This window comes from Coregonus lavaretus (genome assembly GCF_964263955.1).
Source record: "Coregonus lavaretus genome assembly, contig: HAP1_SCAFFOLD_669, whole genome shotgun sequence".
NCBI lineage: Eukaryota > Metazoa > Chordata > Actinopteri > Salmoniformes > Salmonidae > Coregonus > Coregonus lavaretus.
In genome coordinates, this window is record NW_028165154.1 from 190,156 (window position 1) to 262,244 (window position 72,089).

A 72,089-nucleotide genomic window follows, 5' to 3' on the forward strand; every position below is an offset into this window, starting at 1 on the left:
CAATATAAAATGTGTTATATTCCCATTGTGTTTCACCTCCCATAGGTCTAGGCTACTCCGCCACATTAAACCCTGGGTTAACAGCATGTCATGTGATAATGGTATGGGGCATCATGTGTAGAGTATTTCTAGACACAGCTACCCACATTTCTAGAAGTTCAGCTGGCCTGGGTACAACACCCCGATTAGCTTAATATCTCCAATCACCATTTCAACACAATTAAACTGAGACAGGAGATTAGAAAACACAGACACCAAAGAAACAAACACACACAGTATTATTTGGCCACATGTCCTAGGCACTATAGTGTAGAATCCCATCTCTCCCAAAGCACAGGGATCGAACTAGCCCGAGGCTCATATAGAACCCAATTAAATATTTAAAGCTCTCTGCATTCCCCTGGTTCTCTCTGCATTCCCCTGGTTCTCTCTGCATTCCCCTGGTTCTCTCTGCATTCCCCTGGTTCTCTCTGCATTTCCCTGGTTCTCTCTGCATTCCCCTGGTTCTCTCTGCATTCCCCTGGTTCTCTCTGCATTCCCCTGGTTCTCTCTGCATTCCCCTGGTTCTCTGGGTTCTCTGATTCCCTCCACAGATTTGAGTCTTTCTGCAGGATGGCCTTCCTTCCTCAATTGGGATGCTGTCCAACTCACGCATCATCGGGCAGCCAGGTGCCTCCACAGCCCTCACGCTGTCAAGGAATGCTGCAAGCAGAATGACACATACAGTGTATTCGGAAAGTATTCAGACCTCTTGACTTCTTTCACATTTGTTATGTTACGGCCTTATTCTAAAATGGATTAAATAGTTTTTTCACACAATACCCCATAATGACAAAGCAAAAACAGGTTTTTAGGAAATGAATAAAATATAAACTGATATTACATTTACAGAACTATTCAGACCCTTTACTCAGTACTTTGTTGAAGCACCTTTGGCAGTGATTACAGCCTCAAGTCTTCTTGGGTATGACGCTACAAGCTTGACACACCTGTATTTGATGTTCGATCGGGTTCAAGTCCGGGCTCTGGCTGGGCCACTCAAGGACATTCAGAGACTTGTCCCGAAGCCACTCCTGCATTGTCTTGGCTGTGTGCTTAGGGTCGTTGTCCTGTTGGAAGGTGAACCTTCAACCCAGTCTGAGGTCCTGAGTGCTCTGGAGCAGGTTTTCATCAAGGATCTCTCTGTACATTGCTCCGTTCATCTTTCCCTCGATCCTGACTAGTCTCCCAGTCCCTGACGCTGAAAAACATCCCCACAGCATGATGCTGCCACCACCATGCTTCACCGTAGGGATGGTGCCAGGTTTCCTCCAGACGTGACGCTTGGCATTCAGGCCAAAGAGTTCAATCTTGGTTTCATCAGATCAGAGAATCTTGTTTCTCATGGTCTGAGAGTCTTTACGTGCCTTTTGGCTAACTCCCCTGGTTCTCCCATCTCCACAGAGGAACTCTGGAGCTCTGTCAGAGTGACCATCGGGTTCTTGGTCACCTCCCTGACCAAGGCCCTTCTCCCCCGATTGCTCAGTTTGGCCTGGTGGCCTGCTCTAGGAAGAGTCTAGGTGGTTCCAAACTTCTTCCATTTAAGAATGATGGAGGCCACTGTGTTCTTGGGGACCTTCAATGCTGCAGAAATGTTTTGGTACCCTTCCCCAGATCTGTGCCCCTACACAATCCTGTCTCGGAGCTCTACAAATAATTTCTTCGACCTCATGGCTTGGTTTCTGCTCTGACATGCACTGTCAACTGTGGCACCTTATATAGACAGGTGTGTGCTTTTCCAAATAATGTCCAATCAATTGAATTTACCACAGGTGGACTCCAATCAAGTTGCAGAAACATCTCAAGGATGATCAATGGGAAACAGGATGCACCTGAGCTCAATTTCGAGTCTCATTTCCTTATGTAAATTAGGTGTTTCTGTTTTTCATTTTTAATAAATTACCAAACATTTCTAAAAACCTGTTTTCGCTTTGACATTATAGGGTATTATTGTGTGTCAAGTGATGGGGAAAAAATGTATTCAATACATTTTAGAATAAGGCTGTAATGTAACAAAATGTAACAAAAAACTATCCTCAAGGCAGCTCAAAACATGAAAATATGGGCAAAGTTGTCCATGGGGGCGGAGCTGCAGACGAGGCAACATTAGCATAATCGGGTAGCAATAGCAGAGAAGAACAGGCTAAGCTAAGAGGTTTTACTCTGCCCAAAATCTGTCCACGAAAATAAGGTACTGCATCTCAGTGCTGTATCACAACCCGGCCGTGATCGGGAGTCCCATAGGGCAGCGTCGTCCGGGTTTGGCCGGGGTAGGCCGTCATTGTAAATAAGAATTTCTTCTTATCTGACTTGCCTAGTTAAATAAAAATGAGAGAGTGTCGAATTTGGTCAACAAAAAAATGTAATTGCTAATTTGCTACAGTACGTAGGGCTTATTTGATCTACTATAAGTATCGTAATGGATAGGTTGTTATGACATTTTTTGGGATGTAGCTCAGTTGGTAGATGGGGGGGTATGAGAATTAAAAAATATATATATAATAATGTATGCACTCACTAACTGTAAGTCGCTCTGGATAAGAGCGTCTGCTAAATGACAAAAATAAAAATAAAATAAAATGAATGCGCTGATATAAGTGGAAATCCTTGGCATTTTGGCAACTTTGAAAAAAACAGATGTAAAATGTAGTTTCATACTGGATATTCGGTTTTGTCTCATCAAAAGCTGATGAACCAAACATGACTATTTATATGGAATATTCTGAATCAGGTGATGATGGAGAACGAGCCACATCTTTTTTTGTTGTAGAAATGTTTTCAATGTTTTTCTTCGGATTTCAATCGTTCAATAGCTTTTAAACAAAGCGTGCCATGACAATGCAAATTACATTCTGAATCAGGGTTAGGATGGAGAACAATCCCACCTTTGGGGGGGGGGGGGGGGGGGGGGTGAATCAGGGTTAGGATGGAGGGGGGGGGGGGGGGGGGGTGAATCAGGGTTAGGATGGAGAACAATCCCACCTTTTGGGGGGGGGGGGGGGGGGGGTGAATCAGGGTTAGGATGGAGAACAATCCCACCTTTTGGGGGGGGGGGGGGGGGGGGGGTGAATCAGGGTTAGGATGGAGAACAATCCCACCTATTGGGGGGGGGGGGGGGGTGAATCAGGGTTAGGATGGAGAACAATCCCACCTTTTGGGGGGGGGGGGAATCAGGGTTAGGATGGAGAACAATCCCACCTTTTGGGGGGGGGTTAATCAGCGTTAGGATGGAGAACAATCCCACCTTTTGGGGGGGAGGGGGGGGGAAATAAAAAAAAAAGAGTAATAAACCAAAACATTTAATAACAGTAGACTGCAGTAGAGTTTTACACCATATAAAGAAAATAACTGCGCATAGCTCCATTAAAAGATCAAATCAACAATCTGAAAAGAAAAACATTATGAAAGAAAAGAAAAGAATAGCACCTTGAAAGGTACAATCAAAAATTGCATGAAATAAATCAAAATGTTTAGAAAAAAAGGTGTGCATTGTGTTCCATCCTCCCCATATTCAGAATCAGTCATTTTTATAGTAATTTTAATAGTCACTTTAATAGTCACCTTAATAGTCTTTTTAGTAATTAATTTGAATAGTCATTTTAAGAATAACTTTATCAGTCATTTTAGTAGTCATTTTAATAGTCATTTTTAATAGTCACTTTGTTTAAGCGCTTTGAAGATTGAAATCCATAATAAAAAAAAATATATATATGTTTTCTACAAAATAAAAGTGTGGATTGTTCTCCATCTTCCCATGATTCCGAATATATCATTTTCATAGTCATAGAAGGATTTGTTTAAGAGCTATTGAAGATTTGAAATCCAAAATCTTAATTTAAAACAAAAAACAATTCAACAATAAAAGTTGTGGATGGTTCTCCATCCTGCCCAGATTCAGAACATGACATGTTCATAGTCATGGATGGCATGCTTGGTGAAATAGCTGTTGAATACTCAACTAATTTTACCTCGCTGAAAAAATTTAAACGTATTCATATAGGAGTTGTGCCCAGTTGTTCACACGCGTTTCTGCTCTCTTATTGGCTAGAATGGTCCCATTTGATCCTCCTCCCGCCTGCCCTCTATCTTTGAGGTCATGTATTTCCATTGGTAGAGTGGTCACTCGACTATCTTGTCGATATAATAGATAATCTTTGGCCATGTCGCAAAGTGACAACGACTGTCGGAAATACTAAACGTTTGGTGTTGAAAAAGTCGGAACAGAATCTATTGTGGTAATGTTGGAGAGGAGTGAGCAATCTGTCTACACAGACGGGAGAATAGAATACTGTGCGTACGCGGACCAACACTCGGAAACCGGATAAATATGGATACTAATGCACATCACAGATATTATTACATTTTGTGAAAAAGGACCGCGGCGGCCAATCTGAAAGATCCGGTAGACGAAGAGTTAAGAGCCAAAATTCACAACTGTTTATTTCACTAGCTAGCAGGCTAGCTGGCTTGTTTCAATGCGAGTCTGGAATGGGAAGCTTGTGCGAGATTCACTCAGTAGCGATTTATATCGTGCACGGAATGAACATCTTCTTTCTACTGTTATCGCTGGTGATGCAAAGTAACTGATCTCCGCGGAGATAGTAGCTGCAACTTTAAAAGAAGAATGATACAGACAAACTGATCCACCGCTCAGAGTGAACAAGAAGTCGTACAGGTTTGTTTCGCAGTTTTTACAATCTTTTTAAAAACAATACCTTTCCAAATCAACAGCAGAGTAGACTTTAAAAAGTTTCCCAGTGACATTTGACAGTAGACTGTCTGTTGCGCGAACAATAACTTCCATAGTAAACGTTATTCAGTGTCCTTATCCAGAAGTTTAGTAACTAAATCATCCAAAGGTCTTCCAATAATTAGCCCAATTTGCTATTAGGGAAAACATAGTTATAACTTACTCAATTATCCTGTAGCCTAATGTAATATAGTAGTCAAAGACGTCTACTGTTGATACCGTGTCGTTGCAACTTCAACGTTAACGTTGTCTAATGGTGTCGGAATACACAGGTTTGGTTTGCTCCTGGCAGAACTGTCTGCTTGGCGAAGGAAATGTCTGTGCTTCCCTAAAGACCTCGGCTTGAACAATAAAAATAAATAAAAAAAGCGGCTATATTACTGTTAGTCCCTCTTGAGATACCGTAGCAACAACATAGCAGTATACACTAAATTAAAATAGTCGAAATTAATCTAAGATAAATCAAGAAATCTGTAATACATTTTTATCTGTAAGGTCTTAGCCGCACACTTTTACATGTAAGATGTTTGTTGCCGTATTTCTCAAGTGAAAAATGTGCAGGAGAACTAGTCATCTCTCATAACTAGTGCTAACCGCACACATTGCACGGTTCCTCTAGAGATAAATCAGATCAAGCCCAAAATGTGCAATGGAGTAGGGAGTTGTAACTAGTTTCCATTCTACGTAGTTTAGTGCAGGAAAAGTGGTAATTTGCCTAATTTATCATAACCATTACAGATAACAAATCCTAATTGCTAAATTGCCTCATATTCAGTCAATAAAATACAATTGACATTTAATTTATTGAAACCATAATATCAACTGGTTATATTAAATCCTGGAACACAAGTCATATCAACTGGTTATAGTGTATCCTGGAACACAAGTAATATCAACTGGTTATAGTATATAATGGAACACAAGTAATATCAACTGGTTATAGTATATCCTGGAACACAAGTCATATCAACTGGTTATAGTATATCCTGGAACACAAGTAATATCAACTGGTTATAGTATTTCCTGGAACACAAGTAATATCAACTGGTTATAGTATTTCCTGGAACACAAGTCATATCAACTGGTTATAGTGTATCCTGGAACACAAGTCATATCAACTGGTTATAGTATTTCCTGGAACACAAGTCATATCAACTGGTTATATTAAATCCTGGAACACAAGTCATATCAACTGGTTATAGTGTATCCTGGAACACAAGTAATATCAACTGGTTATAGTATATCCTGGAACACAAGTCATATCAACTGGTTATAGTATATCCTGGAACACAAGTAATATCAACTGGTTATAGTATTTCCTGGAACACAAGTAATATCAACTGGTTATAGTATTTCCTGGAACACAAGTCATATCAACTGGTTATAGTGTATCCTGGAACACAAGTCATATCAACTGGTTATAGTATTTCCTGGAACACAAGTCATATCAACTGGTTATATTAAATCCTGGAACACAAGTCATATCAACTGGTTATAGTGTATCCTGGAACACAAGTCATATCAACTGGTTATAGTATATAATGGAACACAAGTAATATCAACTGGTTATAGTATTTCCTGGAACACAAGTCATATCATCTGGTTATAGTATATAATGGAACACAAGTAATATCAACTGGTTATAGTATATCCTGGAACACAAGTAATATCAACTGGTTATAGTATTTCCTGGAACACAAGTAATATCAACTGGTTATAGTATTTCCTGGAACACAAGTAATATCAACTGGTTATAGTATATCCTGGAACACAAGTCATATCAACTGGTTATAGTATTTCCTGGAACACAAGTCATATCAACTGGTTATAGTATATAATGGAACACAAGTAATATCAACTGGTTATAGTATTTCCTGGAACACAAGTAATATCAACTGGTTATAGTATTTCCTGGAACACAAGTAATATCAACTGGTTATAGTATATCCTGGAACACAAGTCATATCAACAGGTTATATTATATAATGGAACAGAACGTTCATAAAGGCAGTAACCTCAGCAGTGACGCGCTTGCAGGTAGAAGCCTGTGGCTGTGCAACGGCATAGTCTTGTTTTGTTCATTTAGCAGACAAGACGCTTATTTCTCAAGCCCTTATTACAGTCAATACACCTATTTTATAGTAAAAACATGATGTAGTGTAACAGAATATAATATTTTTCCAAATGAAAAAAGTTGCCAGTGAGAATTGATGGATGTGTTGCATTTTTAGAACAGTTATTATCAGTGATAACTGTACTTAGTTTGGCACGTTGAAATACTTTTTTTTTTTTTTTTTTTTTCAGGGTTACAAACCAAAAATCTGTATTTCCGATATAGGCTTACAGACGTTAGATTTAGTTTATTCTTCCTGTTCTTTGGAGTTTTTCCAAACGGAATAAAAATTCTACATTGAACACTGCATGGGGATGAATTAAGGCCAAGACATCTGTTTAGTGAGTAGGCCTAGGCTTCATGATTCTGATAAATACGCTCTTTATCAAACTAATGTTTTTGCGTATTTTCAATGTGGACCCTGTCTATGTTTAGGGGGGTTATAACCTTGGCTAACCAGTTCTAAATGCCACTAGCAGTTTGAAAAGTAGCCTAAGCTGAAAATAGACTTGGTGCAGTCATTCCAAAACTGCAGCACGTTGTTGGACCGCGTATTTCCCTACATCAATCAACCAGTCCATTTTGAATTTGTGATAAAAAAAAAAAAACTGTCATTATTTGGCAAGGAATGTCACTTGTGTATCTCATCAGTTAGAGGCCCACTGTTTTTTAATAGCCATTTATTTCTGTAGGCCTAACGGGAGCTTGTGTGCAAACTCAGCACGGGTGTGTAGAGGTAGTGGTCGGAACGCAATTGAGTGAGACACTGAGGGGAAAGGGAATTTAGGAAAGAAGAACTGTGTGATGTTTGCCTTGGTTTCGTATTTGTTGTGCCCCGCGAATGCACATGTACAAATGGAACACTAGAGTCGAAGCAAATCAACGTCGTCAAGACATTTTTTGGAACAAACTACAAAGCACATTCCACCAAGTAGTTGTGCAGTATCTGACTCTTAAAAAAAAAAAAAAATGTATTTTGTATCTCTGGTTAAAGATGGAGTTTAGACACATACCCATCCCTACCTACTAGGAGTAGTACTGTTGACCAATCACCAACAAAAGGGGCGTAGACTTTGAATTTTTCTTGGCACAGACAGCCCGACAAAAAACAACTTCAGAACACCAAAATGAACAAAAACGTAGCAAAAAGGTTTTCAGAATACATGCCCAAACGGTTTCGACTGGGAAGCTTGCGACAGGCTCCCATTTGAAGAAACAGCGGCGCTTGTAAGGCAAGAAGGAACAGACAGCCTCACAAATTGGTTTAGAATTTTCTTGGCACAGTTTTCAGACGCTTAGAGCAACGTAACAGGATTCCACAGAGCCGACCTCGAATTTGATTGCAGATGAGCTTTGTATTAATCTCTTAAGTGTGTCTGTGTGTGTGTGTTTTCGTGCGTACATGTGGGCACCAATCAGACAGAAAATCTCACTTTGAAAATCAGACTGAAAATCTTGATCTGAAAAAATAACTGCAATTACCAATATCAACATAAGGGCATGTTTACCAATGATGATTTCTGTAATCACCTTCTAGATCAAATGAATAAGTAAGTGCAAACTTCTGTCTGATTTGGAAATAGGAAGGAAGAGGAACGTTGTTTGTTGTGCTTATTACATTCATCTGTATTGGGAGTATTTCATAATAAACCTTTAAAGATTTGTCTTAACAGCTCAGTGAATAGAGAACTAACTATAAATCTTCCATAACAGGGTAGGAAACTAAGAGAGAGCTTTTTGTGTTGCTGGTTTGACCGGCCAGTCAACTATAAAAGTACGCTGATGTTTTCAGCCAAGTCTGGTTCTGCCTGATTCATTCTGCTGTGTTCCTCGCACTCCCTCCCTCTCGCCCCGTCTCTCTCTCCCTCTCGCCCCGTCTCTCTCTCTCTCCCTCTCGCCCCGTCTCTCTCTCCCTCTCGCCCCGTCTCTCTCTCTCTCTCCCTCTCGTCCCGTCTCTCTCTCTCTCTCTCTCCCTCTCGCCCCGTCTCTCTCTCTCTCCTCTCGCCCCGTCTCTCTCTCTCTCCCTCTCGCCCCGTCTCTCTCTCTCTCCCTCTCGCCCCGTCTCTCTCTCTCTCCCTCTCGCCCCGTCTCTCTCTCTCTCCCTCTCGCCCCGTCTCTCTCTCTCTCCCTCTCGCCCCGTCTCTCTCTCTCTCCCTCTCGCCCCGTCTCTCTCTCTCTCCCTCTCGCCCCGTCTCTCTCTCTCTCCCTCTCGCCCCGTCTCTCTCTCTCTCCCTCTCGCCCCGTCTCTCTCTCTCTCTCTCTCTCGCCCCCGTCTCTCTCTCTCTCCCTCTCGCCCCGTCTCTCTCTCTCTCCCTCTCTCGCCCCGTCTCTCTCTCTCTCTCCCTCTCGCCCCGTCTCTCTCTCCTCTCCCTTCGCCCCGTCTCTCTCTCTCCCTCTCGCCCCGTCTCTCTCTCCCTCTCTCGCCCGTCTCTCTCCCTCTCGCCCCGTCTCTCTCTCCCTCTCGCCCCGTCTCTCTCTCCCTCTCGCCCCGTCTCTCTCTCCCTCTCGCCCCGTCTCTCTCTCCCTCTCGCCCCGTCTCTCTCTCCCTCTCGCCCCGTCTCTCTCTCTCTCCCTCTCGCCCCGTCTCTCTCTCTCCCTCTCGCCCTCTCCCTCTCTCTCCTCTCTCTCTCTCTCTCTCTCCCTCTCGCCCGTCTCTCTCTCCCTCTCGCCCTGTCTCTCTCTCTCTCTCTCTCTCTCTCTCTCTCTCTCTCTCCCTCTCGCCCCGTCTCTCTCTCTCTCCCTCTCGCCCCGTCTCTCTCTCTCTCCCTCTCGCCCCGTCTCTCTCTCTCTCCCTCTCGCCCCGTCTCTCTCTCTCTCCCTCTCGCCCCGTCTCTCTCTCTCTCCCTCTCGCCCCGTGTCTCTCTCTTCTCTCCCTCTCGCCCCGTGTCTCTCTCTCTCTCCCTCTCGCCCCGTCTCTCTCTCTCCCTCTCGCCCCGTCTCTCTCTCTCTCCCTCTCGCCCCGTCTCTCTCTCTCTCCCTCTCGCCCCGTCTCTCTCTCTCTCCCTCTCGCCCCGTCTCTCTCTCTCTCTCCCTCTCGCCCCGTCTCTCTCTCCCTCTCGCCCAGTCTCTCTCTCCCTCTCGCCCCGTCTCTCTCTCCCTCTCGCCCCGTCTCTCTCTCCCTCTCGCCCCGTCTCTCTCTCCCTCTCGCCCGTCTCTCTCTCCCTCTCGCCCCGTCTCTCTCTCCTCTCGCCCCGTCTCTCTCTCCCTCTCGCCCCGTCTCTCTCTCCCTCTCGCCCCGTCTCTCTCTCCCTCTCGCCCCGTCTCTCTCTCTCCCTCTCGCCCTCTCCCTCTCTCTCTCTCTCTCTCTCTCTCTCTCCCTCTCGCTCTCTCTCTCCCTCTCGCCCCGTCTCTCTCTCTCCCTCTCGCCCTGTCTCTCTCTCTCTCTCTCGCCCTGTCTCTCTCTCTCTCTCCCTCTCGCCCCGTCTCTCTCTCTCTCCCTCTCGCCCCGTCTCTCTCTCTCTCCCTCTCGCCCCGTCTCTCTCTCTCTCCCTCTCGCCCCCGTCTCTCTCTCCCTCTCGCCCCGTCTCTCTCTCTCTCGCCCCGTCTCTCTCTCTCGCCCCCCCCCTCTCTCTCTCGCCCCCTCTCTCTCTCGTCTCTCTCTCTCGCCCCCTCTCTCTCTCGTCTCTCTCTCGCCCCGTCTCTCTCTCTCTCTCTCTCCGTCTCTCTCTCGTCTCTCTCTCTCTCTCTCTCGCCCCGTCTCTCTCTCTCTCTCCTCGCCCCGTCTCTCTCTCTCTCTCTCGCCCCGTCTCTCTCTCTCTCTCTCTCGCCCCGTCTCTCTCTCTCTCTCTCTCGCCCGTCTCTCTCTCTCTCTCTCTCGCCCCGTCTCTCTCTCTCTCTCTCTCGCCCCGTCTCTCTCTCTCTCTCTCTCGCCCCGTCTCTCTCTCTCTCTCTCTCGCCCCGTCTCCCCCTCTCTCCTCTCTCTCGCCCCGTCTCTCTCTCTCTCTCGCCCCGTCTCTCTCTCTCTCGCCCCGTCTCTCTCTCTCTCGCCCCGTGTCTCTCTCTCTCTCTCGCCCCGTGTCTCTCTCTCTCTCTCGCCCCGTCTCTCTCTCTCTCTCTCTCGCCCCCTCTCTCTCTCCCCCTCTCTCTCTCACCCCGTCTCTCTCTCTCTCTCGTCTCTCTCTCTCTCTCGTCTCTCGCCCCGTCTCTCTCTCTCTCTCGCCCCGTCTCTCTCTCTCCGTCTCTCTCTCTCTCTCTCCGTCTCTCTCTCTCTCTCGCCCCGTCTCTCTCTCTCGCCCCGTGTCTCTCTCTCTCTCTCGCCCCGTGTCTCTCTCGCCCCGTCTCTCTCTCTCTCTCTCCCGTCTCTCTCTCGCCCCGTCTCTCTCTCTCTCGCCCCGTCTCTCTCTCTCTCTCGCCCCGTCTCTCTCTCTCTCTCGCCCCGTCTCTCTCTCTCTCTCGCCCCCTCTCTCTCTCTCTCGCCCCGTCTCTCTCTCTCTCGCCCCGTCTCTCTCTCTTTCTCTCGCCCCCTCTCTCTTTCTCTCGCCCCCTCTCTCTTTCTCTCGCCCTCTCTCTCTCTCTCGCCCCCTCTCTCTGTCTCTCTCTCTCTCAATTCAATTCAAATGGCTTTATTGGCATGGGAAATGTATGTTTACATTGCCAAAGCAAATGGAATAGACCGTAAACAAAAGGGAAATAAACATTAAAGAACACTCAACCCTCCCTCCCTCCCTCCCTTCCTACATCTCAGAATATGTTTTCCCGCTGGAAGAGTTCTGTTCCATGGTACAGAGAGATTAAAATGCATAAGACGCAGCCTAAGTAATGTACTACCTGGGGAATTCATGTTGTTAATCTTCCAAGAATAAGTTAATTCCCTAATTAGGCTATAGTGTATTAATGAAAGGTCCATAATACTGTCTGTCAGACGCATGTTTTAATCAGCAGATGCAGTTTATCTGTAATGACAGATTGACTACCAGTCAGACGTCAGTATTAAGCTACACAGGCAGGTCGTCTAAGGGCTATATGACAAATTGGCTTGGGGTACTGATATTCATCTAGCCGTTCTAGTACAAACTAAAACAATGACCCTTCATCTGCAGACATTTACAACTGTTGACGTATTCAAATCAACAGCCTAACACTGTATCGGCAAATATATGAGTTCAGGGTCCCCAGTGAGCACCATCCGACGTTTGATCACTGGGCCAACGTTCAAAATACGTAATTTTGATCACTGGGCCAACGTTTAAAATACGTAATTTTGGTAACTGGGCCAACGTTTAAAATACTTCATTTTGGGAACTGGGCCAACGTTTAAAATACGTAATTTTGATCACTGGGCCAACGTTTAAAATACGTAATTTTGTTAACTGGGCCAACGTTTAAAATACTTAATTTTGGTAACTGGGCCAACGTTTAAAATACGTAATTTTGGTAACTGGACCAACGTTTAAAATAGGTAATTTTGGTAACTGGGCCAACGTTTAAAATACGTAATTTTGGTAACTGGACCAACGTTTAAAATAGGTAATTTTGGTAACTGGACCAACGTTTAAAATACGTAATTTTGATCACTGGGCCAACGTTTAAAATAGGTAATTTTGGTAACTGGACCCTCTATCATCCCAAACAGTTTAAAGCAGCAGATGCCTTGATGGCTACATGGCTACATTGATGTTCTCATTAAATCTGCTGTTATTTGGGTTCAAGCGGGAGACAAATGGAACCTTGTTTGTTAGGGGACATTGCTAATTGGTGGACTCAATTTTCCATTCAAATACATTTTTGTCACATGCACCGAATACAACAGTGAAATGCTTACTTACAAGCCCTTAACCAACAATGCAGTTTTAAGAAAAACTTAAAGGGGGACAATGCAAATAGTCCAGATAGCCATTTGATTAGCTGTTCCGGAGTCTTATGGCTTGGGGGTAGAAGCTGTTAAGGAGCCTTTTGGACCTAGACTTGGCGCTCCGGTACTGCTTGCCGTGCGGTAGCAGAGAGAACAGTCTATGACTAGGGTGGCTGGAGTCTTTGACAATTTTGAGGGCCTTCCTCTGACACCGCCTGGTATAGAGGTCCTGGATGGCAGGAAGCTTGGCCCCAGTGATATACTGGGCCGTACGGACTACCCTCTGTAGTGCCTTGCGGTCGGAGGCCGAGCAGTTGCCATACCAGGCAGTGATGCAACCAGTCAGGATGCTCTTGATTGTGCAGCTGTATAACATTTTGAGGATCTGAGGACCCATGCCAAATCTTTTCAGTCTCCTGAGGGGGAATAGGCTTTGTCGTGCCCTCTTCACGACTGTCTTGGTGTGTTTGGACCATGATAGTTTGTTGGTGATGTGGACACCAAGTATCTCTCAACCTGCTCCACTACAGCCCCGTCAATGATAATGGGGGCGTGCTCGGTCCTCTTTTTCCTGTAGTCCACAATCATCTCCTTTGTCTTGATAACGTTGAGGGAGAGGTTGTTATCCTGGCACCACATCGTTGTCGGTGATCAGGCCTACCACTGTTGTGTCGTCTGCAAACGTAATGATGGTGTTGGAGTTGTGCCTGGCCATGAAGTCATGAGTGAACAGGGAGTACAGGAGGGGACTGAGCACGCACCCCTGAGGGGCCCCGTGTTGAGGATCAGAGTGGCAGATGTGTTGTTACCTACCCTTACCACCTGGGGGCGGCCCGTTGGGAAGTCCTGGATCCAGTTGCAGAGGGAGGTGTTTAGTCCCAGGGTCCTTAGCTTAGTGATGATCTTTGAGGGCACTATGGTGTTGAATGCTGAGCTGTAGTCAATGAACAGCATTCTCACGTAGGTGTTCCTTTTTGTCCAGGTGTGAAAGGGCAGTGTGGAGTGCAATAGAGATTGCTTCAGCTGTGGATCTGTTGGGGCAGTATGCAAATTGGAGTGGGTCTACAAATTCTGGGATAATGGTGTTGATGTGAGCCTTTCATTAGTGTTTCTGTCTCCTCCTCCCATCCATCAGTGTTCGAGGCTAGCTGGAGGAGCGGACTGAGGGTTCTCTCTCGATCTGTCTGTGCTGTGGATGATTTTTGTGATTTAACATTATTGACTCCCCAAGTCGATAACATTGGCAACTGTAGTTCTCCATTCCAGCTCTCGCAGCACAATGTGATTTGAAGAGAGGCAGAGGGACCCTTATGGATGGGGGAAAAATCCATAGTTACATATCGCAATATAACTTCTTGCTTTTGATGATATTATATTGATATTTGACTTCAAGTATCGATCTGTAAAGCTTGGCACGCCTGTATTTGGGGAGTTTCTCCCATTCTTCTCTGCAGATCGTCTTTCCCTCATCAATCTACACACTACCCCATAAAGACGAAGCAAAAACGGTTTATTATACATTTTTGGAAATGTATTAAACATTGAAAACTGAAATATCACATTTACATAAGCATTCTTCTGGGTAGCTTGATGAGGAAAAAAAGAAGAAATTTAATCAATTTTAGAATAAGTAACAAAATGTGGAAAAAGTCAAGGGGTCTGAATACGTTCCGAATGCACTGTTTTATTTATTATTTTGGCTACTGTAAGTAGCACTAGTCCTTTCATTTTCATCTTTTATCTTGTTCTCATCTTTTTAAATAGTGAGCCAACATGTTTTCAGTACTTTTATCAAAACTAGTTTTCTCATGCTCTCTTTGCAGCAGACATATGTTGAGCAATATTTTTGGAACATTAAATCGCAGCACATACAGTGCAATTGGAAAGTAGTCAGACCCCTTGACTTTTTCCACAGTTTGTTACGTTACAGCCTTATTCTAAAACAGATTAAATTAATGCTCTTCCTAATCAGTCTACACACAATAACCCATAATGACAAACCAAAAAGTCTATTTAAGGTCCCACAGTTGGCAGTGCATGTCGGAGCAAAAACCAAGCCATGAGGTCGAAGGAATTGTCCATAGAGCTCCGAGACAGGATTGTGTCGAGGCACAGATCTGGAGAATGGTACCAAAACATTTCTTCAGCATTGAAGGTCCCCTAGAACACAGTGGTCTCCATCAGACTTAAATGGAAGAAGTTTAGAACCACCAAGACTCTTCCTAGAGCTGGCCGCCCGTCCAAACTGAGTGATCAGGGAAGAAGGGCATTTGTTCAGGGAGGTGACCAAGAAACCGATGGTCACTCTGACAGAGTTCCTCTGTGGAGATGGGTAAACCTTCCAGAAGGACAACCATCTCTGCAGCACTCCACCAATCAGGTCTTTACGGTGGAGTGGCCAGACGAAAGCCACTCCTCAGTAAAAGGCACATGACAGCCCGCTTGGAGTTTGCCAAAAGGCACCTAAAGGACTCTCAGACCATGAGAAACAAGATTATCTGGTCTGATGAAACCAAGATTGAAAGATGAACGTACAAAGAGATCCTTGACGAAACATCTGTCTTTCTCCATCTCCCTTTCTCCATCTCCCTTTCTCCATCTCCCTTTCTCCATCTCCCTTTCTCCATCTGTCAGCTTTTAGGCCTACTAGTCTACACTCTCCTTTCTCTTTCTGTCTTCATTCAACTCTTGCACTTTAATTCTACTCTATTCTCTCTCTCTCTTTCTTTCTCTCTCTAGTACCGTACCAATGGAATTAATCAAGCATGTTTCCCTTCTGCCCTGGTTCGATGATATAATGATGAGGTTTAGCCTCAGGTGGTGACTGACAGACTGTGAGAGGGAAACGGTTAGCGAAGGGAGGAGTAGCCATACATGCTGTTATCTGATCATGTGGTCCTACACAAGCAGAGCCTCTTCATTCACACAGCCCTTTCACTTCTCTCTATTCAGGTCAAACTGTCTAACTTAAAAGATTGGTTTCTTTAGACAGGAAGTCATTTTGCACCTATTCTCTCCTCCTCTTCTTTCATCGTTGTTACCCTTTTGTCATTCTGTTTAAAGCCATCGTGACATGTTGCCCCCTCTGTTCTTCTGGTGTCTTGTCTGGTGTCTTGTCTGTCTCGGTAATAAGCCGTTTTGTGTCTCCTAACATCCGCCAAACTCTCTGACTCAAACTCTCTCTCTCTGAACACTCGACTCATCTTCCCCTCCCTGTATGAGGAGTCGGCCTCTACTTTGATTCCGGTTCTTTCTCTCCTGCTTTGCGTTGTCAGCATTCATTCATTCATTCATTCAGCAGCACCGTACATACTTCAGTGTGCTCTGAAACTGTTCTTCTTTTTTGGCCGCAGTTCTGTTAAGAGGTAATTTGGCACTCGCTCCAAACAGTGTTTCCTTGATGGTGTATACCAATGTAAATCCCGGTAGCAGATTAAGGGCCCTATCAGATATGTATGTAGTTGGTTGTAAAAGTTATACTAACTAACATGGGGGTTCTAACTTAAACAATTATTTTGTTAGTTTACAATTGTACAATTTTATGCTCCCCCACATATAAAAGCCACGAAGACTGCCGGAAAAGGCCTGCACGCAAGATCGTAATTTTTGATGACTCACACGGTGAGCCTACTGTACGTGGTAAGCTGGTGCGCACAAAGTTGTACTTAACATTTTAGGATGGAAAATGGCTGTGAGGATTTCTCTACAATATTCACAACACATTGACACAGTTACAATCGTAATAGAATACAAATCTAATTTTCATTAATTACATGTGTAAAAACCTATTTGAGTGAACATTATCAAGCAAGCAGCAGATGAAACGGAAAGTGAATTCTCTACTCCCTCTCTCCCCGGTTTTAGCTCCCTGTCTAGCTGGCTAGGTTTGGGATATTGACTATCCCATACCAGTGACAAACTTGGCTAGCAATGTTATCGACATATGGCAGTACACAAACAAAATCTAGCTCATCTATTTTGCCAGCTTGAAAGAAACAGCCACAAATTAATTCAGAAACGGAGGAAGAGGATAGCTAGCTATAGCAAGCTAACGTTAGCTGATGCCAACATGTTAGATGATGCCTGTGAGAACATTGATTCTAAGATCAAAAAATACACTTTCCCATTTGAGCAAAAAGCCACAATCCTCCCCTCTAAAGAGAACCTGACTCTTTATTTCTGAAATGCCAACAGATCCACAATCTAATACAGTCGCATTTTGGTTTAGCCTGCCCATCCACACACACAAACACAGTTTCGGCCCCAGCCACAGGACTCTATACAGAAACATTGACCTCTGTCGTGACCAAAACGACTATTGGCCCATAGGCTTGTGCTATCTCTAGTACATGTGTCAAACTCATACCACGGTCTTCGGGGTTTTCTCTCCTGTACTTGATTGATTGAATTAAGGTCACTAACCTGGTTGTCTAGGTCTTAATTGAAACTAAAAACTAAAAACCTGCAGACACTAGGCCCTCAATGGAATGAGTTTCTCTGCTATAGTATGATAGCACCAGCAGTTAGCTACCAGAAGCTAGCTGTTAATTAGGATGCTTTAGCGTTAATCAGTGTTATTTAGATGGGAGACGTGAGCTAAATGCGGTAGCGCTATAGCTAGTTAGCGATTAGCTCTTTAACTGGTGAAGCCCTGATTTTGCTCTCTCTGCTGCTGCAGGTCGTGTTACATTATAACCACGTTGTTGGTAGGGGACAGCATCCACTTTGAAAAGCAATATTTTGCCGAAACCCTCCTTCGATTGTTGATAGCCATGGAAGTTCTCAATGATGAAATATGCGCCCGCCTCATTCGCACAAATGTATCCCACTTTTTACAAAGTGTTTCATTTGCGTGGCCAAGTGTTGCTACACCCTGCTACCATGTAAAGCCCATCTTGATGAATAAAAATACAATTGCTAGCTATCCTAGCTATCTAGCTCCATACTACTAACCCACAAGTGTTATTCCCCCCTCACATAAAAATAAAATAAAAATAATTCATGAGTATATGAAGGGTGAGCATGGATTATTTTTGTTCCCCTCACTGTGTGACACTGACTGCGGGCGTTGTGGGATTATTTTCTGAAGTTAGAGCTGATTTCGGGAACCTCAAACTCAAACAATATTACTGTATTAAAAAGATACATTGAAGAGTTTAATTTAGGAATGTTTTCTTTGGGTGTTCTAAATTCCTATTTTATGGAGTAATTAGGGTTGTGCCATTTTTTTCACCTAGTCGGCTCGGGGATTAGAACCAGCGACCTTTCGGTTACTGGCACAACGCTCTTAACCACTAAACTACCTGCCGCCCCGTATCATCAATCTATCTACACACAATACCCCATAACGACAAAGCAAAAACAGGTTTTTAGAAGTGTTTGCAAATGTAATAAAAAATTAACTGAAATATCACATTTAAGTATTCAGACCTTTTACTCAGTACATTGTTGAAGCACCTTTGGTAGTGATTACAGCCTTGAGTCTTCTTGGGTATGATGCTACAAGCTTGACACACCTGTATTTGGGGAGTTTCTCCCATTCTTCTCTGCAGATCCTCTTAAGCTCTGTCAGGTTGGATGGGGAGCGTTGCTGCACGCCTATTTCAGTTCTCTCCAGAGATGTTCGATCGGGTTTAAGTCCGGGCTCTGGCTGGGCCACTCAAGGACATTCAGAGACTTGTCCTGAAGCCACTCCTGTGTTGTCTTGGCTGTGTGCTTAGGGTCGCTGTCCTGTTGGAAGGTGAACCTTTGTCCCAGTCTGAGGTCTTCGGTGCTCTGGAGCAGGTTTTCATCAAGGATCTGTCTGTACTTTGCTCTGTTCATCTTTGCCTCGATCCTGACTAGTCTCCCAGTCCCTGCCGCTGAAAAACATCCCCACAGCATGATGTTGCTGCCACCACCATGCTTCACTGTTTCCTTCAGATGTGAAGCTTAGCATTCAGGCCAAAGAGTTCAATCTTGGTTTCATCAGACCAGAGAATCTTGTTTCTCATGGTCTGAGAGTCTTTAGGTTCCTTTTGGCAAACTCCAAGCGGGCTGTCTTGTGCCTTTTACTGAGGAGTGGCTTCCGTCTGGCCACACTACCATAAAGGCCTGATTGGTGGAGTGCTGCAAAGAGGGTTGTCCTTCTGGAAGGTTATCCAATCTCCACAGAGGAACTCTGGAGCTCTGTCAGAGTGACCATCAGATTCTTGGTCACCTCCCTGACCAAGGCCCTTCTCCCCCGATTGGTCAGTTTGGCCAGGCAGCCAGCTCTGAGTGTGCCCCATAAATAAGATGTACTTGTTGTTGTCGGCCAATCAGAGCAGCACTACATTCAGAGGCTCCATGTGTAGCAAGTGAAGTGAGAGATTTCAAATCAATACAAAAAGGAATTACAATTACAGAATTAAGGTGGTTAAATGAGAAGGAGTAGGCTACAAGGATCAACCAACAGGTAGGCTGTTGTTTCATATGAATTTTGTTTTTGTAGACAAGGACGGGAAGCTCAGCAAAATATCCTCAATTAGGCTTGTTACTTTAGCTAGCTAGCTTAGCCTTGTTACTTTAGCTAGCTAGCTTAGCCTTGTTACTTTAGCTAGCGAGCTTAGCCTTGTTACTTTAGCTAGCTAGCTTAGCCTTGTTACTTTAGCTAGCTAGCTAACTTAGCCTTGTAATTTTTTTTTTTGTTACATTATCTAGCTAGCTGGCTAATTTAGCTGGCTACTGTAGCTAGCTGCTCAATTAGCCTTTCTAGCACACTGTGTCAGACATACCTGCTCCTCTCGCGCCCCTCCCTAACCCGTCTGTGCTGAAACAAGTCCCCATTTGAAGTGGAACAGTAATGTTTTTTTAAAACATGCATTTTGACACTTCATATGTCAGAAAAAAAATCTATATTTTTAATAGTGAAATAATTTCTAATGCCCATCCCTACTCTGAGTTAAGTTATTTTTTATGTCACCTTTATTTAACCAGGTAAGCCAGTTGAGAACAAGTTCTCATTTACAACTGTGACCTGGCCAAGATAAAACAAAGCAGTGTGATAAAAACAACAACACAGAGTTACATATGGGGTAAAACATAACAAAGTAAAAAATACAACAGAAAATATACATATATATACAGTGTTCAAATGTTATGGAGGTAAGGCAATAAATAGGCCATAGTGCAAAATAATTACAATTAGTATTAACACTGGAATGATAGATGTGCAAATAGAGATACTGGGGTACAAATGAGCAAAATAAATAACAATATAGGGATGAGGTAGTTGGGTGGGCTAATTTCAGAATGGCTGTGTACAGGTGCAGTGATCGGTAAGGTGCTCTGACAACTGATGCTTAAAGTTAGTGAGGGAGATAAGTGTCTCCAGCTTCAGAGATTTTTGCAGTTCGTTCCAGTCATTGGCAGCAGAGAACTGGAAGGAATGGCGGCCAAAGGAGGTGTTGGCTTTGGCCAGTATACCTGCTGGAGCGCAGACTACGGGTGGGTGTTGCTATGGTGACCAATGAGCTAAGATAAGGCGGGGATTTGCCTAGAAGTGATTTATAGATGGCCTGGAGGCTTTGTTGCGAAATAGGAAGCTGATTTCTAGATTTAACTTTGGATTGGAGATGCTTAATGTGAGTCTGGAAGGAGAGTTTACAGTCTAACCAGACACCTAGGTATTTGTAGTTGTCCACATACTCTAGGTCAGACCCGTCGAGAGTGGTGATTCTAGTCGGGTGGGCGGGTGCCAGCAGCGTTCGATTGAAGAGCATGCATTTAGTTTTACTAGTGTTTAAGAGCAGTTGGAGGCTACTGAAGGAGTGTTGTATGGCATTGAAGCTTGTTTGGAGGTTTGTTAACAGTGTCCAATGAAGGGCCAGATGTATACAAAATGGTGTCGTCTGCGTAGAGGTGGATCTGAGCGTCACCAGCAGCAAGAGCGAGCGACATCATTGATATACACGGAGAAAAGAGTCGGCCCAAGAATTGAACCCTGTGGCACCCCCAGAGACTGCCATAGGTCCAGACAACAGGCCCTCCAATTGGACACATTGAACTCTATCTGAAAAGTAGTTGGTGAACCAGGCGAGGCAGTCATTTGAGAAACCAAGGCTATTTGCCAATAAGAATGTGGTGATTGACTGAGTCGAAAGCCTTGGCCAGGTCGATGAAGACGGCTGCACAGTACTGTCTATTATCGATTGCGGTTATAATATCGTTTAGGACCTTGATCGTGGCTGATGTGCACCCATGACCAGCTCGGTAACCGGATTGCATGGATTCGAAATGGTCGGTGATCTGTTTGTTAACTTGGCTTTCAACAATTTTCGAAAGGCAGGGCAGGATGGATATAGGTCTGTAACAGTTTGGATCTAGAGTGTCACCCCCTTTGAAGAGGGGGATGACCGCGGCAGCTTTCCAATCTCTGGGGATCTCAGATGTTACGAAAGAGAGGTTGAACAGGCTAGTAATAGGGGTTGCGACAATTTCGGCGGCTAGTTTTAGAAAGAAAGGGTCCAGATTGTCTAGCCCAGATTTGTAGGGGTCCATATCTTTCAGCTCTTTCAGAACATCAGCTGTCTGAATTTGTGTGAAGGAGAAGCGGGGGGGCATGGGCAAGTTGCAGCGGAGGGTGCAGAGCTGGTGGCCGGGGTAGTGGTAGCCAGGTGGAAAGCATGGCCAGCAGTAGCAAAATGCTTGTTGAAATTCTCGATTATTGTAGATTTATCGGTGGTGATAGTGTTTCCTAGCCTGTGTGCAGCTGGGAGGAGTTGCTCTTATTCTCCATGGACTTTAGTGTCCCAAAGATTCTTGGAGTTATTGCTACAGGATGCAAATTTCTGCTTGAAAAAGTTAGCCTTTGCTTTCCTAACGGCTTGTGTATATTGGTTCCTAACTTCCCTGGAAAGTTGCATATCGCGGGGGCTATTTGATGCTAATGCAGTACGCCACAGGATGTTTTTGTGCTGGTCAAGGGCAGTCAAGTCTGAGGAGAACCAGGGGCTATATCTGTTCTTAGTTCTGTATTTTTTGAATGGGGCATGTTTATTTAAGATTGAGAGGAAATTACTTTTAAAGAACAACCAGGCATCCTCTACTGACGGAATGAGGTTAATATCCATCCAGGATACCTGGGCCAGGTCAATTAGGAAGGCCTGCTCGCTAAAGTGTTTTAGGGAGCGTTTGACAGTGATGAGGGGTGGTCTTTTGACCGCGGACCCGTTACGGACGCAGGCAATAAGGCAGTGATCGCTGAGATCCTGGTCGAAGACAGCGGAGGTGTATTTAGAGGGTAAGTTAGTCAGGATGATATCTATGAGGGTACCCATGTTTACGGATTTAGGGTTGTACCTGGTAGGTTTGTTGATAATTTGTGTGAGATTGAGGGCATCTAGTTTAGATTGTAGGATGGCCGGGGTATTAAGCATATCCCAATTTAGGTCACCAAGCAGTACGAACTCGAAGGATAAATGGGTGACAATCAATTCACATATGGTGTCCAGGGCACAGTTGGGGGCTGAGGGGGGTCTGTAGCAAGCGGCAACAGTGAGAGACTTATTTCTGGAAAGGTGGGTTTTTAGAAGCTCAAACTGTTTGGGCACAGACCTGGATAGTATGATAGAGCTCTGCAGGCTATCTCTACAGTAGATTGCAACTCCACCCCCTTTGGCAGTTCTATCTAGACGGAAAATGTTATAGTTGGGGATGGAAATGTCAGAATTTTTGGTGGCCTTCCTAAGCCAGGATTCAGACACTGCTAGAACATCAGGGTTGGCGGAGTTTGCTAACGCAGTGAATATCTCAAACTTAGGGAGGAAGCTTCTGATGTTAACATGCAAGAAACCAAGGCTTTTATGGTTACAAAAGTAAACAAATGATAGCGCCTGGGGAGTAGGAGTGATACTGGGGGCTACTGGGCCTGGGTTAGCCTCTACATCACCAGAGGAACAGAGGAGGACTAGAATAAGGATACGGCTAAAGGCTTTAAGAACTGGTCTTCTAGTGCGTTGGGTACAGAGAATAAAGGGGGCAGATTTCCGGGCGTTGTAGAATATATTCAGGGCATTATGTACAGACAAGGATATGGAAGGATATGAGTACAGTGGAGGTAAGCCTAAGCGTTGGGTAACAATGAAAGAGAGAGCATCACTGGAGGCACCGATTGAGCTGGTCTCTGCGTGTATGGGGGGGTGGAACAAAGCAGCTATTTGAGGCAGTTTGAGAGGGACTTGGGGTTCTACAGTGAAATTGTATAATAAGAACTAACTGGAACAGCAATAGGCAAGGCATATTGACATGGGAGAGAGGCATAAAGCAATCACAGGTGTTATTAGAGAGAGCTAAGACAACAACTGGTAATGGTGATAAAGTTTGGGCTGAGGCTAAACAGAATAAACAGGACAGGGTACCGTGTAAAGGAACAGTCCAGCAGGCATCAGCTGTGCAGCTGAGTGATCATAAGGTCCAGTGAACAGCAATATGTGAGTCCGAGAGCAAGATTCAAAGAAGTCTGCAGAAAGAACGTGGTGTCGGCTATGACATGACACCTTGGATTTACACCCGGTAACGGAAGTGCGGTAATGGAATTTCATCATGGGTCCCTGATCTGTGCTATACAGCAATACATAATGATGGATAAGAATGTCGTGCTCTTCATGGTGAGAATAGGAACACAAAAGGTAGAAATGTACAATATCCTCCATTACATATTTGGGTATTCTACACACTGGCTATTATTTTAATAAGCACCCCCGCCCAAACGTCGACGTAACACAAGTTTGGACATCGCAGTACAGCACAGTAAACTACATTACATACCGTACTCAACTCTAGATTTCTTTACTGTACTGTTCTCTACTCTGCAGGCGTGCACAGCACTGTACTGAACTATGTTCTACTCAACCTTTTTACTTTACTACAGTGGGGAAAAAAAGTATTTAGTCAGCCACCAATTGTGCAAGTTCTCCCACTTAAAAAGATGAGAGAGGCCTGTAATTTTCATCATAGGTACACGTCAACTATGACAGACAAATTGAGGAAAGAAAATCCAGAAAATCACATTAAGATTTTTAATGAATTTATTTGCAAATTATGGTGGAAAAAAAGTATTTGGTCACCTACAAACAAGCAAGATTTCTGGCTCTCACAGACCTGTAACTTCTTCTTTAAGAGGCTCCTCTGTCCTCCACTCGTTACCTGTATTAATGGCACCTGTTTGAACTTCTTATCAGTATAAAAGACACCTGTCCACAACCTCAAACAGTCACACTCCAAACTCCACTATGGCCAAGACCAAAGAGCTGTCGTGGTCCTCTGTAGCTCAGCTGGTAGAGCACGGCGCTTGTAATGCCAAGGTAGTGGGTTCGATCCCCGGGACCACCCATACACAAAAATGTATGCACGCATGACTGTAAGTCGCTTTGGATAAAAGCGTCTGCTAAATGGCATATTATTTATTATTATTATTAGCTGTCAAAGGACACCAGAAACAAAATTGTAGACCTGCACCAGGCTGGGAAGACTGCATCTGCAATAGGTAAGCAGCTAGGTTTGAAGAAATCAACTGTGGGAGCAATTATTAGGAAATGGAAGACATACAAGACCACTGATAATCTCCCTCGATCTGGGGCTCCACGCAAGATCTCACCCCGTGGGGTCAAAATGATCACAAGAGCGGTGAGCAAAAATCCCAGAACCACACGGGGGGACCTAGTGAATGACCTGCAGAGAGCTGTGACCAAAGTAACAAAGCCTACCATCAGTAACACACTACGCCACCAGGGACTCAAATCCTGCAGTGCCAGACGTGTCCCCCTGCTTAAGCCAGTACATGTCCAGGCCCGTCTGAAGTTTGCTAGAATGCATTTGGATGATCCAGAAGAGGATTGGGAGAATGTCATATGGTCAGATGAAACCAAAATATAACTTTTTGGTAAAAACTCAACTCGTCGTGTTTGGAGGACAAAGAATGCTGAGTTGCATCCAAAGAATACCATACCTACTGTGAAGCATGGGGGTGGAAACATCATGCTTTGGGGCTGTTTTTCTGCAAAGGGACCAGGTCGACTGATCCGTGTAAAGGAAAGAATGAATGGGGCCATGTATCGTGAGATTTTGAGTGAAAACCTCCTTCCATCAGCAAGGGCATTGAAGATGAAACGTGGCTGGGTCTTTCAGCATGACAATGATCCCAAACACACCGCCCGGGCAACGAAGGAGTGGCTTCGTAAGAAGCATTTCAAGGTCCTGGAGTGGCCTAGCCAGTCTCCAGATCTCAACCCCATAGAAAATCTTTGGAGGGAGTTGAATGTCCATGTTGCCCAGCGACAGCCTCAAAACATCACTGCTCTAGAGGAGATCTGCATGGAGGAATGGGCCAAAATACCAGCAACAGTGTGTGAAAACCTTGTGAAGACTTACAGAAAACGTTTGACCTGTGTCAATGCCAACAAAGGGTATATAACAAAGTATTGAGAAACTTTTGTTATTGACCAAATACTTATTTTCCACCATAATTTGCAAATAAATTCATAAAAAATCCTACAATGTGATTTTCTGGATTTTTTTTCTCATTTTGTCTGTCATAGTTGACATGTACCTATGATGAAAATGACAGGCCTCTCTCATCTTTTTAAGTGGGAGAACTTGCACAATTGGTGGCTGACTAAATACTTTTTTCCCCACTGTATACTGCACTGGACTCTACTGTGCTGTCCAGACTTGTGAAACATAGACGTTGAAACTGTAGCAGGTGACCCAACGGTGGTTTGACGGCCTAGTTCCCAGACAGATTTTTCGGAAATTCTGTTACCAATTTGGTAACAGAGATTTTTTTGTGTTTCAATCACTTAATAATTAATAAACCAAATAGATGTCAGTAAAAACACGAACTAATTAGTAGGTCTACCTTTACTTGTTACTTCTATGAACTTTCATTAAACAGGCTGGTGGTGTAATGGTGTGGGGAATGTTTTCCTGGCACAAGTTAGGTCCCTTGATACCAATTGAGCAACGTTTTGAATGGCACACCTTGTAGAATCCATGCCCCGAAGAACTCTGGCTGTTCTGGAGGTAAAGGGGGGTCCGACCCGGTACTAGATGGGTGTACCTAATAAACTGGCCGGTGAATGTATTTTGCTAAATACGTCTTGACCTTTATCCTTTATCTGTGTGAGGCAGCCAGGTGGTTAAATGTCACAGTCAATTGTATTCAGGCTTTTAGGCTCAAACAGGCTTAATCCTTCTAAAGGTTAAGGGCCATGGATCAACTGGAGTCCATCACCAACCGCACGTTTCACATTAAACCTGTTTTTTATTTATTTATTTTTACACATTTTAATCATCTTCCTGTTAACAGAGAACAGATGAGGAGGGATTTCACAGATCAGGCCTGCAGCGTGTCATCTTAGTAATTAGTATCAAAGGTCAGGCTCATAATGAAGGTGATCCCCCACACCCAGGGCTGTGTTCAGTACCTTTTTGTTATGTTCTGGAATGTTCAATTGGTGTACCAGTTGTAAAACGGGGAGGGGTTGGGGGAACGCTGTCGACATGGGAACGCTGTCGGCATGGCCACTACCCATTTAAAAAAAAAAAAAAAAAAAAAACGGTCACTAATTGCTTCAATCCATACCCACCAAAAGTAAGCGAACCAAAAGTCTGTTCAAGAACGTACAATAATGTTTTGGGGAAACGTGTCGTTCAGTACAAATCGTTCCGCAAAGTAGCGAACGTTCAAGCGAACTGAACGCACCTTAGATCTCCCTCCTGATCTGGGCCTGCGTTTATGGCTAGATGGGATGCAGCTCTACTAACCTGCTACATTCATTCTACTAATCTGCTGCATAAATTCTGTGTTCACATGATCAATGGTACTTGAATAGAGATCATACCGGACAGGGGATGTTCAATTGTTCCTCTGCAGCAATTGACTCCTAACTCTCTCTGTATTAGAAGACAGTCAGGCAGCCAACCCTTTTGAGACTTCTTATCAACATTTGGTTTTTACCTCTTGTGGTCCTCCCTCTCTCGTTCTCTCTCGTACTCGTTCTCTCTCTCTCGTTCTCGCTCCCTCTCTCGTTCTCTCTCTCGCTCGTTCTCGCGCTCTCGTTCACACCAGTCTCAACGTCAACAGTGAAGAGGCGACTCCGGGATGCTTACCTTCTTGGCATTTGCAAAGAAAAAGCCATATCTCAGACTGCCCATTTTAATATTTTCTTTTTATTGGCCAGTCTGCCTAGAAGGTCAGCATCCCGGAGTCGCCTCTTCACTGTTGACGTTGAGACTGGTGTTTTGCGGGTACTATTTAATGAAGCTGCCAGTTGAGGACCTGTGAGGCACCTGTTTCTCAAACTAGACACTAATGTATTTGTCCTCTTGCTCAGTTGTGCACCGGGGCCTCCCACTCCTCTTTCTATTCTGGTTAGAGCCAGTTTGCGCTGTTCTGTGAAGGGAGTAGTACACAGCGTTGTACAAGATCTTCAGTTTCTTGGCAATTTCTCACGTGGAATAGCCTTCATTTCTCAGAACAAGAATAGACTGATGAGTTTCAGAAGAAAGTTATTTGTTTCTGGCCATTTTGAGCCTGTAATCGAACCCACAATTGCTGATGCTCCAGATACTGAACTAGTCTCAAGAAGGCCAGTTTTATTGCTTCTTTATCAGCACAACAGTTTTCAGCTATGCTAACATAATTGTAAAAGGGTTTTCTAATGATCAATTCGCCTTTTTAAAATGATAAACTTGGATTAGCAAACACAATGTGCCATTGGAACACAGGACTGATGGTTGCTGATAATGGGCCTCTGTACGCCTATGTAGATATTCCATTAAACATCAGCCGTTTCCAGCTACAATAGCCATTTACAACATTAACAATGTCTACACTGTATTTCCGATCAATTTGATGTTATTTTAACGGACAAAAAAAAATGCTTTTCTTTTGAAAACAAGGACATTTCTAAGTGACCCCAAACTTTTGAACGGTAGTGTATGTAGAAGAACCCCTTACCTTCTAACGACTCAGTATTATAGACACTATGTCCTGGGATTCCATATGATTTTCTATGTAGAAGAACCCCTTACAGTATTATAGACACTATGTCCTGGGATTCCCTATGATCTTCTATGTAGAAGAACCCCTTACCTTCTAACGACTCAGTATTATAGACACTATGTCCTGGGATTCCCTATGATTTTCTATGTAGAAAAAAGAACCCCTTACAGTATTATAGACACTATGTCCTGGGATTCCCTATGATCTTCTATGTAGAAGAACCCCTTACCTTCTAACGACTCAGTATTATAGACACTATGTCCTGGGATTCCCTATGATCTTCTATGTAGAAGAACCCCTTACAGTGGTCCTCTGTAGCTCAGCTGGTAGAGCACGGCGCTTGTAACGCCAAGGTAGTGGGTTCGATCCCCGGGACCACCCATACACAAAAATGTATGCACGCATGACTGTAAGTCGCTTTGGATAAAAGCGTCTGCTAAATGGCATATTATATTATTATTATATTATATTACAGTATTATAGACACTATGTCCTGGGATTCCCTATGATCTTCTATGTAGAATAACCCCTTACCTTCTAACGAGTCTTGTGTAGCTTGTGAGTGTCATAGAGCAGAACATGTTACACGTGCATGTTCATGAGTCTCAGCTTTTTATAGATTGGATTGAGCTAAAATCTTTCTGACTCTACAGATGTTTTTGTATAACAGACCTGGACACGGGGCCCTTCGGGATCCAAATGCAAAAGATCAATCCAGTGTTACAACCCAGAAGTCTTTAGCTCAAACACACAATGTTTAAATGGAGCTCGACAGTGGGACTCATTGAGTTAAAGGTGTTGCCCTGCTTTCCCTCTGTTTGTTTTTTTATTATGGAAATACCTGAACTATGATTTGGTTAATTGTTCCGTGTACTGTGCACCTTCACCTTGGAATGGATTGAGATTCATTCAGCATTGAACTGGCAAATGAGACATTCTGCAGGTTGCTTTCTCTCTGTGTTGAGAACTTTTGTATTTTACTTGGAATGGCAAGGAGGTGCTAGATGGGTGGGTGCATAATTTCTTAAATCATTAATTCAATTTTTTTTTTTAGTCTGGTAGAATGAGGGTTGACTGTTGAGGAGGAGAAGAGAAGTGCTGCAGGGTGAATGCCTGCTTGGTATTACAGTTTCCTCTCAGTAATTTGCTTAGCATACTGCTGCTACAGTCTGCCGACACAGAGGTGTGACATTTCCACTGACTGGTCTGTGTCTCTGCTCTCTCCCACTCAGCCAGCCACTACGTCGCTGTTAGCCGCTACTCTCTTCGCTGTTCCCTCCCAGCCCTGTGTCACTTCATATCTCTGCCACCTCGAAGTGAGCGTTCGTCACGCGCAAATCATGTTATCTGCTAGCTCCTCTCCTGCTCATTAGCTGTTTCCCTCTCAAGTCTGTGGCGTCCCTTTTTAATAGCCATGTATTAATGAGCTCTAATTGAGAATGGGCAATTTGCATGGTCATAGCCATTGAATCTATCAAAGACACTTGTATATTGTATTGCCATTAAGCAGAGCAGGGGCTACTGCTCTGCTACAACATGGTTCTATCTAGAACACAGACAAGTGGTTTGTGCGGAGTCTTTGTTAGGGCAGTCGTTCCATGTCATTTCAACAACCAGTTTCAGTATCAGTTCTCCATGTTTGACAAGTAGTATGAAGCTGCGGCTTGGAGTATTGGTTCTCCATACTATGAAATGTATTCCCTGTGAATCTGGTGATTTTTTTTAAATTTATTTTTTATTTTTTTAAATTCCTGTTCAGAGAAATTAGTAATTTGAAGTCTCTTGCACTATTTAACATTTAAAACAGTGTGAAAATACCAGGCGTTGACTACTGTTCCTGCTTTACCGCACACTCTTTTATCCATCGCTTGTGTTTATTTAATAGACCACAACATTTCCTTTGCAACTTTGGGTAAAAAGAACAGATTTAGCTCTTGAAAATAAATTGTTTGGTCATCGTCACAAATCAAGTCAGTTCTCCATGGAAAGTAATTCAGTTTGTCCTTGAAATTATATTTCAACAAAATAATTTTAAGGAATGCTAAACGATTTCAGAACAATCTGAGATGGTGGGTGTCAATCCTTTTTTTAGGTGAAACGACCCTAAATAGGGGAATGTATTGCTGGGCTTCTCCCTCTCCGGTGCTGAGTTCTTATCAATCCCCCTGGCTCTGCATCGCTCCCTCTGAACCTCACTAACAGATACTTTCACACTTCGCCTCAGGACCAACGATCTCTCCCTCTCTCCCGCTCTCTTCTTCGCTCTCATTCAACCTGGCTTTATTGGCATGGCAACATGTTTAGAAAAACAACGATGACAAAAACCAGCAAAGCGAATGAAACAAAAACAATCAGACATTAACAGTAAACATTACACACATGGGATATTTCAAGAGTATAACAACATTTAAACATTATTATTATTAGTGGTAAATAAATGTAGCATAACATTATCTAAAATGTTACAAGCTATTGTGACAATGTGCAAATAGTAGAATGTATGAATGGTGGAAATAAATAGGCAGATAAATATATGATATATTTCGTTGGTGTTTCTGACTCACTGGTTGACCTTTTCTCGTGGCAATGGGCCCCAAATCTTGCTGCTGTGTGGTATTTTGTTTAACAGATATGGGCGTTAATCAATGTTTGATTTTGTTTTCAAATTCTTTGTGGGTCTGTGTGATCTGTGGGGAATATGTACGGTGCCTTCAGACCCCTTGACTTTTCCCACATTTTGTTATGTTACAGCCTTATTCTAAAATTGATTAAATTGTTTGTTTTTTCTACACACAATACCCCAGAAACACAATACCCCATAATGACAAAGCAAAAACAGATGTTTTAGAAAAAATGGGAATCTCACATGTACATAAGTATTCAGACCCTTTACTCAGTACTTTGTTGATGCACCTTTGGCAGCGATTACAGCCTCGAGTCTTCTTGGGTATGATGCTACAAGCTTGGCACACCATTCTTCTCTGGAGATCCACTCAAGCTCTGTCAGGTTGGATGAGGAGCGTCGCTGCAAAGCTATTTTCAGGTCTCTCCAGAGATGTTCGATCAGGTTCAAGTCCGGGCTCTGGCTGGGCCACTCAAGGACATTCAGATACTTTTCCTGAAGCCACTCCTGTGTTGTCTTGGGTGTGTGCTTAGGGTCGTTGTCCTGTTGGAAGGTGAACCTTCACCCCAGTCTGAGGTCTTGAGCGCTTTGGTGCAGGTTTTCATCAAGGATCTCTCTGAACTTTGCTCCGTTCATCTTTCCCTCGATCCTGACTAGTCTCCCAGTCCCTGCCGCTGAAGAACAACCCCACAGCATGATGCTGTCACCACCATGCTTCACCATAGGGATGGTTTCAGGTTTTCTACAGATGTGATGCTTGGCATTCAGGTCAAAGAGTTCAATCTTGGTTTCATCAGACCAGAGAGTCTTGTTTCTCATAGTCAGAGTCCTTAGGTGCCTTTTGGGAAACTCCAAGCAGGCTGTTATGTGCCTTTTTCTGAGGAGTGGCTTCGGTTTGGCCACTATGCTATAAAGGCCTGACTTGTGGAGTGGAGTGCTGCAGAGATGTTTGTCCTTCTGGAAGGTTCTCCCATCTCCACAGAGGAACTTTGGAGTTCTATCAGAGTGACCCACGGGTTCTTGGTCACCTCAGTACTGCAGAAATGTTTTGGTACCCTTCCCCAGATCTGCTCCTTGACACAATCCTGTCTCGGAGCTCTACGGACAATTCCTTCAACCTCATGGCTTGGATTTTGCTCTGACATGCACTGTCAACTTTGGGACCTTATATAGACAGGTGTGTGCCTTTCCAAATCATGTCCATCAATTGATTTTACCACGGGTGGACGCCAATCAAGTTGTAGAAACATCTCAAGGATGATCAATGGAAACTTAGTCTCATAGCAAAGAGTCTGAATACACACAAATACACTGCTCAAAAAAATAAAAGGAACACTTAAACAACACAATGTAACTCCAAGTCAATCACACTTCTGTGAAATCAAACTGTCCACTTAGGAAGCAACACTGATTGACAAATGTCACATGCTGTTGTGCAAATGGAATAGACAACAGGTGGAAATTATAGGCAATTAGCAAGACACCCCCAATAAAGAAGTGGTTCTGCAGGTGGTGACCACAGACCACTTCTCAGTTCCTATGCTTCCTGGCTGAGGTTTTTGGTCACTTTTGAATGCTGGTGGTGCTTTCACTCTAGTGGTAGCATGAGACGGAGTCTACAACCCACACAAGTGGCTCAGGTAGTGCAGCTCATCCAGGATGGCACATCAATGCGAGCTGTGGCAAGAAGGTTTGCTGTGTCTGTCAGCGTAGTGTCCAGAGCATGGAGGCGCTACCAGGAGACAGGCCACTACATCAGGAGACGTGGAGAAGGCCGTAGGAGGGACACAACCCAGCAGCAGGACCGCTACCTCCGCCTTTGTGCAAGGAGGAGCAGGAGGAGCACTGCCAGAGCCCTGCAAAATGACCTCCAGCAGGCCACAAATGTGCATGTGTCTGCTCAAACGGTCAGAAACGGACTCCATGAGGGTGGTATGAGGGCCCAACGTCCACAGGTGGGGGTTGTGCTTACAGCTCAACACCGTGCAGGACGTTTGGCATTTGCCAGAGAACACCAAGATTGGCAAATTCGCCACTGGCGCCCTGTGCTGTTCACAGATGAAAGCAGGTTCACACTGAGCACGTGACAGAGTCTGGAGACGCTGTGGAGAACGTTCTGCTGCCTGCAACATCCTCCAGCATGACCGGTTTGGCGGTGGGTCAGTCATGGTGTGGGGTGGCATTTCTTTGGGGGGCCGCACAGCCCTCCATGTGCTCGCCAGAGGTAGCCTGACTGCCATTAGGTACCAAGATGAGATCCTCAGACCCCTTGTGAGACCATATGCTGGTGCGGTTGGCCCTGGGTTCTTCCTAATGCAAGACAATACTAGACCTCATGTGGCTGGAGTGTGTCAGCAGTTCCTGCAAGAGGAAGGCATTGATGCTATGAACTTGCCCGCCCGTTCCCCAGACCTGAATCCAATTGAGCACATCTGGGACATCATGTCTCGCTCCATCCACCAACGCCACATTGCACCACAGACTGTCCAGGAGTTGGCGGATGCTTTAGTCCAGGTCTGGGAGGAGATCCCTCAGGAGACCATCTGCCACCTCATCAGGAGCATGCCCAGGCATTGTAGGGAGGTCATACAGTCACGTGGAGGCCACACACACTACTGAGCCTCATTTTGATTTGTTTTAAGGACATTACATCAAAGTTGGATCAGCCTGTAGTGTGGTTTTCCACTTTAATTTTGAGGGTGACTCCAAATCCAGACCTCCATGGGTTGATAAATTTGATTTCCATTGATAATTTTTGTGAGATTTTGTTGTCAGCACATTCAACTATGTAAAGAAAAAAGTATTTAATAAGATTATTTCATTCATTCAGATCTAGGATGTGTTATTTTAGTGTTCCCTTAATTTTTTTGAGCAGTGTGTGTGTGTGTAATATATATATATATATATATATATATATATATATATATATATATATACACACACACACACACACACACACACACACACACACACACACACACACACACACACACAGTGGGGAGAACAAGTATTTGATACACTGCCGATTTTGCAGGTTTTCCTACTTACAAAGCATGTAGAGGTCTGTAATTGTTATCATAGGTACACTTCAACTGTGAGAGATGGAATCTAAAACAAAAATCCAGAAAATCACATTGGATGATTTTTAAGTAATTAATTTGCATTTTATTGCATGACATAAGTATTTGATACATAAGAAAATCAGAAATTAATATTTGGTACAGAAACCTTTGTTTGCAATTACAGAGATCATACGTTTCCTGTAGGTCTTGACCAGGTTTGCACACACTGCAGCAGGGATTTTGGCCCACTCCTCCATACAGACCTTCTCCATATCTTTCAGGTTTCGGGGCTGTCGCTGGGCAATACGGACTTTCAGATCCCTCCAAAGATTTTCTATTGGGTTCAGGTCTGGAGACTGGCTAGGCCACTCCAGGACCTTGAGATGCTTCTTACGGAGCCACTCCTTAGTTGCCCTGGCTGTGTGTTTCGGGTCGTTGTCATGCTGGAAGACCCAGCCACGACCCATCTTCAATGCTCTTACTGAGGGAAGGAGGTTGTTGGCCAAGATCTCGTGATACATGGCCCCATCCATCCTCCCCTCAATACGGTGTATTTTGCAGAAAAGCTTCCCCAAAGAATGATGTTTCTACCTCCATGCTTCACGGTTGGGATGGTGTTCTTGGGGTTGTACTCATCCTTCTTCTTCCTCCAAACACGGCGAGTGGAGTTTAGACCAAAAAGCTCTATTTTTGTCTCATCAGACCACTTGACCTTCTCCCATTCCTCCTCTGGATCATCCAGATGGTCATTGGCAAACTTCAGACGGGCCTGGACATGCGCTGGCTTGAGCAGGGGGACCTTGCGTGCGCTGCAGGATTTTAATCCATGACGGCGTAGTGTGTTACTAATGGTTTTCTTTGAGACTGTGGTCCCAGCTCTCTTCAGGTCATTGACCAGGTCCTGCCGTGTAGTTCTGGGCTGATCCTCATGTTCAGTTCCTCATGATCATTGATGCCCCACGAGGTGAGATCTTGCATGGAGCCCCAGACCGAGGGTGATTGACCGTTATCTTGAACTTCTTCCATTTTCTAATAATTGTGCCAACAGTTGTTGCCTTCTCACCAAGCTGCTTGCCTATTGTCCTGTAGCCCATCCCAGCCTTGTGCAGGTCTACAATTCTATCCCTGATGTCCTTACACAGCTCTCTGGTCTTGGCCATTGTGGAGAGGATGGAGTCTGTGAGTGTGTGGACAGGTGTCTTTTATACAGGTAACGAGTTCAAACAGGTGCAGTTAATACAGGTAATGAGTGGAGAACAGGAGGGCTTCTTAAAGAAAAACTAACAGGTCTGTGAGAGCCGGAGTTCTTACTGGTTGGTAGATGATCAAATACTTATGTCATGCAATAAAATGTAAATTAATTACTTAAAAATCATACAATGTGATGTTCTGGATTTTTGTTTTAGATTCAGTCTCTCACAGTTGAAGTGTACCTATGATAAAAATTACAGACCTCTACATGCTTTGTAAGTAGGAAAACCTGCAACATCGGCAGTGTATCAAATACTTGTTCCCCCCACTGTATATACAGGGACAGTTCCAGGGTCTGTGCCAATACCATATTTACTATGTGCAGGGAGAGATATTGGTAAGGTGACCAGGCATCAGGATATATGATAAACAGAGTAGCAGCTGTGTGTATGGAAGTGTGTGTATGAATGTGTGTGAGCAAATGAAGTGTTTGTGTGTTGTAGTGTGTGTGTGGAGTCCTGTGAGTGTTCAAAGGGTCTGCAGATAGTCTGTGTAGCCATGGCTTGGGGATAGAAGCTGTTCAGGACCCTGTTGGTGTCAGACTTGTTGCACCGGTACCACTTGCTGTGCAGCGGCAGAGAGCACAGCCTTCGGCTCGGGTGGCTGGTGTCTTTAACAATTTTCCGGGCCTTCCTTTCACACCGCCTGATATAGAGGTCCTGGATGGCAGGGAGCTCGGGCCCAGTGATGTACTGGGCTGTCCGCGCCACCCTCTGTAGCGCCGTGCTATCGAGGGTGGTGCAGGTGCCATACCAGGCGGTGATGCAGCCAGTCAAGATGCTCTCAATGGTGCATCTGTATAATTTGTTTTGAGGATTTGAGGGCCCAACCTCTTCAACCTCCTGAAGGGGAAGAGGCCTTCTTCACGACTGCGCGTGTGTGTGGACCATTTTAAGTTCTTCGTGATTTGGACACTGAGGAACTTGAAGCTCTTTACCTGCTCCACTACTGCCCTGTCAATGTGGATGGGGCCGTGCTCGCCCCCCGTTTCCTTTGCGGTATGACGGTTCTACATTAGCTACAGTGCAACCCTAGAGTGGCAACACACATTCTAAGTGATTTCAATGTGTCTTTTTTCCATTCTGTTAAAATCTAGGCATTATCTTTTAACCAAAACGTTGACTTGACTTGAGATTTTAGATAAACTCTTGGGTGGACTGTTGCAAGCAGGTAAATATAATGTTTATTGTAATTCTATAGATAGAATATGAATAATTATGGACACTTTGAATACGGTGTTTGTCATGACAACGAATGCGAGGGAGGAGTTATTGTGACAGGAACCAATGTGTTTCCTTAAGGGACTGTATAATCTTTGGCTGCATTAAATATTTCTTCATGTAGCCAACATATTCGTGCTTCACCCAATCCTCTTTGATTTTAGAAGATACTGTTACACAAACATCTTGCTGATCTAGGCCTACACCATCGCTGGAATCAGGCTGTATTAGCTAGCTACGTTTGCTCTGAATCAGTACATTTATTAGCTAGCTAGCCAGCTAACTGGCGATTCACAATTTAGCTACAACTTGCTAAGAAAAGACAAACTAGCTGTTTGCAGATGTAAGAAACACAAACTAATAGTGTAATTTATAGAAAGCTAGTGGATTTATATTAAGAAGCAAAGTGAAAACGGCATCGTTGTCATCAATATTGTTGCATGTGCTGCTTTGACTGAACGCAAGTGTCTCGTGGTCAAGCAACGGCACATTAAGTGATGCGACAACGCTAGGTCTGTGTGCATCAGTATCTTCTAAATCAAAGAGAAATAGGCGAAGCATGAATATGTCGGCTACATGAAATAGCTAAGAGAGAACATTTAATGTAGGCAAAGATTAAAGGGTCCACTAGGCAACACTGACCAACACTTTGGTTCCTACCCTGTCACAATAACCCCTCCCTGGCATGTTCATTCGTTGTCATGGCAAACACTGCATTCAAAGCTATTATCTTTTTAACTATAGAATTTAAAATAGTCATTCTTTTTCCATGATTACAACTGTTCACCCAAGTGTTTTGATCTAAAAACGGAAGTCAAACACAATTGCAACATTTGGTTAAAAATAAGGCCTAGATGTTTTGCCCATATCGCACAGCCCTTCATGGCAGTGTGGAAATGCCAAATTTCATGAAAATGCAAACAATGATTTTTGGTTGATGTTGAATTGAACAGCATAGACCCATTGAAATCACTTAATGTTGCCACCACTCCATAAATCACATTTAGAACGTTTTATTATTCAAAAACAACAAATACTGTCATACCATCAAACACTTAAAAAAAAAAGTGTCTGATAGTTTGGCCATATTTCCCAGCCCTAGATTCTTCTAAAGTCGGCAGTTATGTAAAATGACCCAGAATTGCATAAAATGCTTTTATAAAAGGACACATTTTCCCCGGTTCCTACGCTACTAGACAATGGTCCCCCCATGTGTGCAACTTCTGTAAGCTCCTCTACTCTACTGCTCTATGACACTACTCAAGTTAGATGATATTCATGCAATGTTTTTAATATACTGTAACTGCTGTAGCCAGCTTGCCTACAATTTGAGTGTGTTGTTGCAAAAATAAATGGAAGGATAACTAGCTACAGAGGCAGTATGAATTTTGAGATATTAATTATGAAAGTTCTAATTTTTAAGGGGGGGTGGTTGCCCTTTTTTAGTTTTGAGCACCTGCCCCTGAAAGGTCAGGGGACTAGGCTCACACCCCTGAGGGGCCCCTGTGTTGAGGGTCAGCGTGGCGGATGTGTTGTCGCCTACCCTCACCACCTGGGGTCGGCCCGTCAGGAAGTCCAGGATCCAGTTGCAGACGGAGGTTTTTAGTCCCAGGGTCCCTAGCTTGGTGACGTGCTTGGAGGGGACTCAGGTGCTGAACGCTAAACGGTAGTCCAATGAACACCATTCTCCTCTTAGCTAGGTGGGTGAGGGCAGTGTGGAGCGCAATTTAGATTGCGTTGTCTATGGGGCGGTATGCAAATAGGAGTGGGTCTGGGATGATGGAGTTGATGTGTGCCACAACCAGCCTTTCAAAGCACTTCATGATGTCAGATACAGGTCGGTAGGCATCGTGGCAAGTAGTCTTAGATTTCTTAGGAACAGGAATGATGGTGGTCAGCTTGAGACGTGGGGGATTACAGACTGGCGACAAGGAGAGGCTGAAAATAACTGTGACTGCCAGCGGTTCTGCGCATGCTCTGAGAACGCGCCCTGGATTACCGTCCGGACCTGCAACCTTGCAAGTGTAGACCTGATTTAAAAAAAATAACTTACTCACGTCGCCTCGGAGAGCGAGACCACCCCGTCCTCTGGGTCGGTGGGGGGCCCCTCCTGTATGGCTCTGTGTTTTCTTTTTTTGTCGAAGCACAAAAATGCATTGAGTTGGTCTGGTAGAGTGGCATCGTTGGGCAGATCACGGTTGGGTCTTCCTTTGTCATCCGTAATGGACTGTAGCCCCTGCCACCTGCGTTGGGCATCAGAGCCTGTATAATATGATTCCACCTTGTTCCTATATTGTCCTTTTTGCTTGTCTGCAGAGGTCATTAGTGGGACTTTTTGTAATTGTTCCTGGTCCTCAGCTGTAGACTCGTGGTTTACTGCGATAGCTCTGTGTTCTGTAGTTTAGCGCCAACCTCTGTGTTAATCCAGGGCTTTTTATTGGGGAAGCAGCGAACCTTCACTGTGGGGACAAACGTCGGTGATGCGTTTCCTAATGAAGCCGGTGACTGAGGTGGTTAGCTCGTCAACGCTATTGGTGTAGCCCCGGAACATATTCCAGTCAGCACTAGCAAAGCAGTCCTGTAGCTGGGCACACATTTATTTTTAAGTTGGAACCCCGGAGATGAATAAAATAGCTTTCTTTCCATTGGTTATCCATAAACCCAAAGGGCCATGTTCCATGCCTCAACTAATGTGAAAACAATCATTTTTGTATTTCGCTGGGCTATGGTCTAATGTTTTTTTCTCTGTGTCTCTCTCTCTGTGTCTCTGTGTCTCGCTCTGTCTCTCTCTCTGTCTCTCTCTCTGTCTGTCTGATGCAGGCTCTCCGGTCGAGGCTCCAGGTTCCACAGACGGGACTCGACTTTGTGTCAGAGTTTGGCATGGGGTTACTGTGCCAGCCTTGCCCCTACCGGGCACTGTAGATGATTCCCCAGCGCAACATGACAGAGAGGCAGTGAGGCTCAGCTGGCACCCCGACCCGACAATACTCTCAACACCCCCTTTTACTACCCTAACTGCTGACCCCTGACCTCTCCATCCCGTCCCACCATGATGCGTTTCCTGCCTCTGAAGCTGGGCCGCCTCTACCGCTGTCTGAAGATCCTACTGGTGGTGGGCCTGTTTGTTATCCTCCTGATGAACACCCACAACCTGTTCGCCTCCTTCCAGAAGAATGAGCTGACGGACCGCCGCTTCATCAACCTCAACAAATGCCCCGCCTGCTTCGGCACCAGCTGGTGCAGGAAGTTCATGAACGGCCAGGTGTCCTTCGAGACCTGGGGCCGCCTGCGCTTCCTGGATGTCTTCAACGTCAAGAACGTGTACTTCGCCCAGTACGGAGAACCGCGGGAGGGGACGAGACGCGTGGTGCTCAAACGCCTGGGATCCAACCAGGAGCTGGCGGACATTGACCAGAAGATCTGTAAGAGAGCCACGGGCCGTCCGCGCTGCGACCTCATCCAGGCCATGTACAAGACAGAGTTCGCCAGGCTGAACGGGGACGTGAGGCTGCTGACCCCCGAGGTGGTAGAGGGCTGGTCCGACCTGGTGCACTGCCCCTCCCAGAGGCTGCTAGACAGGGTGGTGCGGCGCTACGCTGAGACCAAAGACTCTGGCAGCTTCCTGCTGAAGAACCTCAAGGACACAGAGAGGATGCAGCTGCTGTTGACCCTAGCCTTCAACCCTGAGCCCCTCGTCCTACAGGTAGGAACTAAAGCCTTTTAATACCCTTCAACCCTGAGCCCCTCGTACTACAGGTAGGAACTAAAGCCTTTTAATACCCTTCAACCCTGAGCCCCTCGTCCTACAGGTAGGAACTAAAGCCTTTTAATACCCTGCACTCTTCTACAGTGATTCCTCTATATTGTTGTGCGTGTTTGAGCTTGACTACATTGTTATTCAGGTAGAGTCACTTTGAGAATGATTACATTGTTATTCAGGTAGTCACTTTAAGAATGATTACATTGTTATTCAGGTAGAGTCACTTTGAGAATGACTACACTGTTCTTCAGGTAGTCACTTTTTCATTTCCCTCTTCGATGTTCTTTCTTTTTAATGCCCCTCCCTTGTCCTCATTGTTTTGTCTGGGTTATTTACTTTTAAGTGAGCTGCCATGGTCCTTGATAAACTATTGAGGACTGCAGACACTGACCTGTTCAAAAGAAACCAGTGGAAGCCCAAAAGGCCTGTTGGACTGTTAGCCATCTATATACCATGCCTTCAGAAAGTTTTCACACCACTTGACTTGTTCCACATTTTGTTGATACAGCCTGATTTTTAAAATGGATTACATTTAGATTGTTTTGTCACTGGCCTACACACAATACCCCATAATGTCAAAGTAGAATTATGTTTTTTGAAATTTGTACAAATCAATTTAAAAGGAAAAGCTGAAATGTCTTGAGTCAATAAAATAAGTATTCAACCCTTATTCAAGTTCAGGAGTAAAAATGTGCTTAACAAGTCACATAAAAAGTTGCATGGACTGTTTAACATGAATGTTGAATGACCTCATCTCTGTACCCCACACATAAAATTATCTGTAAGGTCCCTCAGCCGAGCAGTGAATTTCAAACACAGATTCAACCACAAAGATCAGGGAGGTTTTCCAATGCCTCGCAAAGAAGGGCACCTATTGGTAGATTGGTTAAAAAAATAAAAATGTTCTGGAGCCCTGACCTCAACCCCATCTAACACCTTTGGGATGAATAGGAACGCCGACTGCGAGCCAGGCCTAATCGCCCAACATCAGTGCCCGACCTCACTAATGCTCTTGTGGCTGAATGGAAGCAGCAATGTTTTTTTTACAATGAAACCAATTGGGGGGGGGGGGGGGCGTAGTTTGTGTTTTTGTTGATATTATGACGGCATTTTGTGACGTTTTATTTGTTTTGGTCTTTCTGTTTGTTCGGCTGTTTGTGCACATTTTTTTTCTCTCGAGGTAAGCCGAAATTCGGAGTCAAAGTCTAATCCCCTTCGTCGGTCATTGGTCAACAGTAAGGATTCTTCAATGTTTAAGTGTTTTCATGCAAAAAAAATATGTGCTTGAGAAATACTGCACCAAACATCTTAGTTCACCAAACATCTTAGTTTAAATATCAAACTAAGCTCCTCAGCAAAAACGTCAACATTTAATGAGAGACTTCTTGAGTTATCTTAGATGAATTCAGACTATGTTGAGGCTACAGCATCTCGAGATGGACAAACGGTACTGTTGCCGCTTTTTCTCGTTTTTCAAGCAAATGTATTTTTAGGGGAGTATGCGAGTGAGCACACTCGTTCGGTCCTCTAGTGGCCTCACCTGACCTGCCTCAGGTGATAAAGTCTGATGAGGCTTAGTGGTTGTCCTGGCCTGACCTGCTCCTGCTAAAGCCTCCAGGAGGCTGTCGGTAGACTGAGAAAACAGGTCTTGTACTGATCTAGGATCTGTTTTCCCTTTTAGATCCTTGTTCGGGCTCTGACCTGCCCTGCTAAAGACATTTTCTTTTTAAATGGAGAGCCAGCACTTTTATTGCCATGACTGATCAAAACTGTTTTTCTTGTCTCTCTGCAGCAGACATGTAGAGAGCAATATGTTTTGGAACATGAAATCGCAATAAAATCGCAGTATTGAATCTCAAAACGTGTATATATAGAATCGTGAGAATCTCAATAGGTATCGTATTGGCACCTAAGTATTGTGAGATGTCCTGGCAATTCCCGGCCCTAGAGAGGGACCAGGCTGTCAGTCAATCAGCAGAGGAGCAGAGCAAGGCTGGGTGTAGAATAGGGTAGGACCTGGCTGTCAGGTAGGGAAGGGTGCTTGACCTTTCTTTTTGACTGTTTGAGTGCTGGCATGACTCATCAGTTAGATACATTCTTATATTTCTGTAGCACGCGTGTGTAGCGGGAGTGGTCGGAAGACATGGAGGGGAAAGGGAATTCAGGGTGCAGAACTGTGTGATGCTGGTTTATTTTTGTGTGTGTGTGTGTCCCGCAAATGCACATGTACAAGTGGAACGCTGGAGTCAAAGCAAATTTTATGTGGTCTTCAAGACAACATTTTGACCAAATAGTTTAACAGTAAAAAAAAAAAAAAAAAAGTTAAAGATCCAGTTTTGACGTCAGTTCGAGTTCTGAATGACTCATGCCCATCTCTACTGTCAGGCTGGGTGGAAACTAGGTTGATCTACTGTCAGGCTGGGTGGAAACTAGGTTGATCTACTGTCAGGCTGGGTGGAAACTAGGTTGATCTATTGCTTATACAGTACATTCGGAAAGTATTCAGACCCCTTTTTCCACATTTTGTTACGTTGCAGACTTATTCTAAAATGGATTAAATACACATTTTTCCTCATCAACCTACACACAACACCCCACAATGACGAAGTGAATACAGTTAAATTTTTTTGCTAATGTATTAAAAATAACAAACAAATACCTTATTTACATAAGTATTCACACCCTTTGCTATGAGTCTCGAAATTGAGCTCAGGTGCATCCTGTTTCCATTGATCATCCTTGATGTTTCTTCAACTTAAATTTAATTGATTGGACATGATTTGGAAAGGCACACACCTGTCTATATAAGGTCCCACAGTTGACAGTGCATGTCAGAGCAAAAAACAAGCCATGAGGTTGAAGGAATTGTCCGTAGAGCTCCGAGACAGGATTGTGTCGGCACAGATCTCGGGAAGGGTACAAAAAAATAAATATGCAGCATTGAAGGTCCCCAAGAACACATTGGGCTCCATCATTCTTAAATTGAAGAAGTTTGGAACCACCAAGACTCTTCCAAGAACTGTCCGATCGGCCAAACTGAGCAATCGGGGGAGAAGGGCCGTGGTCAGGGAGGTGACCAAGAACCCGATGATCACTCTGACAGAGCTCCAGAGTTCCTCTGTGGAGATGGGAGAACGTTCCAGAAGGACAACCATCTCTGCAGCAGTCCACCAAACAGGCCTTTATGGTAGAGTGGCCAGACGGAAGCCTCTCCTCAGTAAAAGGCACATGACAGCATGCAAAAGGCATCTAAAGGACTCAGACCATGAGAAACAACATTTCTGGAGAGACCTGAAAATAGCTGTGCAGCGACGCTCCCCATCCAACCTGACAGAGCTTGAGAGGATCTGCAGAGAAGAATGGGAGAAACTCCCCAAATACAGGTGTGCCAAGCTTGTAGCGTCATACCCAAGAAGACTCGAGGCTGTAATCGCTGCCAAAGGTGCTTCAACAAAGTACTGAGTAAAGGGTCTGAATACTTACACTACCGTTCAAAAGTTTGGGGTCACTTAGAAATGTCATTGTTTTCGAAAGAAAAGCAATTTTTTTGTCCATTAAAATAACATCACATTGATCAGAAATACAGTGTAGACATTGTTCATGTTGCAAATGGCTATTGTAGCTGGAAACTGCAGGCTTTTTTTTTTTTTAATGGAAAACCTACATAGGCGTACAGAGGCCCATTATCAGCAACCATCAGTCCTGTGTTCCAATGGCAAGTTGTTTGCTAATCCAAGTTTTTCATTTTAAAAGGCTAATTGATCATTAGAAAACCCATTTGCAATTATGTTAGCACAGCTGAAAGCTGTTATGCTGATTGAAGAAGCAATAAAACTGGCCTTCTTGAGACTAGTTCAGTATCTGGAGCATCAGCAATTGTGGGTTCGATTACAGGCTCAAAATGGCCAGAAACAAATAACTTTTTTCTAAAGCTCGTCAGTCTATTCTTGTTCTGAGAAATGAAGGCTATTCCGTGCGAGAAATTGCCAAGAAATTGAAGATCTCGTACAACACTGTGTACTACTCCCTTCACAGAACAGCGCAAACTGGCTCTAACCAGAATAGAAAGAGGAGTGGGAGGCCCCGGTGCACGACTGAGCAAGAGGAGAAATACATTAGTGTCTAGTTTGAGAAACAGGCGCCTCACAGGTCCTCAACTGGCAGCTTCATTAAATAGTACCCGCTAAACACCAGTCTCAATGTCAACAGTGAAGAGGCGACTCCGGGATGCTGACCTTCTAGGCAGAGTTGCAAAGAAAAAGCCATATCTCAGACTGGCCAATAAAATGAAAAGATTAAGATGGGCAGTCTGAGATATGGCTTTTTCTTTGCAACTCTGCCTAGAAGGTCAACATCCCGGAGTCGCCTCTTCACTGTTGATGTTGAGTCTGGTGTTCCACCATTGCTGATGCTCCAGATACTCAACTAGTCTCAAAAAGGCCAGTTTTGTTGCTTCTTTAATCAGCATAAGAGTTTTCTGCTATGCTAACATAATATGTAGATATTCCATTAAACATCAGCCGTTTCCAGCTACAATAGCCATTTACAACATTAACAATGTCTACACTGTATTTCTGATCAATTTGATGTTATTTTAATGGACAAAAAAATAGCTTTTCTTTGGAGAACAAGGACATTTCTAAGTGACCCCAAACTTTTGAACGGTAGTGTATGTAGAATAACCCCTTACCTTCTAACGACTCAGTATTATAGACACTATGTCCTGGGATTTCCTATGATTTTCTATGTAGAAGAACCCCTTACAGTATTATAGACACTATGTCCTGCGATTCCCTATGATCTTCTATGTAGAAGAACCCCTTACAGTATTATAGACACTATGTCCTGGGATTCCCTATGATCTTCTATGTAGAAGAACCCCTTACCTTGTAACGAGTCTTGTGTAGCTTGTGAGTGTCATAGAGCACAACATGTTACACGTGCATGTTCATGAGTCTCAGCTTTTTATAGATTGGATTGAGCTAAAATCTTTCTGACTCTACAGATGTTTTTGTATAACAGACCTGGACACGGGGCCCTTCGGGATCCAAATGCAGAAGACCAATCCAGTGTTACAACCCAGAAGTCTTTAGCTCAAACACACAATGTTTAAATGGAGCTCAACGGTACATTTTTTATAAATGTGCAAACATTTCTTAACCTGTTTCTGCTTTGTCATTATGGGGTATTGTGTGTAGATTGATGAGGGGGGGAAAAAAACAATTTAATCAATTTTAGGATAAGGCTGTAACGTACCAAAATGTGGAAAAAGCAGCATCAATCAGACCCAAAACAACCTGCAGATTCTTCAGCCTGGCCCCGCGTTCTTGTCGGGCTGTATCACTGTCTGCTATGGCAACTGCTCTGCCCGCAACCGCAGGGCTGTCCGGAGCGTGGTGTGGTCAGCCCAACGTATCATCAAGGGCGTACTGCCTGCCCTCCAGGACATTTACGCTACCCAGTGTCAGAGGAAGGCCAAGACGATCATCAAGGACCTCAGCCACCCGAGCCACGGCCTGTTCACCCCGCTACCATCTAGAAGGCAGAGACAGTACAGGTGCATCAAAGCAGGAACAGAGAGACTGATAAACAGCTTCTATCTCCAGGCCATCAGACTGTTAAACAGTCACCACTAGCCGGCCTCCGCCCAGTACCCTGCCCTGAACCTTAGACACTGTCACTAGCCGGCAGTATTCTCTATGTAGTGCACTCCCCCTACAGGCTCTGGTCAAAGTAGTGCACTATATAGGGAATAGGGTGCCATTTGGGACGTATCTAAATGTCTGATTACTGTTTTGGCGGTTTAGCAAATATGTACTGCATAGAGTTGTGCCATCACAAACATAGTCGATATTAGTAACATTATGTACTCTACAGACAAGTCTTTCACAGTCATCTTTTCAGTAATCTCAGACACCCAGAACTGAAATCTCGCGTAATTGCTTCAGATGCTCGATAAGGGGCTCGATTGTTTTCCTGTTCACCCTGCTACCATCTAGCAGGCAGGTGCATCAAAGCTGGGACCGAGAGACCGAGAAACAGCTTCTATCTCCGGGCCATCAGACTGTTAAACAGTCACCACTAGCCGGCCTCCGCCCAGTACCCTGCCCTGAACCTTAGACACTGTCACTAGCCGGCTACCACAACCGGTACTCTACCCTGCACCTTAGAAACTGCTGTCCTATGTACATAGTAATTGAACACTGGTCACTTTAATAATGTTTACATACTGTTTTACCCACTTCATATGTATATACTGTATTCTAGTCATGGTTCATCCTATATAACTACTGCTGTCCTCTTCATATGTATATACTGTATTCTAGTCATGGTTCATCCTATATAACTACTGCTGTCCTCTTCATATGTATATACTGTATTCTAGTCATGGTTCATCCTATATAACTACTGCTGTCCACTTCATATGTATATACCGTATTCTAGTCATGGTTCATCCTATATAACTACTGCTGTCCTCTCCATATGTGTACATACTGTATTCTAGTCATGGTTCATCATATATAACTACTGCTGTCCACTTCATATGTATATACTGTATTCTAGTCATGGTTCATCCTATATAACTACTGCTGTCCATTTCATATGTATATACCGTATTCTAGTCATGGTTCATCCTATATAACTACTGCTGTCCTCTCCATATGTGTATATACTGTATTCTAGTCATGGTTCATCCTATATAACTACTGCTGTCCTCTCCCATATGTGTATATACTGTATTCTAGTCATGGTTCATCCTATATAACTACTGCTGTCCTCTCCATATGTGTATATACTGTATTCTAGTCATGGTTCATCATATATAACTACTGCTGTGCACACCATTTCTATTAACATACTGTCCATACACACCATCCTATATAACTACTGATGTACCATTTCTATTAACATACTGTCCAAAATGTCTATACAAACCATCCTTTTTAACTACTGCTGTGCACACACCCTATGCCCTCTGACCAACCATCAAACAGGCAAAACGTCAATACGGGCCTAAGATTGAATCGTACTACACCGGCTCTGACGCTCGTCGGATGTGACAGGGCTTGAAAACTATTACAGACAACAAAGGGAAGCACATTCGCGACCTTCCCAGTTACACAAGCCTACCAGATAAGCTAAATCAGTTCTATGCTCGCTTCGAGGCAAGCAACACTGAAGCATGCATGAGAGCATCTGCTGTTCCGGACAACTGTGTGATCACGCTCTCCATTGCGAGTAAGACCTTTAAACAGATCAACATTCACAAGGCCGCGGGGCCAGACGGATTACCGGGACGTGTACTCAAAGCATGCACTGACCAACTGGCAGGTGTCTTCACTGACATTTTCAAACTTTCCCTGACTGAGTCTGTAATACCAACATGTTTCAAGCAGACCACCATTGTCCCTGTGCCCAAGAACACTAAGGCAACCTGCCTAAATGACTACAGTCCCGTAGCACTGATAGCCATGAAGTGCTTTGAAAGGCTGGTCATGGCTCACAAACATCATTATCCTAGAATCCCTGGACCCATTCCAATTTGCATACTGCCCCAACAGTTCCACAGATGATGCAATCTATATTGCACTCCACACTGCCCTTTCCCACCTGGACAAAAGGAACACCTACGTGAGAATGCTGTTCATTGACTACAGCTCAGTGTTCAACTCCATAGTGCCCTCAAAGCTCATCACTAAGCTAAGGACCGTGGGTCTAAACACCTCCCTCTGCAACTGGATCCTGGACTTTCTAACGGGCCGCCCCCAGGTGATAAGGGTAGGTAACAACACATCTGCCACTTTGATCTTCAACACGGGGGCTCCTCAGGGTTGCGTGCTCAGTCCCCTCCTGTACTCCCTGTTCACCCATGACTGCATGGCCAGGCACGACTCCAACACCACCATTTAAGTTTGCCGATGACACAACAGTGGTAGGCCTGATCACCGACAATGATGACTACAGGAAAAGGAGGACTGAGCACTCCCCCCATTCTCATCAACAGGGCTGTAGTGGAGCAGGTTGAGAGCTTCAAGTTCCTTGGTGTCCAAATCACCAACAAACTATCATGGTCCGAACACACCAAGACAGTCGTGAAGAGGGCAGGTCAAAGCCTATTCCCCTTCAGGAGACTGAAAAGATTTGGCATGGGTCCTCAGATCCTCAAAAAGTTATACAGCGGCACCATCAAGAGCATCCTGACTGGTTACATCACCGCTTGGTATGGCAACTGCTCGGCCTCTGACCGCAAGACACTACAGAGGGTAGTGTGTACGGCCCAGTACATCACTGGGGCCAAGCTTCCTGCCATCCAGGACCTCTATACCAGGCGGTGTCAGAGGAAGGCCCTAAACATTGTCAGACTCCAGCCACCCTAGTCATAGACTGTTCTCTCTGCTACCGTACGGCAAGCGGTACCGGAGCGCCAAGTCTTGGTCCAAAAGGCTCCTTAACAGATTCCACCCCCAAGCCATAAGACTCCTGAACAGCTAATCATGGCTACCCGGACTATTTGCATTTTTCTTAAAACTGCGTTGTTGGTTAAAGGTTTGTAAGTAAGTGTTTCACTGTAAGGTCAACACCTGTTGTAGTCGGCGCATGCATGTGACAAATCCACAGGGATGTTGGTCCATGCTGACACGATGACATCACACAGTCGCTGCAGATTGGACGTTGCTCCATTCATGCTGCAAATAGCCCATTCTCATCCCAAAGATGCGTTGCTGAGTTTGGTCAGCAACAATGTTCAGTAACACTTTTGCGTTCAATCTTTGCTCAATTGGTATCATGGGACCTAACAGGAAAATATTCCCCACACCAGAACACCACCGCCACCAGCCTGTACCGTTGACACCAGGCTGCTTGTGCCAAATCCTGACTCAACAGGAACTGGGATTTGTCGGACCAGGCGATTTTATTATTATTTGTTCCACTCAATTGCTGCAATATCCCATCCGTGACAAGGATCGACCAGTTGTGCATTCCGAGATGCCGTTTGACTGTTGTACTGCGCCGTTATTCGTCTGTTTGTGGCTTCGACTGTTAGCTTCCACAATTCTTGCCATTTTCCTTTGACCTTTATCAACGAGTTGTTTTCGCCCACAGGACTGCCGCTGTCTCTGTTTTTTGTTTGTCTCACCATTCTCGGTAAACCCTAGACACTGCCGTGTGTGAAAAGCACAGGAGGGCGGCCGTTTCTGAGATACTGAGTCCGGCGTGCCTGGCACCAACGATCATGCCACGCTCAAAAGTTGTTTAGGTCACTAGTTTTGCCCATTCTAACGTTCAATCGATCAGTAACTGGATGCCGGTCTGCCGTGGTCACGGGACTCACGGTCTGTAGGAGCAATCCATTTTCGGGAACGGGGTGGTGTACCTAAAACTGTCCAGTGAGTGTATACTAATATTCCGGTCAGGGAGCTAATTTCCTGCAATTCAATTCCATACATACAAAACATTAAGAACAACTGATTTTACCATGACATAGACTGACCAGGTGAATCCAGGTGAAAGCTTTCATTCCTTATTGATGTCACCTGTTAAATCCACTTCAGTCAGTGTAGATGAAGGGGGAGGAGACAGGTTACAGAATGATTTTTAAGCCTCGAGACGATTGAGACATGGATTGTGTATGTGGGCCACTCAGAGGGTGAATGGGCAAGACAAAATATTTAAGTGACTTTGAACGGGGTTATGGTAGTAGGTGGCAGGCGCACCGCTTTGTGTCAAGAACTGCAACGCTGCTGGGTTTTTCACGCTCAACAGTTTCAACAACTCAATATTGGAAGGTGTTCTAATGTGTGGTTTACTCAGTGTATATTATATGTACTTAGTTTTAGTAGTTGTAGCAGTAGTCTTTAGTAGTTGTAGGCCTAATAGTAGTTGTACACATTTTTTGTGCTGTTAATATACATTATTGTATGTTATTATTGTTATTTTATGATTATTATTATTATTAGACAGTAGTTGCCATATTTGTCTTGTTACTAAGGAGAAAAAAATAAATATATATTTGGGACACTCTTGGAAACGAGATGGTGCATCAAGAGATTTTATCCTGCTGGGGTGGTGCAGATCATCCTGCTGGGGTGGTGCAGATCATCCTGCTGGGGTGGTGCAGAGCATCCTGCTGGGGTGGTGCAGAGCATCCTGCTGGGGTGGTGCAGAGCATCCTGCTGGGGTGGTGCAGAGCATCCTGCTGGGGTGGTGCAGAGCATCCTGCTGGGGTGGTGCAGAGCATCCTGCTGGGGTGGTGCAGAGCATCCTGCTGGGGTGGTGCAGAGCATCCTGCTGGGGTGGTGCAGAGCATCCTGCTGGGGTGGTGCAGAGCATCCTGCTGGGGTGGTGCAGAGCATCCTGCTGGGGTGGTGCAGATTTTTCATCTAAATACATCCTCCTCCAATATGGAAAAAGGGTAAAAGTGCCGTGGTTAGTGACTTCACCCAAAGCCAAAGACTTACTGCATATTTAACAGTAAATTGAGGGCAGGTTTTAAATTATTCAAAGTGCATCTGTGGGATGGCCTTTTGGAGAAAAAAGTGTTTTTGTCACATCTGTCTCTCATCCTTTAGGTCTGACATTTTTAGGAAGCGAAGGAACTACTTTTGAAACGGAGGCCAGGAAAACTATTTCTGTCTCTTCTCTTTAACGTGCCCAGTTGCCATTATTCAGTTAGTGTTTCTTATCCTGGTCCTAGGGACCCAAAGGGGTTTTTGTTTTCACATTTTAGTAAATTAGCAGACAATCTTATCCAGAGCTACTTGCAGTAGTGAGTGCATACTTTTTTCGTACTGGTCCCCTGTGGGAATCAAACCCACAACCCTGGTGTTGCAAGCTCTACCAAAAAAGGGCTTACCCTTTTTTTGTGTGTGCCCTAGCTAGCATCGAACCTTTTGATTGGTGGAATCAGGTTTGTGTGTTTGGTTTGCTAAAAACTCTATAAAATGTTACCCCTTTGGGTCCCAGGATGGAGAAACACTGCAGTAGCGGAGCACTTCTGCTTTCTGTCTGACCATCCCAGAGTCAGTAACTGTGTTTTATCCCGTCAACCCTGAACCATCCTATGTTATCCCCTGTCATCCCTGAACCATCCAACGTTATCCCCTGTCATCCCTGAACCATCCGACGTTATCCCCTGTCATCCCTGAACCATCCGACGTTATCCCCTGTCATCCCTGAACCATCCGACGTTATCCCCTGTCATCCCTGAACCATCCGACGTTATCCCCTGTCATCCCTGAACCATCCGAAGTTATCCCCTGTCATCCCTGAACCATCCGACGTTATCCCCTGTCATCCCTGAACCATCCGAAGTTATCCCCTGTCATCCCTGAACCATCCGACGTTATTCCCTGTCATCCCTGAACCATCCGACGTTATCCCCTGTCATCCCTGAACCATCTGACGTTATCCCCTGTCATCCCTGAACCATCCGACGTTATCCCCTGTCATCCCTGAACCATCCGACGTTATCCCTGAACCATCCGACGTTATCCCGTTGTGGAATAAGTACCCAATTGTCATACTTGAGTAAAAGTAAAGATACCTTAATAGAAAATGACTGAAGTGAAAGTCACCCAGTAAAATACTACTTGAGTAAAAGTAAAAGTATTTGGTTTTAAATGTACTTGCCTATTAAAAGTAAAAATATACATCATTAAAAAGTCTTTATATTATGCAAACCTGACGGCACCATTTTTATTTACGGATAGCCAGAGTCATACTCCAACACTCAGACATCAGTTACAAACGAAGCGTGTGTTTAGTGAGTCCGCCAGATCAGAGGCAGTAGGGATGACCAGGGATGTTCTCTTGATAAGTGCATGAATGGATGAATTTTCCAGTCCTGCTAAGCATTCAAAATTTAACTAGTACTTTTGGGTGTCAGGGAAAATGTATGGCGTAAAAAGTACATTATTTTCTTTAGGAATGTGGTGAAGTAAAAAGTTGTCAAATGTAAATAGTAAAGTACAGATACCTCCCCAAAAAAACACTTAAGTAGTACTTTTAAAGTATTTTTACTTATGTACTTTACACCGCTGGTTATCCTCTGTCCTCCCTGTACCATCCTGTGTGTCCAGATGACCGAAATATACAGTGCCATGAAAAATGATTTGCCCCCTTTTCTAATTTTCTCTACTTTTGCATATTTTTGATACTGAATGTTATCAGGTCCTCAACCAAAACCCAAAATTAGGTAAAGGGAACCTGAGGGAAAACAATTATGTACTTATTTATTTAATTCAAAATGTTATGCAACACCCAATGCCCCTTTGTGAGGTAATTTCCCCCTTACACTCAATAACTGGTTGTGCCACCTTTAGCTGCAATGACTCCAACCAAATGCTTCCTGTAGTTGTTGATCAGTCTCTCACGTCGCTGTGGAGGAATTTTGGCCCACTCTTCCTTCCATAACTGCTTTAACTCAGCAACATTTGTGGGTTTTCCAGCATGAACTACTGCTCGTTTCAAGTCCTGCCACAATATCTCAATTGGGATTAGGTCTGAACTTTGACTAGGCCATTCCAAAACTTCAAATGTTTTGCTTTTGAGCCATTTTTCATGTAGACTTGATTGTGTGTTTTGGATCATTTGTCTTGCTGCATGACCCAGCTGCGCTTCAGCTCACAGACGGATGGCCTGACATTCTCCTGTAGAATTCTCTGATACAGAGCAGAATTCATGGTTCCTTCTATTAAGGCAAGTCGTCCAGGTCCTGAGGCAGCAAAGCATCCCCAAACCATCACACCACCACCACCACCATGATTGACCTTTTGGTATGATGTTCTTACTGTGGAATGCAGAGTTTGGTTTTCACCAGGAATAATGGGACCCATGCCGTCCAAAAGGTTATACTTTTGAATCATCTGTCCGTAGAACATTCATCCAAGTGTCTTGATGATCATCCAGGTGCTTTTTGGCAAACTTGAGTCAACGTTTTAGACAACATGGGTCCCATTTTTAATTTTGGGGGATTATTTGTAACCTCGGGTTCCCTTTATCTAATATTAGCTTTTGGTTGAAGATGTGATAACATTCAGTTTCAAAAATATGCAAAAATAGTAAAAATCAGGAAGGGGGCAAATAACTTTTTCACGGCACTCTATATTACACAGTGTGGGGAAAAAAGTATTTAGTCAGCCACCAATTGTGCAAGTTCTCCCACTTAAAAAGATGAGAGAGGCCTGTAATTTTCATCATAGGTACACGTCAACTATGACAGACAAATTGAGAAAAACAAATCCAGAAAATCACATTGTAGGATTTTTAATCAATTTATTTGCAAATTATGGTGCAAAATAAGTATTTGGTCACCTACAAACAAGCAAGATTTCTGGCTCTCAAATACCTGTAACTTCTTCTTTAGGAGGCTCCTCTGTCCTCCACTCGTTACCTGTATTAATGGCACCTGTTTGAACTTGTTATCAGTATAAAAGACACCTGTCCACAACCTCAAACAGTCACACTCCAAACTCTACTATGGCCAAGACCAAAGAGCTGTCAAAGGACACCAGAAACAACATTGTAGACCTGCACCAGGCTGGGAAGACTGAATCTGCAATAGGTAAGCAGCTTGGTTTGAAGAAATCAACTGTGGGAGCAATTATTAGGAAATGGAAGACATACAAGACCACTGATAATCTCCCTCGATCTGGGGCTCCACGCAAGATCTCACCCCGTGGGGTCAAAATGATCACAAGAACGGTGAGCAAAAATCCCAGAACCACACGGGGGGACCTAGTGAATGACCTGCAGAGAGCTGGGACCAAAGTAACAAAGCCTACAATCAGTAACACACTACGCTGCCAGGGACTCAAATCCTGCAGTGCCAGACGTGTCCCCCTGCTTAAGCCAGTACATGTCCAGGCCCGTCTGAAGTTTGCTAGAGTACATTTGGATGATCCAGAATCCAGGATTGGGAGAATGTCATTTGGTCAGATGAAACCAAAATAGAACTTTTTGGTAAAAACTCAACTCGTCGTGTTTGGAGGACAAAGAATGCGGAGTTGCATCCAAAGAACACCATACCTACTGTGAAGCATGGGGGTGGAAACATCATGCTTTGGGGCTGTTTTTCTGCAAAGGGACCAGGACGACTGATCCGTGTAAAGGAAAGAATGAATGGGGCCATGTATCGTGAGATTTTGAGTGAAAACCTCCTTCCATCAGCAAGGGCATTGAAGATGAAACGTGGCTGGGTCTTTCAGCATGACAATGATCCCAAACACACCGCCCAGGCAACGAAGGAGTGGCTTCGTAAGAAGCATTTCAAGGTACTGGAGTGGCCTATCCAGTCTCCAGATCTCAACCCCATAGAAAATCTTTGGAGGGAGTTGAAAGTCCGTGTTGCCCAGTGACAGCCCCAAAACATCTCTGCTCTAGAGGAGATCTGCATGGAGGAATGGGCCAAAATACCAGCAACAGTGTGAAAACCTTGTGAAGACTTACAGAAAACGTTTGACCTGTGTCATTGCCAACAAAGGGTATATAACAAAGTATTGAGAAACTTTTCTTATTGACCAAATACTTTTTTTCCACCATAATTTGCAAATAAATTCATTAACAATCCTACAATGTGATTTTCTGGAGAAAAGTTCTCAATTTGTAGTTGACGTGTACCTATGATGAAAATTACAGGCCTCTCTCATCTTTTTAAGTGGGAGAACTTGCACAAATGGTGGCTGACGAAATACTTTTTTTCCCCACTGTAGCACCACTCTCCACAGCCATTTCCCCCGGTGATTTACAACCAACCAATCAATTGCAATTTTGTGTGGCATTGACCGCGTCTCGTTGAAGGGTCAGGACAACAATGGGCCCAGCATGTGTAGACGTTCAATATATGATGTGACCTCCATTCCCTAACTCGGCCTCACACAGCTCCCTACACCTCCTGGGAGAACAAAGGCGAAATCAGCCCTTTAGCCAATCTATGAAACCTGATTAGCCTTGTGTGGTTTCTCCCTCTCTATCCCTCCCGGTCTTTCCATCCTTGTGGGATTTTGTCAGACATTTTTTTGGAGCAATGCTTATGGTCCCCTTTCAAACAGCGACATATTTTACCACATTTTTGTCGGCATTCGCCTTTTTTATATAACCAACTTTTTACCCTGTTGTTGCAACTGTTGACGTGACAGCAAGCTCTACATTTCTCAGACAAATGCACTGCTTTAATTTATTCAGGTTCACAACAGTAAGTTAGCAGCCATATTGTAAATAATTAGAAAATAATGACCTTTGTAATGTGTTACTTTTCCTGTTTATGGTGAATAAAACGATGGCTGTAGTTAAACTCAAAACATTGTCAGACATGTTCTGGTTATTAGCTGTTTAGCTGACTAGCCAGCTCATATAGTCTAATTACCAGAACAAAGCTTATATATATATATATATATATATATATTTTTTTTTTTTGTCTATTTTATTCAGGGCTTGTAAAATTATACCTAGGCTAAATATAATCTTTCAACCATAAGACCCATTGATATTTTAATTACTTTATCAAAATCATTTATCCTGCTTTTTTTTTTTCTATAATCACTGATCTGGCTTTCAGGTCCGTCTATGAAAATGAACCATGAACCATGCTCATTGACTTATAATGACGTTCTTCTGGTACCAGGCATTATAGAACATTAACACAGGTCTCATAAACAATCTCCCAAGCCCCACTGCTAGTGAGTAGCCAGCTAATATTTATATTTTAAGTCTAGCCAACGTGGATCTATTTGCTAGCTAACAAGGTAGAACACTCGACTTGTTATGAACACACCCTTCTGTCCGTCTCCCAACTGTTTGAACAGCGTGTTAGCCTACAGCATGCTAGCCTACAGCATGTTAGCCTGTCCACTTTGTTCAGATGTTGAAATCAAGTGGCCTACCTTATTTCTCAGAATGAGAACGAGTTGCTAATTCCTTACAGAAAGGTTTTCATGCTCATTGCAGATTTATAAAACACAGACTAGACGGCTGTAAAATGCTGCTACATGGTAGAAACGTAGCATTTATTTTCCGCAGCCATGCTCATTGATGCTCCCATCTTAGTAGGGTCTGCTCTGTTCAACATTTTGGAAGTTGAGACACACAAAGGTATCGTTACAAAGATTAAAGTTCTCCTTTTACTACAGGAAAATAATGTCTCAATGTGTTTCGGTGTCCATATGACCGATTTTCTGTTGGACCGAACCTCGAGTTGAAACTGCTTATTGTCAGAGAGGAAGAAGTGATCTTTCGTCTCTTTTTTTGTAGTTGTGAGTGGCAGTGGGAGGGGCTTGGTGTCTCTGTGCGAGTGGGAACACAGCACAGAGTGATTTTGAAGGGGACGACACCAAAAGGACAAACACTCAATGACAAACACACAATTAATAAATAACCTTGTTTCTTACAGGCATTTGGAACATTGCGCTAAAATACATTTACATTTACATTTTAGTCATTTAGCAGACGCTCTTATCCAGAACGACTTACAGTTAGTGAGTGCATACATTATATTTTTTTATTTTTTCATACTGCCCCCCCCCCCTCCCGTGGGAATCGAACCCACTACCCTGGCGTTGCAAACGCCATGCTCTACCAACATCCCCTGCCGACCATTCCCTCCCCTACCCTGGACAACGCTGGGCCAATTGTGCGCCGCCCCATTTTAATGAATCAAATTCATTTGATATATCACCCATCCCTAGTATAAAGTTGTTTTGAGTTGCCTGGCTTGCTAGATTGACATACCCTAAATACAGTTTTTAATGGATGGGGGTCGTTCAACCTCCAAAGGACAAGAAAGAGGATTTCAACACCCAACATTTCAGATTGTTCTGAAATAATTTCTGTAGTTAGTTACAAAAAGATACAATTAGCATTCCTGAAACATTATTTGGTTTAAATATTAGGGGTGTAACGGTTCACCAAACCCACAGTTCGGTACATATTACGGGTTTGGGGTCACGGTTCAGTTTCAGTACAGCGGGAAAATTTAATGCCGTTACAATGTTCAGCATTCACAATGTTCCTGGTATTGTCATGTTGGGCCTCAAGTTTCCACTCAGATGCTGCGTTTGTAACCATGTGGGAGGTGGTCATTGACCAGTTTTGAAGTCGTAAATACCAGTTGGATGCGTTCATGTGATTTGAACTCGTGGCTAATGGCCAACGATGCTTGTGAACAAATTAGAGTTAAAAACTCCACAATAATAGATTGCTTTTTATAAATAATGTTTTGTTGCATTTAACTGCCGAAAATGCTGTTATAGAGGCCATTTCCTTGGTAAGTGTAAATAAGGTATTTCTGTTTTATTTGTAACAAATTTGCACACATTTCTAAAAGCCTGTTTTCGCTTTGTCATTATGGGGTATTGTGTGTAGATTAATGAGGAACAAAAACAATTTCATCAATTTTAGAGTAAGGCTGTAACGCAACAAAATGTGGAAAGTGTCAAGGGGTCTGAATACTTTCCGAATGCCCTGTACATATACATAAAAGTATATGGACACGCCTTCAAATGAGTGGAATCGGCTATTTCAGCCACACCCGTCGCTGACAGGTGTATAAAATCAAGCACACCGCCATGCATTCTCCATAGACAAACATTGGCAGTAGAATGGCCTGTACTGAAGAGCTCAGTGACTTTCAACGCGGCACCGTCATAGGATGCCACCTTTCCAACAAGTCAGTTCGTGAAATTTCTGCCCTGCTAGAGCTGCCAGTCAACTGGAAGTGCTGTTATTGTGAAGTGGAAACATCTATGCGCAACAGCGGCTCAGTCGCCAAGTGGTAGGCCACACAAGCTCGCAGAACGGGACCGCCGAGTGCTGAAGCGCGTAGTGCGTAAAAATCCTTGGTCCTCATTTGCAATACTCACTACCTAGTTCCAAACTGCCTCTGGATGCAACATCAGCACAATAACTGTTCGTCAGAAACTTCAAGAAATGGGTTTCCATGGCCGAGCAGCTGCATACAAGCCTAAGATCACCATGCGCAATGCCAAGCGTCGGCTGGAGTGTTGTAAAGCTCACAGCCATTGGACTCTAGAGCTGTGGAAACGTGTTCTCTGGAGTGATGAATCACACTCACCATCTGGCAGTCCGACGGACTAATCTGGGTTTGGCGGATGCCAGGAGAACGCTACCTGCCCGAATGCATAGTGCCAACTCTAAAAGTTTGGTTGAGGAATAATGGTCTGGCTGAATGGAACCAAGTCCCCCGCAGCAATGTTCCAACATCTAGTGGAAAGCCTTCCCAGAAGAGTGGAGGCTGTTACAGCAGCAAAGGGGGGACCAACTCCATATTAACGCCCATGAATTTTGGAATGAGATGTTCGACGAGCAGGTGTCCACATACTTTTGTTCACGTAGTGTAGCTAGACGTTAATGCCGTAGAAAATCACGTACAATATGTGCTTTAGCGCTCACCCTGGCCTGATATTGGCTAAACTATATATTACTATCTGTTACTGTCTCTTACTGTCTCTTAATTATATCTCCTTAGTATGGCAAGTGGAGCGTAGGACACGGCCCTGTGTTTTTCGTGTTGCTTGCTTGCAGCACAAACTCTCCCCATTTGAGCAGTAGACTATCACGCTGACATCCAGATGGTTACTACCTCTATCACAAGTTATTTATTGTGTAGGCTGCAATCCTACTCTAAATATAAATCTAATTTGATGGAACAAAATGACCAAGTTTGCACCAGTGCACTGGTCATTCGCACCGGCTTGTCGTGACGTTAGTTAACTGGCATGTCACGGTGCCATCCAGATGACCAATACTACGTGTTATATCTCCATCTCCCGTTGAAATAAACATCACCTTCTTTTAAAGTTTTTTTTTTAATTAGCACCATGCTGCTGCTTTTGCCAGCTAGCCAGCATAAACTAGTTATCTGGGAACTAACGGCTCATAAGGATGACTGACTGAACCGAATCCATTCGTCTCCCCACACTGCTCTCAGCTGCACGACATGTGTCATCAATTTGGGCACTACGCGTGTTCGTATAGCTTCTCACGGGACGAAGGGGAAAGCAGTGGCTTGTCGGGAGGCAGTAGGTCATGTGGTGGGGAGAGGCTGGCAGAGGAGAGAGGCTGGCAGAGGAGAGAGGCTGGCAGAGGAGAGAGGCTGGCAGAGGAGAGAGGCTGGCAGAGGAGAGAGGCTGGCAGAGGAGAGAGGCTGGCAGAGGAGAGAGGCTGGCAGAGGAGAGAGGCTGTTTCCAGCTCTTCTAGGCGACAGGCTGTAATGGGCCTGTTTTGTTTCCAGCTCTTTGAAGCGACAGGCTATAATGGGCCTGTTTTGTTTCCAGCTCTTTGAAGCGACAGGCTATAATGGGCCTGCTCTGTTTCCAGCTCTTTGAAGCGACCAGGCTATAATGGGCCTGTTTTGTTTCCAGCTCTTTGAAGCGACAGCCTGTAATGGGCCTGTTTTGTTTCCAGCTCTTTGAAGCAACAGGCTATAATGGGCCTGTTTTGTTTCCAGCTCTTTGAAGCGACAGCCTGTAATGGGCCTGTTTTGTTTCCAGCTCTTTGAAGCGACAGCCTGTAATGGGCCTGTTTTGTTTCCAGCTCTTTGAAGCGACAGGCTGTAATGGGCCTGTTTTGTTTCCAGCTCTTTGAAGCGACAGCCTATAATGGGCCTGCTCTGTTTCCAGCTCTTTGAAGCGACAGGCTGTAATGGGCCTGCTCTATACCTGAAAGCTGTGGAAACCAGACTCTTTGTCAGTGGAAAAACAATCGTCTGTGTTTTCTAGTTGGCCCACAACGCCTTTTCTGCCTGTGCTGTTGAATTGAAGCGCACTCTCACTCCGTGCTTCCCCTCCACCCCGGTAATGTGGAAGACGATTTGGCTTTTGGGAATACATATTTTTGGAAGACAAAACAAACTAAGGCCGCAGAACAAGGATCTCCTTGTGAAAAGTGAGGTCCAACATGACTGTTTTGTTGTGGTTTGTCTTCAAGATGTTGGACAATAAACACCTTGTGTTTTCTGAGTTCTGTTGGAGTTTTTCCTTACTAAAATAGCATCGTATCCTATGTAAGCCATTTAATTATTTGTATGTACCAGTGTGATACCAGAACGCTGCTTAACGGCATGTGACTTCCTGTTAGATTTCTCACCACTTCACTTCATTTACAGAGAAATGCACCACCTGAGGTCTCCTTTCTTTGTGCCTACTTCCTCCTCCGAGTTAAATTCCATTTGCCATTGTCTGCTGGTCTTCCTCTGGCTTAGCTGGCGCGGGGGGAGAGCGAGGGGGAGGGAGTGAGTGAAGCATCAGGTGAAGGTCATGTTTTATAGACTATTACAGGCTGGTTAGCTTAGCCGGCCTTAAATTAGCACGATTCACACGTCGCTTCCGAGCATGTGACTGTGGTAACTCTGCGAGCCGAAGCCTTGTCTGCTCAGTGGAGCCCATAATAGGACTTGACAGGCCTGTAGGGTTAACTCAGTCACAATAGGACGTGACTGGCCTGTAGGGTTAACTCAGTCAAGGGTGCACTCATCTCCTCCAGAAACTGTGCTTGAGACGCTGGCCCCATACCCCCCCTCTCACCTGACATGGAGATAGCAGAATGCTTTCATTGAATGACCTCTGTCTCCAAGAAAGAACACATTGGCCTCAAATGCTGGAACCAAACAAAGGGAGTGAGAGAAGAGGAGAGAGACGGAGAAAGGGGTAGAGGGGCGGAGAGAGACGAGGAGAGGGGGGGTAGAGGGGCGAGGGGTGGAGAGAGAGACGAGGAGAGGGGGGGTAGAGCGAGACGAGGAGAGGGGGGGTAGAGCGAGACGAGGAGAGGGGGGTAGAGGGGCGAGGAGAGGGGGGGTAGAGAGAGACGAGGAGGGGGGGGGTAGAGAGAGACGAGGAGAGGGGGGGTAGAGAGAGACGAGGAGAGGGGTGGTGGAGAGACGAGGAGGGGGGGGGAGAGATGAGAGGGGGGGAGAGACGAGGGGGGGGTGGAGAGGAGGGGGGGGGTGGAGAGACGAGGAGATGGGGGAGAGACGAGGAGAGGGGGGAGACGAGAGGAGAGGGGGGAGACGAGAGGAGAGGGGGGAGACGAGGAGAGAGGGGGGAGACGAGGAGAGAGGGGGGGAGAGAGACGAGGAGAGAGAGGGGGGGGAGAGACGAGGAGAGAGAGGGGGGGTATAGAGACGAGGAGAGAGAGGGGGGAGAGAGGGGGGTATAGAGACGAGGAGAGAGAGGGGGGTATAGAGACGAGGAGAGAGGGGGGTATAGAGACGAGGAGAGAGGGGGGTATAGAGACGAGGAGAGAGGGGGGTATAGAGACGAGGAGAGAGGGGGGTATAGAGACGAGGAGAGAGGGGGGTATAGAGACGAGGAGAGAGGGGGGTATAGAGACGAGGAGAGAGGGGGGGAGAGAGACGAGGAGAGAGGGGGGTATAGAGACGAGGAGAGAGGGGGGGGAGAGAGACGAGGAGAGAGGGGGGTATAGAGACGAGGAGAGAGGGGGGTATAGAGACGAGGAGAGAGGGGGGGAGAGAGACGAGGAGAGAGGGGGGTATAGAGACGAGGAGAGAGGGGGGTATAGAGACGAGGAGAGAGGGGGGGGAGAGAGACGAGGAGAGAGGGGGGTATAGAGACGAGGAGAGAGGGGGGTATAGAGACGAGGAGAGAGGGGGGGAGAGAGACGAGGAGAGAGGGGGGTATAGAGACGAGGAGAGAGGGGGGGAGAGAGACGAGGAGAGAGGGGGGTATAGAGACGAGGAGAGAGGGGGGGAGAGAGACGAGGAGAGAGGGGGGGGGTATAGAGACGAGGAGAGAGGGGGGGAGGTGTAATATAATATAATGCTCACCATGAAATAAACCACAAACCTTAATGCCTTAAAGGATACTAGTTCAGATATTTATGGGAGAGCAAGGCCCTGGTTATTTAATTAGTGGCAACTACCGGTCGTTGTCCAAGTCTTTAACATCTTCCGTTCCTCGTCCCTATCCAGGCTTTACTCAGTGGTCCATTGTCTGTCTGCTGAATGTAGCCCCTCACAGCCCGTCATCCTGAATATAGGTTGGAACATTTTTTGTCGATTTTTGTCATTGATAAGGGCCTAAATTGGAACACAGTGGCTGTACAGTAACATGCTATACATGACGTCTGAGCTCAGAGCTCTGTTTTGGGTTTTGACTGACAGCCGTTGTAAACTTGAGCACTGATGCCCCATCCCGCTAATACTTTTGCACATTTGTTGTCTGAGTGAGGGAAATTCTGTTAATCGAGAGGAGTCGATGTGTTCCGAAAGATGATTATAATAAATACCTCTGATGTCATACGAGCAAACCACACACCTGTGAGTCCAAATGTGCATATGGTTTTTATACTCCTAATCTTTTCAATTTGGCCCTATCCATATACGGTGCATTTGGAAAGTATTCAGACCCCTTGACTTATTCCACATTTTGTTACGTTACAGCGTGATTCTAAAATGGATTAAATTGTTTGTTTTTTTTTTCCCCCTCACACAATACCCCATAGAGATAAAGCAAAAACTGGTTTGTAGAACATTTTTCTATTAAAAAACCCCTGAAATATCACATTTTAAATAAGTATTCAGACTCTTTACTCAGTACTTTGTTAAATCACCTTTGGCAACGATTACAGCCTCGAGTCTTCTTGGGTATGAAGCTACAATCTTGGCACACCTGTATTTGGGGAGTTTCTCCCATTCTTCTCTGCAGATCCTCTTAAGCTCTGTCAGGTTGGATGGGGAGCGTTGCTGCACATCTACTCTCAGGTCTCTCCAGAGATGTTCGATCGGGTTGAAGTCCGGGCTCTGGCTGGGCCACTCAAGGACATTCAGAGACTTGTCCTGAAGCCACTCCTGTGTTGTCTTGGCTGTGTGCTTAGGGTCATTGTCCTGTTGGAAGACAAACCTTCACCCCAGTCTGAGGTCCTGAGCGCTCTGGAGCAGGTTTTCATCAAGTATCTTGCTGTACTTTGCTCCGTTCATCTTTCCCTCGATCCTGACTAGTCTCCCAGTCCCTGCCGCTGAAAAACATGATGCTGCCAACACCATGCTTCACCGTAGGGATGGGGCATGGTTTCCTCCAGATGTGACGCTTGGCATTCAGGCCAAAGAGTTCAATCTTGGTTTCATCAGACCAGAGAATCTTGTTTCTCATGGTCTGAGAGTCTTTAGGTACCTTTGGGAAACTCCTAGTGGGCTGTCGTGCCTTTCACTGAGGAGTGGCTTCCGTCTGGGCACTCTACCATAAAGGCCTGATTGGTGGAGTGCTGCAGATATGGTTGTCCTTCTGGAAGGTTCTCCCATCTCCACAGAGGAACTCTGGAGCTCTGTCAGTGATCGTCGGTTTCTTGGTCACCTCCCTGACCAAGGCCCTTCTCCTGATTGCTCAGTTTGGACGGGCGGCCAGCTCTAGGAAGAGTCTTGGTGGTTCCAAACGTCTTCCATTTAAGAATGATGGAGGTCACTGTGTTCTTGGGGACCTTCAATGCTGCAGAAATGTTTTGGTACCCTTCCCCAGATCTGTGCCTCGACACAATCCTGTCTCTGAGCTCTACAGACAATTCCTTCGACCTCATGGCTTGGTTTCTGCTCTGACATGCACTGTCAACTGTGGGACCTTATATAGACAGGTGTGTGCCTTTCCAAATCATGTCCAATCAATTGAATTTACCACAGGTGGACTCCAATCCAAGGATGATCAATGTAAACAGGATGCACCTGAGCTCAAATTCAAGTCTCATAGCAAAGGGTCTGAATTCTTACTGTTTTCGCTTTGTCATTATGGGTTATTGTGTGTAGATTGATGAGGAAAAACATTTTATTTAATATATTTTAGAATATGGCTGTAACGTAACAAAATGTGGAAAAAGTCAAGGAGTCTGAATACTTTCCGAATGTACTGCAGGCCAATTTCCACGAGTGTAATGGGTGAAGTTGCTACTAGTGTGTGATTAGCATGTTTTGTTTTGGAGTCTGGGGGATTCTGTGTACGTACAGGAGAGACGGGCTTAACCCAGGCTCTTTCATTATTCTGTAGGGTCTTTGTGTACGGACTGAATCATGTTAGGATAAGACAGGGAGTTATTTAGGCTGGGGTGGGGGGTTGCTGGTCCCACCAACCAGAACCCTTGTATTCTTCCCTGTTCAATGAATTGGCCAGACTGCTGCTTGAACTACTTGATTCCCCTCAACACACACACACACACACGCCCACGCACACACACACACACTCACACACACACACACACAATGGCAGCTGTGTTTGGTTAGGTAAATGGCTGTTCCTGTGGCCTCTCTCGCTCCCTCTCTCTCGCTCCCTCCCACTCTCTCTCGCTCCCTCTCTCTCGCTCCCTCCCACTCTCTCTCGCTCCCTCTCTCTCGCTCCCTCCCGCTCTCTCTCTCTCTCTCCCTCTCTCTCTCGCTCCCTCTCTCGCTCTCTCTCTCTCTCTCTCTCTCTCTCTCTCACTTCCTCCCACTCTCGCTCGCTTGTTCCCTCTCTCTTGCTCCTCTCGCTCTCTCCTTCTCTCTCTCCCTCACTCTCTCTTTCCCGCTCCCTCGCGCTCCCTCTCTCGCTCCCTCTCTCGCTCCCTCTCTCCCTCACTCTCTCTCTCTATCCCTCGCTCCCTCTCTCCCTCACTCTCTCTCTCTATCCCTCACAATCTCTCTCTCTCTCCCCTCACTCTCTCTCGCTCCCTCTCTCTCTCTCCTCACTCTCTCGCTCTCTATCCCTCACACTCTCTCCCTCTCTCACTATCTCCCTCACTATCTCCCTCACTCTCTCTCTCTATCCCTCACAATCTCTCTCTCTCTCTCCCCTCACTCTCTCTCGCTCCCTCTCTCGCTCCCCCTCTCTCTCTTTGCTCCCTCTCTCTCCTCACTCTCTCGCTCTCTATCCCTCACACTCTCTCGCTCCCTTACTCTCTCCCTCACTCTCTCGCTCTCGCCCGCTCTCGCTCTCTCCCTCACTCTCTCTCTCTCCCCTCTCTCTCTCTATCCCTCACACTCCCTCACTCTCTCTCGTTCCCTCTCTCTCGCACTCCCTCTCTCTCTCCCTCACTCTCTTGCTCTCGCCCGCTCTCTCTTTGCGCCCTCTCTCTCTCTCCTCACTCTCTCGCTCTCTATCCCTCACAATCTCCCTCACTATCTCCCTCACTCTCTCTCCCTCACTCTCTCGCTCTCGCCCGCTCTCTCACCCGTTCTCTCGCTCTTTCCCTATTTTTCTCTCTCACACTCACTCCATAACTCACAGCCTCCAGCTGTTTCCCTCCTGTGTCTCCCCCTCACTCTCTCTCTCCCTCCATCTCTCGCTCCCTCTCTCGCTCCCCTTCACTCTCTCTCTATTTCTCTCTCACTCCCTCCCTCTCTCTCGCTCCCTCCCTCTGTCTCGCTCCCTCCCTCTCTCTCGCTCCCTCCCTTTGTCTCGCTCCCTCTCTCCCTCCCTCCCTCTCTCGCTCCCTTACTCTCCCCCTCACTCTCTCTCTCGCTCCTTCTCTCTCGCTCCCTCTCTCGCTCCCCTTCACTCTCTCTCTATTTCTCTCTCACTCCCTCCCTCTGTCTCGCTCCCTCCCTCTCTCTCGCTCCCTCCCTCTCTCTCGTTCCCTCCCTTTGTCTCGCTCCCTCCCTTTGTCTCGCTCCCTCCCTTTGTCTCGCTCCCTCCCTTTGTCTCGCTCCCTCTCTCGCTCCCTCCCTCTCTCGCTCCCTTACTCTCTCCCTCACTCTCTCTCTCCGTCTCTCTTGCTCTCGCCCGCTCTCTCACTCGTTCTCTCTTTCCCTATTTTTCTCTCTCTCACTCACTCACTCCATAACTCACAGCCTCCAGCTGTTTCCCTCCTGTGTCCAGCTCCCAGCCGCTGTTTCCACATCTCTCCAGCCCCAGGGAGAGATATATCTCCCCTCTAACAAGTCCTCTTCCCTGGATCTGGTGGTAGAGGACGAGCCTATGGTTCTGTCCCAAACGGCTCCCTGTCCCCTATCTAGTCTAGTATAGTATAGTTTGTCATTTGTTTGTCCGTCTCTGATCATTTACCAGCTCTGCTCCTCTTCAGACTGGAGACAATATGATGAAACATTATGAAATGCTGTCATGGTGCTGAGCCCTATCAACAGCATTTAACCCTTGGAGAAAGAGGGTGAAAAGGCTTCCAATCCTTTCTTCAGTTGATAATAGAAAGCATTTTGGAGCATTGGCAGGTACAGTACATCCTGTTGAATGGTCCCTAGCTTACGTTTTCTTTAAACGTCTTGCACCTTTGATGAAACACACAGCTAGCTTTTCTTTCCTGTCGTACCCACAACCCTCAGGTCTGGAGCCAAGTTCCTGCGTCGTCAGGCTGCTTCTACCCGTTGGTCTGGACCGCCACCTATCCTCAGAGTCCACTCACACACACACACACACACACTCACACACACACTCTCACACACACACACACACACACACACTCACTCACTCACTCACACACACACACACACACACACACACACACACACACACACACACACACACACACACACACACACACACACTCACACTCACACTCACTCACTCACACCTTAATACTAGCCCACTCTTCAGGCGGGGATTTATGAGGTGGCTGGATGCACTGTGGCTTAAAGCAGGTGGGCTGGTCAGGGCCTGCCAGGGTCTAAGCAACCCGACTCGGCACTGTCCCAGCAGCTCCCGTTTCCTCATGCTGCTTTGAGTCTCTCTCTGTAGAAGACAGAGCTAGAGACCAGAGTCACAGATCTAGCTAATCCATTTCCATCAGTGGGGCTAATATGGATATCTCTCACACACACACACACACTGCTGCCACCTGTGGACTCTCCCTCCCTCCCTGTCATGTCTGATACAGAGAGAGACTGGCTGAGGCAGAGCAGACCGTCTCCTTGTCAGTGGACTATAAAATACTGTGGCACATTCTGTCTCCCTTATACCTACACTACACACACTTCTCTCACAATACCTGTCAGCTGGACTCTCTCTCTCTCTGAATCACACGTCTGCAGGAAAGTAGAACAGAGAAAGAAAGGGACAAAGGGGAGAGATCGGGGAGAGGAGAGAGAGAGGTGGAGAGAGTGAGAGAGGGGAGGGGGAAAGGAGAGCGAGAGAGGGGAGGGGAGGGGGAGAGCGAGAGAGGGGAGGGGTAGAGGAGAGCAGGGGAGGAGGAGAGCGAGAGAGGGGAGGAGGAGAGCGAGAGAGGGGAGGGGGAGAGCGAGAGAGGGGACTGGGAGAGGAGAGCGGGAGGGGGAGAGGAGAGAGAGAGCCAGAGATGGGGAGTGGGAGGGGGTGGTGTGATGTCTGTCTCGTCTGTCAGTGAGGCAGGAAGAGGTGGTGCTGGACCTGACTGTGGGGCCTGAGGAGCTCTCTTGGCTTTAAACTTTAATGGCAGACGGGGCCGACACACACACAAGGTCAATGTAGGAGTGGAAATCATTTAAGAAGCTGACAGGGTCTCACCCTTCAGTCATACAGCTGGACACTCATTCATTTAAAATCTTCTTTCAGGACTGTAATTCAGAGTTGCTGAAGTGTTTAATTTCCATACACACTGGTGTGTGTGTGTGTCTGTTAGTAAGGTGCAGATCAGCTGTTTGTTCACCAGCACCCCCCGTGATTGCTAATAACCGTTTCGCTACTGTCTAACTATATGTGAAAATCTGAGGCCAGCAACCGACCCTAACCCACAAATAGGCCAATAGAAAATTTGCCGTACAGTGGGAGACAGCGTAACAATGTTTTGACAGGGGGTGCGAGATTTATTTTTTCAAGCCTAATTAAGATATGTTTCTGACATTTTGGTAGTCGTTTTGTGAGTCAACTTGTCTAATAATTAGATGCATGCAGCTTCTCTTCTGTCATTCTGGCAATCTTACTGCCAGTTGTGGCTGCTTGATGTTGTTGATGTCTCTACCTTCTTGCCTTTGTGCTGTTGTCTGTGTCCAATAATGTTTGTACCATGTTTTGTGCTGCTACCATGCTGTGTCGTCATGTGTTGCTGCCATGCTGTGTTGTTGTCTTAGGTGTCTCTTTATGTAGTGTTGTGGTGTCTCTCTTTATGTAGTGTTGTGGTGTCTCTCTTTATGTAGTGTTGTGGCGTCTCTATGTAGTGTTGTGGTGTCTCTCTTTATGTAGTGTTGTGGTGTCTCTCTTTATGTAGTGTTGTGGTGTCTCTCTTTATGTAGTGTTGTGGTGTCTCTCTTTATGTAGTGTTGTGGTGTCTCTCTTTATGTAGTGTTGTGGTGTCTCTCTTTATGTAGTGTTGTGGCGTCTCTCTTTATGTAGTGTTGTGGCGTCTCTCTTTATGTAGTGTTGTGGTGTCTCTCTTTATGTAGTGTTGTGGTGTCTCTCTTTATGTAGTGTTGTGGTGTCTCTCTTTATGTAGTGTTGTGGTGTCTCTCTTTATGTAGTGTTGTGGTGTCTCTCTTAATGTAGTGTTGTGGTGTCTCTCTTTATGTAGTGTTGTGGCGTCTCTCTTTATGTAGTGTTGTGGTGTCTTTATGTAGTGTTGTGGTGTCTCTCTTTATGTAGTGTTGTGGCGTCTCTCTTTATGTAGTGTTGTGGCGTCTCTCTTTATGTAGTGTTGTGGTGTCTCTCTTTATGTAGTGTTGTGGTATCTCTTTATGTAGTGTTGTGGTATCTCTTTATGTAGTGTTGTGGTGTCTCTCTTTATGTAGTGTTGTGGTGTCTCTCTTTATGTAGTGTTGTGGCGTCTCTCTTTATGTAGTGTTGTGGCGTCTCTATGTAGTGTTGTGGTGTCTCTCTTTATGTAGTGTTGTGGCGTCTCTCTTTATGTAGTGTTGTGGTGTCTCTCTTTATGTAGTGTTGTGGTGTCTCTCTTTATGTAGTGTTGTGGCGTCTCTATGTAGTGTTGTGGCGTCTCTCTTTATGTAGTGTTGTGGTGTCTCTCTTTATGTAGTGTTGTGGTGTCTCTCTTTATGTAGTGTTGTGGCGTCTCTATGTAGTGTTGTGGTGTCTCTCTTTATGTAGTGTTGTGGTGTCTCTCTTTATGTAGTGTTGTGGTGTCTCTCTTTATGTAGTGTTGTGGTGTCTCTCTTTATGTAGTGTTGTGGTGTCTCTTTATGTAGTGTTGTGGTGTCTCTCTTTATGTAGTGTTGTGGTGTCTCTCTTTATGTAGTGTTGTGGTGTCTCTCTTTATGTAGTGTTGTGGTGTCTCTTTATGTAGTGTTGTGGTGTCTTTATGTAGTGTTGTGGTGTCTCTCTTTATGTAGTGTTGTGGTGTCTCTCTTTATGTAGTGTTGTGGTGTCTCTCTTTATGTAGTGTTGTGGCGTCTCTTTATGTAGTGTTGTGGTGTCTCTCTTTATGTAGTGTTGTGGTGTCTTTATGTAGTGTTGTGGTGTCTCTCTTTATGTAGTGTTGTGGTCTCTCTTTATGTAGTGTTGTGGCGTCTCTTATGTAGTGTTGTGGTGTCTCTCTTTATGTAGTGTTGTGGTGTCTCTCTTTATGTAGTGTTGTGGTGTCTCTCTTTATGTAGTGTTGTGGCGTCTCTATGTAGTGTTGTGGTGTCTCTCTTTATGTAGTGTTGTGGTGTCTCTCTTTATGTAGTGTTGTGGTGTCTCTCTTTATGTAGTGTTGTGGTGTCTCTCTTTATGTAGTGTTGTGGTGTCTCTTTATGTAGTGTTGTGGTGTCTCTCTTTATGTAGTGTTGTGGTGTCTCTCTTTATGTAGTGTTGTGGTGTCTCTCTTTATGTAGTGTTGTGGTGTCTCTTTATGTAGTGTTGTGGTGTCTTTATGTAGTGTTGTGGTGTCTCTCTTTATGTAGTGTTGTGGTGTCTCTCTTTATGTAGTGTTGTGGTGTCTCTCTTTATGTAGTGTTGTGGCGTCTCTTTATGTAGTGTTGTGGTGTCTCTCTTTATGTAGTGTTGTGGTGTCTTTATGTAGTGTTGTGGTGTCTCTCTTTATGTAGTGTTGTGGTCTCTCTTTATGTAGTGTTGTGGCGTCTCTTATGTAGTGTTGTGGTGTCTCTCTTTATGTAGTGTTGTGGTGTCTCTCTTTATGTAGTGTTGTGGTGTCTCTCTTTATGTAGTGTTGTGGCGTCTCTTTATGTAGTGTTGTGGTGTCTCTCTTTATGTAGTGTTGTGGTGTCTTTATGTAGTGTTGTGGTGTCTCTCTTTATGTAGTGTTGTGGTGTCTCTCTTTATGTAGTGTTGTGGCGTCTCTCTTTATGTAGTGTTGTGGTGTCTCTCTTTATGTAGTGTTGTGGTGTCTCTCTTTATGTAGTGTTGTGGTGTCTCTCTTTATGTAGTGTTGTGACGTGTCTCTCTTTATGTAGTGTTGTGGTGTCTCTCTTTATGTAGTGTTGTGGTGTCTCTCTTTATGTAGTGTTGTGGTGTCTCTCTTTATGTAGTGTTGTGGCGTCTCTCTTTATGTAGTGTTGTGGCGTCTCTATGTAGTGTTGTGGTGTCTCTCTTTATGTAGTGTTGTGGCGTCTCTCTTTATGTAGTGTTGTGGTGTCTCTCTTTATGTAGTGTTGTGGTGTCTCTCTTTATGTAGTGTTGTGGCGTCTCTATGTAGTGTTGTGGCGTCTCTCTTTATGTAGTGTTGTGGTGTCTCTCTTTATGTAGTGTTGTGGTGTCTCTCTTTATGTAGTGTTGTGGCGTCTCTATGTAGTGTTGTGGTGTCTCTCTTTATGTAGTGTTGTGGTGTCTCTCTTTATGTAGTGTTGTGGTGTCTCTCTTTATGTAGTGTTGTGGTGTCTCTCTTTATGTAGTGTTGTGGTGTCTCTTTATGTAGTGTTGTGGTGTCTCTCTTTATGTAGTGTTGTGGTGTCTCTCTTTATGTAGTGTTGTGGTGTCTCTCTTTATGTAGTGTTGTGGTGTCTCTTTATGTAGTGTTGTGGTGTCTTTATGTAGTGTTGTGGTGTCTCTCTTTATGTAGTGTTGTGGTGTCTCTCTTTATGTAGTGTTGTGGTGTCTCTCTTTATGTAGTGTTGTGGCGTCTCTTTATGTAGTGTTGTGGTGTCTCTCTTTATGTAGTGTTGTGGTGTCTTTATGTAGTGTTGTGGTGTCTCTCTTTATGTAGTGTTGTGGTCTCTCTTTATGTAGTGTTGTGGCGTCTCTTATGTAGTGTTGTGGTGTCTCTCTTTATGTAGTGTTGTGGTGTCTCTCTTTATGTAGTGTTGTGGTGTCTCTCTTTATGTAGTGTTGTGGCGTCTCTTTATGTAGTGTTGTGGTGTCTCTCTTTATGTAGTGTTGTGGTGTCTTTATGTAGTGTTGTGGTGTCTCTCTTTATGTAGTGTTGTGGTGTCTCTCTTTATGTAGTGTTGTGGCGTCTCTCTTTATGTAGTGTTGTGGTGTCTCTCTTTATGTAGTGTTGTGGTGTCTCTCTTTATGTAGTGTTGTGGTGTCTCTCTTTATGTAGTGTTGTGGTGTCTCTCTTTATGTAGTGTTGTGACGTGTCTCTCTTTATGTAGTGTTGTGACGTGTCTCTCTTTATGTAGTGTTGTGGTGTCTCTCTTTATGTAGTGTTGTGGCGTCTCTCTTTATGTAGTGTTGTGGCGTCTCTCTTTATGTAGTGTTGTGGTGTCTCTCTTTATGTAGTGTTGTGGTGTCTCTCTTTATGTAGTGTTGTGGAGTCTCTCTTTATGTAGTGTTGTGGCGTCTCTCTTTATGTAGTGTTGTGGTGTCTCTCTTTATGTAGTGTTGTGGTGTCTCTCGTTATGTAGTGTTGTGGTGTCTCTCTTTATGTAGTGTTGTGGCGTCTCTCTTTATGTAGTGTTGTGGCGTCTCTCTTTATGTAGTGTTGTGGCGTCTCTCTTTATGTAGTGTTGTGGTGTCTCTCTTTATGTAGTTTTTTGGTGTCTCTCTTGTTGTGATGTGTGTTTTGTCCTATATTTTTATTTTTAATCCCAGCCCCCGTCCCCGCAGGAGGCCTTTTGGTAATTAGTTAAATAAAGGTTAAAAATAAATACACATAAAAACAGCCCTTTTTACATCTGTAGCTCAGCTGGTAGAGCACATCGCTTGGTTATATTATGGTTATGTTCAGGAGGTTATGTGGTCCTCTGTAGCTCAGCTGGTAGAGCACGGCGCTTGTAACGCCAAGGTAGTGGGTTCGATCCCCGGGACCACCCATACGTATAAATGTATGCACACATGACTGTAAGTCGCTTTGGATAAAAGCGACTGCTAAATGGCTTATTATTATTATTATTATTATTATTATTATTATTATTATTATTATTATTATTATTATTATATACAGAGACCCAGCCTAGAAGCACGGTGGCTAGGAAAAACTTCCCAGAAAGGCAGGAACCAGAGAGGAATCAGGCTCTGAGGGGTGGCCAGTCCTCTTCTGGCTGTGCCGGGTGGAGATTATGAGAGTACATGGCCATTAAGGCCAGATCGTTCTTCAAGATGTTCAAAAGTTCATAGATGACCAGCAGGGTCTAATAATAATCACAGTGGTTATAGAGGGCGCAACAGGTCAGTACCTCAGGGGTAAATGTCAGTTGGCTTTTCCTAGCCGT

General features: G+C 44.9%; 1 protein-coding gene across 1 annotated transcript; it reads left to right on the top strand.

Moving 5' to 3' along the window:
* The first annotated feature begins 4,259 nt into the window (after positions 1 to 4,259).
* LOC311116219 (divergent protein kinase domain 2A-like) lies at positions 4,260 to 41,937 on the top strand. The gene is made up of 2 exons (XM_084191337.1): positions 4,260 to 4,714; positions 38,695 to 41,937. Exon 2 carries the CDS (start codon positions 38,924 to 38,926, stop codon positions 39,596 to 39,598), a length of 675 nt encoding a protein of 224 aa, XP_084047463.1. The 5' UTR covers positions 4,260 to 4,714; positions 38,695 to 38,923; the 3' UTR covers positions 39,599 to 41,937.
* Positions 41,938 to 72,089: the final 30,152 nt, after the last annotated feature.

Excerpts from the sequence above, each read along its gene's own strand:
- LOC311116219 (XM_084191337.1), top strand. The coding sequence starts at position 38,924 with ATGATGCGTTTCCTGCCTCTGAAGCTGGGCCGCCTCTACCGCTGTCTG.